The 52,152-nt window shown below is 43.3% G+C and overlaps 2 protein-coding genes, 2 long non-coding RNA genes and 1 pseudogene across 5 annotated transcripts; 3 read left to right on the top strand and 2 right to left on the bottom strand.

Annotated features, from left to right (window-relative positions):
• The first annotated feature begins 9,332 nt into the window (after window positions 1-9,332).
• Window positions 9,333-17,973, top strand: LOC121709325 (tripartite motif-containing protein 16-like). 2 transcript variants are annotated; one of them, XM_042092612.1, is made up of 9 exons: window positions 9,333-9,959; window positions 11,061-11,156; window positions 13,584-13,817; window positions 14,381-14,552; window positions 14,665-14,697; window positions 14,905-14,961; window positions 15,650-15,706; window positions 16,776-17,327; window positions 17,367-17,973. In XM_042092612.1, exons 1-8 carry the CDS (start codon window positions 9,378-9,380, stop codon window positions 17,291-17,293), a joined length of 1,749 nt encoding a protein of 582 aa, XP_041948546.1. In that variant the 5' UTR covers window positions 9,333-9,377; the 3' UTR covers window positions 17,294-17,327; window positions 17,367-17,973. The 2 variants fall into 2 exon arrangements, with proteins under 2 accessions (XP_041948546.1, XP_041948545.1); XM_042092611.1 differs by having other exon boundaries at window positions 16,776-17,973.
• Window positions 17,974-20,248: 2,275 nt separating this feature from the next.
• On the top strand, window positions 20,249-30,971 carry LOC121708991 (annotated as a pseudogene).
• On the bottom strand, window positions 23,519-23,816 carry LOC121709369. Its single transcript, XR_006031928.1, has 3 exons — window positions 23,743-23,816; window positions 23,629-23,666; window positions 23,519-23,590 (listed from the first exon to the last, which is right to left on the bottom strand). It is a non-coding gene; the product is annotated as an uncharacterized LOC121709369 (long non-coding RNA).
• On the bottom strand, window positions 24,076-24,232 carry LOC121709374. Its single transcript, XR_006031933.1, has 2 exons — window positions 24,199-24,232; window positions 24,076-24,130 (listed from the first exon to the last, which is right to left on the bottom strand). It is a non-coding gene; the product is annotated as an uncharacterized LOC121709374 (long non-coding RNA).
• An 8,777-nt stretch (window positions 30,972-39,748) lies between the features above and the next one.
• Window positions 39,749-45,917, top strand: slc3a2b (solute carrier family 3 member 2b). The gene is made up of 9 exons (XM_042092618.1): window positions 39,749-39,884; window positions 40,612-40,864; window positions 40,976-41,160; window positions 41,608-41,778; window positions 43,691-43,779; window positions 43,895-44,037; window positions 44,268-44,583; window positions 44,708-44,779; window positions 44,925-45,917. The coding sequence occupies exons 2-9, from the start codon at window positions 40,650-40,652 to the stop codon at window positions 45,270-45,272; spliced, it is 1,539 nt and encodes a 512-aa protein (XP_041948552.1). The 5' UTR covers window positions 39,749-39,884; window positions 40,612-40,649; the 3' UTR covers window positions 45,273-45,917.
• The last annotated feature ends 6,235 nt before the right edge of the window (window positions 45,918-52,152 follow it).

The raw sequence follows: 52,152 nt of genomic DNA, 5'->3' as shown, positions 1-52,152 counted from the left end.
CTGCTGTTAGTAACGCTACACACATCCATCACATCTCACATCTCAGCTGCTGTTAGTAATGCTACACATATCCATCACATCTCACATCTCAGCTGCTGTTAGTAATGCTACACATATCCATCACATCTCACATCTCAGCTGCTGTTAGTAACGCTACACACATCCATCACATCTCAGCTGCTGTTAGTAACGCTACACACATCCATCACATCTCACATCTCAGCTGCTGTTAGTAACGCTACACACATCCATCACATCTCACATCTCAGCTGCTGTTAGTAATGCTACACATATCCATCACATCTCACATCTCAGCTGCTGTTAGTAATGCTACACATATCCATCACATCTCACATCTCAGCTGCTGTTAGTAACGCTACACACATCCATCACATCTCAGCTGCTGTTAGTAACGCTACACACATCCATCACATCTCAGCTGCTGTTAGTAACGCTACACACATCCATCACATCTCACATCTCAGCTGCTGTTAGTAACGCTACACACATCCATCACATCTCACATCTCAGCTGCTGTTAGTAACGCTACACACATCCATCACATCTCACATCTCAGCTGCTGTTAGTAACGCTACACACATCCATCACATCTCACATCTCAGCTGCTGTTAGTAACGCTACACACATCCATCACATCTCACATCTCAGCTGCTGTTAGTAATGCTACACATATCCATCACATCTCACATCTCAGCTGCTGTTAGTAATGCTACACATATCCATCACATCTCACATCTCAGCTGCTGTTAGTAACGCTACACACATCCATCACATCTCAGCTGCTGTTAGTAACGCTACACACATCCATCACATCTCAGCTGCTGTTAGTAACGCTACACACATCCATCACATCTCACATCTCAGCTGCTGTTAGTAACGCTACACACATCCATCACATCTCACTTCTCAGCGGTCAGCATCAGCCGGCCCTCTCTGTAGTGACCCGTGTGTTGCTCTCGCCTGCTCTTTGCTCCATCTGCCTTCTGTTGTCCTGTAGGCTACCATGCCATCCTGTACACCTGTACCATGCCCACCTGCCCACCTGTATCATGCCCACCTGTACCATGCCCACCTGCCCACCTGTACCATGCCCACCTGTACACATGTACCATGCACACCTGTACCATGCCATGTAATCCGCTCCATGATCTGGATTATTCTGGTTACCGATCTCTGGACTGTCTTTTGGATGTGATTACTGCCTGTTGTTTTGTGGATTGTCTGACCTGGATTATAACTACTTGGACTTTCACTGGAACAGTTTAGCGCGTTTTCCTTTTTCTTGTTATGGTAGCGAGGCTACATTTGCTTTGGGAGTATTTTTGGTTTCACAAGCTCTTGTCTTCAAGACAACAAACCGACTGCTTGTGTTTGATTCTGATATTAAATATCAACATATATCAACAAATAATAATATCAACAAATATCAATATGTGCTGTTAAAGAATGTGTTTGTGTTGTCTGTATGCTGCTGAGACCTTGAATTTCCCCTGGGGATCAATAAAGTATCTATCTATCTATCTATCTATCTATCTATCTAACACACACTTCCTGCCTCTGTGTCTGCATGTGGGTTCATAATAGCCTTGCCCTGACATCAGCACGTGTGAAGTATCACACTAGTAATGATCTCTTATCTCTGGACCCCTAGTCCAGACCACATTCACTCACACACTCTACCCTGGACTTCATCAGTCATCATTGAAGCTGCTGACCCACACCGTATACAGATGGACAGAAATGACCCCAGATACAGATAGATGCTGTTACCACATCCATACACACCCCCATAAACACATCCCATCTCATCAGCACACACACATAAGCCACCACTCACATGTAAGGATCTGGCAGCTGCCTGAGATTCTCTGTTGTTGGGGAAAACAAAAGCACTCCCTCATCTCTGGACCCCAGCAGATATTACAGCGTCTGGACCTCTGCTGGAACACACATCAGCACACCACACACACACTATTGGGTGGGACATGTGTTGAGGAGCCCAGTGTTTCACCCCCTCCGATCCTGATCCTGCTACGGGCCACTTTGGCTACCCTTACAGAAGGCTGAGACTGAAGCTCATTAGGTTACGTTGACTAGAAGTATGTATGTTGTTGTACTCAAAGACTGTACACTATATATAAGGTTGTACTCATAGACTGTACAGTATATATATAAGGTTGTACTCATAGACTGTACAGTACTTTTGTACTCAAGAGACTAAAAAGGATGTTTGATGTATGATGAAATGTGTAGCCTACACTTCTTGTTGCAACATGATGGCTGTCCCAAACATACAAAACTCATGATATGTGTTGGATCTTATGGTGGATCCATTAGGAAGCATGTTACCATAGCACCAAAGATTCTAGAGCGCTCCATGTTCCCAAAGCCACCAAAGATTCTAGAGCGCTCCATGTTACCAAAGCCACCAAAGATTCTAGAGCACTTCACGTCATGGAGTTCTTTGCTAGTTCTGTATATGGGGACACCTTGCCGGCCGTTATCCCCAACATAACATAACATAACATAAAAGGGTGTGGGGTCAGACATCAGTACATGATGTGGAACAGTGTGTGTGTCAGCCTGAGTCTAGGATCAAAATCTGATTTGATTTTATTATTAGGGGTCCGAGCAGCGTAGCTGCAGGACCCCTATTGTTTCTGTACCGTTCATTTTTTGCCAAAATTCTGTAAAAGTCATACTGCAGCCTAAACCGTAACTCCAAAACTCTTGAAATTTTCAGGTATGGTTACCAGTACCCCCCTCTACCCATAACCCAAAATATGGGGTACTGCACCCAAAGGTGGCGCTATTGGGGAAAAAAAGTTAATTATACTTATTTCTCCTTACCAGATTGACCTAGACTCAAAATTCTTTCATAATATTAATCTCTAAACTCAGATGCATCTTTTTGGCCCTGGTCTTATGGTCTACAAATGTTTACTTTTGACACAATTTCATGGAAAAGCCAAACATTATAAAAAGTTTCACACTCTTCAAAAATAATCAAATCTTCACCAAAATTCTCACAGACAATGTTTAGACCAAGCCTCACAAAAGTTATCGCTCAGAATTTTGATATTTTGTTCCATTTCAGAGATATAGGCCAATAAAGTTAGACCACTTAGGCCTTTTTTCCTACATCACCTATATTCCTATAAACTGTAAGTCCTAGAAACTTGACATTTTCAAGTATTGTTACCAGTACCCCCCACATCATAAAAAGTTTCACAGGCTTCAAAAATGATCAAATCTTCACCAAAATTCTCACACACAATGTTTAGACAAAGCCTCACAAAAGTTATCAAAATAATTTGGATATGTTGTTCCATTTCAGAGATATAGGCCAATAAAGTTTGACCACTCAGCCCATTTATCCTATATCACCTATATTCCTATATGAGTAATTTATTTTCTTGGATAACAACCATACAAGCATCATTAGGTGGATACCATTAACAGTGCACATTTTCAGATCTGTACTCTTTTTTTATAAAGCCCTTAATTCTATTGTCAAATGTATGCTAGGAATTTTCTTGATGTTGTGTGTTTGCCAACACACATTTTCACCATGTGAATGTGACTACCCAATATGTATCATTGTCAGTGGCTCAGTGGGATAATGCCTTGTACTGGTGTTTCTAAGGTTGATAATTCAAATCCCTATTACAGATTTAGGAGCAATGTGCACATGCTATTGGTCATTTAAGATTCACACCATTGAACAGCACCTGAATGACATCAGCCAATCAACATTCACACTCATTAGTTGCCAAGAATCAGAATGCCGGTACTCTCTATTACATTTAGGGGAACTTCTTTGTTTACTATTTTTCCTTCATCATTAAGTCTATGATATTTATATTTCATCCATTAGTGTTCTTCTCTACAATTGTCTAATTGCCCCAGAATTTCAAAAAGTTTTTAGGTGTACTCTTTTAGGAAAGCCCTTCATTTTATTGTCAAATGTATGCTTGGAGTTTTTCTTGTTGTGTGTTTACCAATACACATTTTCACCATGTGAATGTGACTGGCCAAAATGTAGGATTGACAGTGGCTCAGTGGGATAATGCCTTGTACTGGTGATCCTTAGGTTGAGAGTTCAAATCCCACTTGAAGCATTAGTGTTCAAATGCTGTTGGGTTGTGGAGGTTAGCATACTAGAATAGAATGCTGTTGGGTTCTTGAGGTTAGCACACTGTAACATTACAGCTACTTGTCAATATGGGCTTGTAGTCCAAGGCAACTATAACTGTGTAATTATAGGCTGTTTATCTTATTGACTCCGACACAGCTGTAGCCTATAATTATTTGTTATTCTTATAATATTTGTCATTTCTTATCCATATTTAGTCGGCTCTTCCACTTGACAGAACAACTCTGTATCGGTTAAGGATGTCACGCATGAAACAATGCTGCAGAAACACGAAAATACGACTGAGTTTAGTAGGCTATCATTTCAGTTCCTGTTTATCTATTGCACGATGGGTAATAATTTAAAGGAATCGTGTTGCAGTCTTGTAAATAGTGACCCTGCAAGATCCCTAGTCATTGCAAAATCATAGTCTGTGACTTAAAACTCTACTACTTGTCTTTAGATGTGAGAGGGTCTGAGACTGTAGTCTTTCAAAAATCTTTTCCAAATCTTTGCAAATCTTTCCAAAGTCTGTCAGTGTAAGGAGGGCTTGAGGTGAAAGTGCTGTGGAGAAATTGCAGGATTGTTTGGGTCTGCCACCTAACCACGCCCAGTTTACCTGCTGGGAAACCCTGTAGCTCCGGAGCAGGGGCTCAGACCAGGATAAATTGTTTGCTCGCCCTCAGTTCACTCGTTTGTTCATCTCAACCCAGCACTCCAGTGTGTCCTGCTCTGTGTGCGTCTTTGAGTTAACGTAAGTCATCACTTTAATGACCCTCATGACTTTTGTGATGTTTATCAGTTTGTAGAGTAGCTCTGCCATCATGTGTAAAGTTAAGGTCTTTGTTTGTTGGTTTGGTGTGTTGGAGTCCCATGTGAGAGATGATTAGGTGATGTTGGTTGACTTGGGATGTCAAGTATGAGTATATTTGTGAGTTGGGATCTGTACTGATTTACCCCATTTCACTGATTACTCCATTTTCTGTTTGTTTCCTCTTTGATGCAGCACACATACAAGTAAAGAACAAAAGAACAGATGAATTGAAACTCAAAGTTCACTTTAAAGTCAAAGTCAAAGTCAAAGTCAGCTTTATTGTCAATTTCTTCACATGTTCCAGACATACAAAGAGATCGAAATTACGTTTCTCACTATCCCACGGTTAAGACAAGACATATTTTTCCAATTTAAGTCCACAGACAAACATAACATTCAAGTAAACAAAAAAGTAAGTAAATAAGTAAATAAGAGGGCACATATAATAATGAAAAAAATAAGAGCAGCAAAATTTGGTTGAAATTGTTCAAAAGAAATTGTTCACTTGTGTTGCACGAAACCTGCCATCTCCGTGTCATCACTCCATACCATTGAGCCTTCTGACCGAGGCTCTGCCTGCTCGCCACACACTCACTCTATCTCGACCCACATCGCCCCCTACAGTTCCTTCAGTTGGGTTGTGGAGGTTAGCATACTAGAATAGAATACTGTTGGGTTGTGGAGGTTAGCACACTATAACGTTACAGTTACTTGTCAGGACTTGTCGTGCAAGGCAAGTATAACTGCATAATTATAGGCTGTTCATCTTATTGACTCCAACACAGAACCCACCCCCACCCCAACCAAGAATAGATTGTGATCTAATCCAATTTCAGGATCCTTGTTTCTCTTTGAACAACCCATTTTCAAGATTTGATCCAATCCGATAGCCGAAATCCGGTAACTGAAATCCGATAACTGAAATCCAATCACGTTTCTTTTGAACAATTGGGCCCAAACAATCGAAACATATGTAAACTAAAAAGCTATGCTACCTCATGTTCATTTTGCTCGGACCCCGTTAATCACCGCTTGCGGTTATATTTTATTTTGGATTTGACAGACAACATAATCCAAAGGATAACATGTTAAAGTGCAAACATTTCTTTCTAACATGGTCCTTGGTGTTAGGACAATTACTGTAACACATAACATAAGACCTATTGCAGGACAAAGACAATAATATTTCATACATTATACAAAACACCCAGGGTTGAGGAGCATTCTAAAATGAAAGAAAAGGAAAGAGAGAAAGAAGATGTGACAATTTGAGTTAAACAAGGTATCAAGGTATGAAGTGTAATGAATCTTTGTAACTAATGATTTGAGAATGTTGCTTTTTTTGGAGATGAGTTATCAACATGTTGATCTCATCATAGCAACCTGCAGGTTTCTGTAATATTTGGACACAAAGTCCTCATTATATTCATCAGTCTTGTCGGACAGGTTTAGCACTAAGTGCTGCTATGGAGGAAAACAGTTTAAAAAAAGGAGCAACTCTGCCTTTATCAAATAGTATAGTAACTAGATATTAAATAATAAGAACTAGATATTAAATTTGACCGCCGCTCAGTCCTGCATATTCTGTCTGCAAAAAAATAAATCAGGCTTCACTTGTTGATTTCTCTCCATCCTGTATATTTGCATCATTAATAATCCTATCATTCTATGTGTGTGTGTGTGTCTGTGTGTGTGTATGTGTTTGTATGTAAGTAATGTGTGTGTGTGTGTGTATGTAAGGGAATGTGTGTGTGTGCGTATGTCTCTGTGTGTGTGTGTGTTTAAGTAAATGTGTGTGTGTGTGTGTGTATGTAAGTGAATGTGTGTGTGTGTGGGGGGGGGGGCAGTGTATGTAGCCAGTGTAGCTGGATGAGCAGCGGGGTAACATGTGCCCTTTTGGGTTGGTTGTAGACCAGGTGTGCCGCCGTGTTCTGGATCATCTGAAGTGGTTTCACTGCGCAGGCTGGGAGACCTGTCAGAAGGGCGTTGCAGTAGTCGAGTCGTGAGATGACTATTGCCTGAACCAGAAGTTTGGTAGCATCTTGAGTCAAGTAAGTCCTGATTTTCCGTATGTTGTAGAGTGCGAAACGGCATGACCGGGCGACTGAGGCAACATGATCTGAGAAGTTTAGTTGGTTGTCGAGAACAACTCCTAGATTTCTTGCTGTCCTGGTAGGTGAAACAGACAGGGAGTCAAATTTGATGTTGATGTCGTGGTGTATGGTAGGTTTAGCTGGGAGGACCAGCAGTTCAGTCTTTGAGAGGTTCAGCTGGAGGTGGTGTGCCTTCATCCATGTAGCTATGTCTGAGAGGCAATCCGAGATCCGTGCTGAAACCAAGGGGTCATCAGGTGGAAAGGACAGATAGAGCTGTGTGTCGTCTGCATAGCAGTGGTATGAGAAGCCATGCGAACGGATAATCTGTCCCAAGGAGGTGGTGTACATAGCAAAGAGAAGGGGGCCCAGCACTGAGCCCTGGGGGACCCCTGTGGTGAGATGGTGAGTTGCAGGTAGCTGACCAAGCCATGATACGTTAAACGAGCGTCCTGTGAGGTAGGATTCAAACCAGGAGAGAGCAGAACCGGAGATTCCCATGTTAGAGAGTATAGAGAGAAGGATGCGGTGATTAACCGTGTCAAAGGCAGCCGATAAGTCAAGCAGAAGGAGTACTGATGACCGAGCGGTCGCCCTGGCTTCTTTTAAGGCTTCTGTTACAGACAGCAGAGCCGTTTCGGTAGAGTGGCCGCTTTTGAACCCAGACTGATTTGGATCCAGAAGGTTGTTCTGTGAAAGGAAGTCAGAGACCTGTTTGGAGACTGCTCGTTCAATGCCTATGGATAGGAAAGGCAGGAGTGAGACAGGGCGGTAGTTCTCGACTTGAGCAGGGTTGAGGGAAGCTTTCTTAAGTAACGGTGTTACCCGGGCCATTTTGAACGCTGTTGGAAAAGTGCCGGAGGTTAGCGAGGCATTGATCACATGTGTGATAGCTGGAGCGATGGTCAGGCTGATGGACTGAAGTAGGCTCGTAGGTATAGGGTCCAGCGAGCATGTGGTAGGATGGCTGCATGTCAGGAGTCTAGATACTTCACTCTCGGAGAGAGGCGCGAATGCTGAAAAAGATGTTCCAGCAGTCCCTAGAGGTTGTAGGAGTGCGGTATCTGAGTCAGATGCGTTGAGTGGGCATGTAGAGAATTGACTGCTGATTGCCGCCACTTTGTTTGTAAAGAATGAGGCGAGGGTATCTGCAGTAAGGCTGGATGGAGGAGGAGGCAGCTGAGGGTTGAGTAGCAATCATTGGGTGCAGTTCACAGCATCTCAGCAGAAGATGGTGGCAATTTAAACACTGTGTGTTTGTATCGTCATGTTTAACACAGGGCTGCAACAGCACACATTAACACGGTAACCCAGCCTCTTGAGACCAATATACCATACAAACATTGTCATCAAGGGTTCTCTAGTTATTCCAATACACCATACACATGTTATCTTGGGTGCAAGGGTTCTCTAGTTATTCCAATATACCATACCATACTGGTTAAGAGTATTTTGGGTACTGGATATTTCAATGTGGTAATATGGTGGCAGCATGGAGGGGAGTGTCTCCAGGACGCTGGTTTCACTGTTAAGCCTTCATGAGGTGTCGTGGGCCTAACTTAACGAAACATCGGTGAATGAGGGTGCCCACTTGATAACCCCAATGACATGCCGCATACTATATACTGCTGTTGGATGGGCCATTTGTATTGTGCTTGTGACCATTTGTTGGCAGATTTGTGGGTAGTGTGCTTTTTAAAGTTAAACTTGAGCAGGGGCTTCTGAATGTGTTTTTACCTTGGATTTTGGCACAAGGGATTTTAACATCTAATCCTGTGTATTAATGTAACACATGTTATCTTGGGTGCAAGGGTTCTCTAGTTATTCAGCTTCAGCAAAGACAACTTTGACAACTCGTATTTGGCCGCTGCATTAGCGCTAGTGGTGGTCATAATTACGCACACTGGTCTGCTGCCTGGTCATTACTGGATGACCACAGACCAGTAGAGCTTTAACACCAGAGCAGATGGCACTTAACTCACCACACTGATCTGAACTGCAGAGGCTCAAGATTCCTGATACAAAACATCTGACCTAACTACAGGGGGCCCAACTAACACAGAATCTACAGTGTGTTATAACTGCAAATGACACTCGCAGTGCGTTGAGTCCACTTCAGTTCATGCCATAAATATCAATCTATTTCCAGTCTCTTATTCAGACACACAGGTATGTGATTGGCTACCCCCTCACCCTCCCCCTCCCCCACCTGTTCTGCCCCTGAGAGTTCTGTTGACGCAAAACGGAAACAAGACTCAACTCTCACTCTGCTGCTGCTTCTCAGAGTGCACTTGGTGTTTGTTAGAGCTAGAAAATGGCAGAAGCGATTTCTCAGGAGGAAGACTCTTTCACATGTCCAGTGTGTCTGGATCTGCTGAGGGATCCAGTGGCTATTTCCTGTGGACATAATTACTGTATGAGGTGCATTAAGGGCTGCTGGGATCAGGAGGACCAGAAAGAAGTCTACAGCTGCCCCCTGTGCAAACACACCTTCACTCCCAGACCTGTCCTCTACAAAAACCCTCTGATTGCTGAAATGGTGGAGAAATTTAGGAGGACCAAAATCCAAGCTGCTCCACACAATTATGTTGGACATGGAGATGTGGAGTGTGACGTCTGCACTGGGAGAAAACTCAAAGCTGTGAAGTCCTGTCTGGAGTGTCTGGTGTCTTACTGTGAAACTCACTATAAAGTTCACAATGACCTTAACCCAGGAAGAAAACACTCAGTGGTTGATGCCACAGGCCAGCTACAGGAGAGGATCTGCTCTCGTCATGAGAAGGTTCTTGAGATATTTTGTCGTACTGATCAGAATTGTATCTGCCTTATGTGTCTGATGGACGATCATAAAGGCCACGACACAGTCACAGCTGCTGCAGAACGGACTAACAAGCAGGTGAGTACTGGAGCTACACTTGTGTCTTCATTTCATGAGAGGTTGAATAGAATGTGTTTGATTAATTATAAGAAGATTGGGCCTCATTCACCAATATCTTCCTAATAATTTTCTTAACTTTGTTGCATTACTGTCAGTGAGTACATGTCAGTCAGAGTAATTCAAAAACGTACCTTCATATTACATATTCATATTCATCTTCTGTTAGCGTATTTGTGAGTATAGCCTGCACAATGCAAAGATATAAAATATAATATGGTGCATTTCCATAGGCCTGCTCATAGAATATAACATTGCGAGACACTCTCTTCTATGATCCCAGAAAGATTTTCTTTGACTTGTTACTTTGTTGAAAATGTATTTAATCTAATGACATGATGAATTGCATTCACATATCCTTGCACTATGCGCAACTAGTTTTTCATCTGGACCATAGGACCATCTGAACTGAGACTGAAAGCTAATTACTTTCACATTCTTCTTGAAGTGACAGGCACTCAATTAGGCCTACACACCACAAATGACATTAAAGACAAGTGTAATAATTCAAAAATCAATATGAAGTATTCAAATTACTAGATATGTTTAGTTATTAGTAATTATCCAGATCATAAAATATGATAAATTATTAATGAAATATAGTTTATATGAATTCCAAAATAGGAAATAGAAACCAATGACATAAGCCATCACTTACTGTGTGTGTGTGTGGAGTGTCGATCAATGTCTAGGATGGCCAAAGTATTGAATTTGAAATTCTTCACATGGTAGGCCTACTGGTATAGAAATAATAATTTTGGTATCATGACACTAGTTGTGGGGGGCTAGGGGATGTGTCCCCACCAACGCTGAGACCAGACCTACGTCACTGATATGGTAGCATCCTCCTGAACATGATGCTACACAAAAGGTCATTTTTACAAGCTCTGAGCCAGCTTGATTTGTTTAATACTTAAAAAAACAGTTCTCCACCTGAAATGGGTTTATGCTGTTTCTACACTATTACCTGTTTATCAAGAAATTATTAAGTTTGATTTGTAATCATTCTGTTGACACATGATTAGGAAGCATAGTTAAGCATGTGTGTATTTGAAACAACAGGTGCAGTTGGGGCAGAGCCAGAGGAGATTCCAGCAGAGACTCCAGGAGAGAGAGAAGGAGCTGCAGGAGCTGAGGAAGGCTGTGGAGACTCTCAAGGTGAGAAGATAACAGCAGACTGATGAAGGTTTCAGCTCTCCAATGTTACTGTAATCAGTATGGCCGCTGTGATGATAAGCTATTAGCAGATCTCATAATGTCATTTCTCAGAATGAATTTGTTTTTTTAAAATCAGGTTTCTCGGCCAAGTATACTGGCGTATACGAGGAATTTGGTCTCTGTATTTATTATGAATTAGTGAACACACAGAGCACACAGTGAACACACAGTGAGGTGAAGCACACACCACTAACCCAGAGCAGTGAGCTGCCTTGCTATACAGCGGCGCTCGGGGAGCAGTGAGGGGTTACAGTAGGTGCACTTCAGCCATTCCCACTGGTCGGGGATCGAACCGGCAACCCTTCGATTACAAGCCTGAAGCCCTACACTGGTGAAGCCTGAAGCCCTACACTGGTGAAGCCTGAAGCCCTACACTGGTGGAAGTCGTGTCATGGGAGCAAGTGTGTGGACATTCCACCCCTCTTTCCATTTGGAAGCCTGAAGCCCTAACCAGTAGGCCACGGCTGCACATTGGTCATTGCTCAATGATGGACATGTATTGTAGAGCAGACACATACAGATATTAGTAATTAAGCTGCAAAAACAACAGATATTTGTTATTAAGCTGCAAAATCATCAGATATTAGCTATTAAGCTGCAAAATCAACAGAAATTAGCTATTAAGCTGCAAAATCAACAGATATATAAATACATTTTTAATCTGTGTGACATTTCATCGCAGTCTCTTCCTCAGACATAAATCAGATATTAAAAAAACACATACGCATATACACTTGTCCAGACATGTGATTGGTGTTGACAAAGCAATTAGTGAAAATCACAGCATCAAATTGATACACCTCCCACCCCAGAAACTGCATACACCACAATAGACCGTACAGAAATACACAAAAATATACAAATATAAATATACAAATATACAACAGTAGTGGTGAATGGGCATCTTACTATTTACAATAGAAACATACAGCACCTCAACTGGCCCAATCCACTCAGATGCCCACAACCCTCCCACCATACAATGGCAATACAGCGTCATATCATATCAGTATCAGTGCTGTGGAGAATAACCATCAAACCAGGCGGCTGTATGTCTATCCATGTCTGTCATATGGTCAACTCAACTGACCTACCTGTATGTCTATCCATGTCTGTCATATGGTCAACTCAACTGACCTACCTGTATGTCTATCCATGTATGTCATTTGGTCAACTCAACTGACCTACCTGTATGTCTATCCATGTCTGTCATATGGTCAACTCAACTGACCTACCTGTATGACTATCCATGTCTGTTGTGTGGGGTGCTTAACTGACATTCTATACTGAGGTGATTACAACTGCACTCTAAAAAGTGATGTTAAAAATGACACATCTGCTGTGTGTGCACAGCAGATGACACATCTGCTGTGTGTGCTCAGACAACACATTTTGTGTGAATTTCAATACAGCAATTCTGGCTGGGTGAAGTTAAAGATAAATATCAGCTATCTAACAAAACAAACTGTTTAAACTGTCTTTCACCCAGCCAGCCACACAATTGCTGTGTTGAAATTGACACAAAATGTGTTGTTCCTGAGCAAACACAGCAGATGTGTCACTTTTTAGAGTGTGATCTCTAAATTGGGCTAGATTGGGCAGCTGTGGCCTACTGGTTAGCACTTAGGACTTGTAACCGGAGGGTTGCCGGTTCAAACCCCGACCAGTAGGCACGGCTGAAGTGCCCTTGAGCAAGGCACCTAACCCCTCACTGCTCCCCGAGCGCCGCTGTTGATGCAGGCAGCTCACTGCGCCGGGATTAGTGTGTGCTTCACCTCACTGTGTGTTCACTGTGTGCTGTGTGTGTTTCACTAATTCACGGATTGGGATAAATGCAGAGACCAAATTTCCCTTAAGGGATCAAAAGAGTATATATACTATATATACTTGATCTGTAAGTGAGCAGGATATGGGGTGTAGCCTATATAGAATTATATATCATAGAGTTTTGGAATGTTATCAGCTGCCTCCATATGTTGGTAAATGGAAAGGTGCATACATGGATGGGTAATACGTGTGGGGTTTGAATAACACTATGGACAGGCTCTTGACTGTTTGAATAACACTATGGACAGGCTCTTGACTGTTTGAATAACACTATGGACAGGCTCTTGACTGTTTGAATAACATTATGGACAGGCTCTTGACTGTTTGGTACTATGGATGTTGTGTGTGATACTGTGTTGACATTGTGTGGTGGGAGGGTTGTGTGTGTGTGTGGACTTTATAGTTGGTACTTTTGTTGTGGCCCAGCACACATAGTTCAGATCTCTTGGATGTGTGTGTGTGTGTGTGTGTGTGTACTGTACACTTTTCACACCTCCCTGTGTGTGTCTCCTGCCCTCCTCTTTGTGTGTCTCCTAACAGAGCTCTGCACAGACAGCAGTGGAGGACAGTGAGAGGATCTTTACTGAGATGATCCGCTCCATTGAGAGAAGGCGCTCTGAGGTGAAAGAGCTGATCAGAGCTCAGGAGAAGGCTGAGGTGAGTCGGGCTGAAGGACTCCTGAAGCGAATGGAGCAGGAGATTGCTGAGCTGAAGAGGAGAGATGTTGAGCTGGAGAAGCTTTCACACACAAAAGATCACATCCAATTCCTCAAGGTAACATTCAACTGCACTCCTGAAACTAAAATGTGTCTGAAAAAAAATCTGTAAAAGTGTTAGTAGGCGTGGTGGAGAAGCGGTGACATCATTGACTGGTGATTGGTTGACCTGGGTTTGATTTCCTGAACTAGCTGCTGTGAGTCTGTGCCACTCAGGATAAAAGTGCCTGCTAAAGATCAGTCAAGTGAACGGTCTGTAATAAAATCTCTATGTGTGCATATGATGTGTGGTGTGGTAAAAATGATATTGTGCTTTACAGTAGGTAGGTCCTACAATATCTATCTAGGTACACACACTTAAACACACTAATGCATAATTACACACACACTAAACCGATTGATTTAACCCATTATGTCTGCAGCGTTTGAGGAAACAGCTCTGACTGAAAATTCAGACGTCCTGTCTCACCTTCTGTGTGTTTCTCTCTGCAGAATGTTGTGCCAGTCACTGGTGGATAAAAGTGTTTGCTAAATGAATTAATTTAATTGTATTTTTAATAAAACCCAGCCCTGACTGAATATTCACATAGTCTGTCTCAACTTTTATATTTTGCTCTGTAGAATATCCCATCAATCAGAGACTCTCCGCACTCTAAAGATTTACCCAGCGTGACCTTCAACCAGAGTTTCTCTTTTGAGGTGGTGAAGGAATCTGTGTCTGCAGTGAAGGTGCAGCTGGAGGAGAAACTGGATGGCATCTTCAAGCAGGAAGTAGCCAAGATATCTGCAGCAGGTTGGACAAACATCTAGAATGGACACAATCATGTATCATTTGTAGGAGACCTTGTAATGTTCCAGTTGTTACAGATTCATTCTGACTATTTATTTTCTATGTCTGTTAACAGTGACACACATCCAGATCATCAGGTCTTCAGAATGTGAGTCTGTCATCAAGTTACATTCCCTTCCACAGTTGAGATAAGACTTCCTTCTAGAGCTAACAGGTCTGTCAGAGATGCTAAACACAAACATTTCCCCAAAGGAGTGGAGTACACATGAAGATACTATATATGCAGAGCAAATGTGTGTTGGTTTGTTTTGTAGATTGTGTGGGAATGAGTCTCTGTGTTTGTTGCCTGATCCAGGTACTGATCCTGAACTCCTCAGAAGAATTGACAGTATGAAACATCTGCCACTAGCCAGTAAGTCTGAATGATTCTAACAGCCTCTAAGAATTTGGGCACCTCTACTTTCAGCCTTTATATCTGTCTTGCAACAGAATGATAGTTTCACTGAATCTTTTCATCTTTAAAACCTTTCAGCTGCTAAACCTAAGAGGCATAGGGGTGTGGCTGGGCCCCAGAGTTTGAAATGACAGCCCTTTATATTTTATAAATGTCTTAAGACTCTTATGAGGGCTTTAGGACAAAAACAACAAAATACACTAGATCTATTAATTTGTTTTTGAAAATAAACAAAAAGGCAGAAGTTGATGGAGATCAGAGATGGAGTTAGAATTCAGTGTTAATAAACAGTAACTTAGAAAGTGTACTCCAAACCAGTAGATTAGACCGTTTGCTGCTGCAGTTGTCTTGTGATAATGAACTGATTGAGGTGGGTTAGAACTGAAGGTCCTCTAAACATGCCCTTACTCTCCTAATGAAGATGAGGGACTCTTGAATGAGGGCATCTCCATCTTTACTTGCCAGTGGGAGGTTGGAGGGCTTTAACATTTAAGCAGCTGTGGATTCATAATGCCTTCATAATAACCTTCTTTATACAATCTCTACTGATTTGAAAATCAGGTGTGCTGTCATCATTATATATTATCTTAATACTCTATAATGTAACTAAGTTGTATTGGTAATGAAGTGATATTTTCTGTTTCAGTGTCTAGTGTCCAGACTGTCTTTCCTGAATTAGTGACCAGAGAGAAGCTTGTGCAGTGTAAATTGGGCACACAAACAACAAACACACACACACACACACACACACTGTACATACACATACACATGTACGCATTTAAAACACACAAACTAATGTGCATACTCACACAAAGAAACATGCATACATACATACATACATACATATGGAACAGAGGCGAACTGAGCTAGCGTGCTAGTTGCCCGTGTAAATCCTCACACCCCTAACCTTAAGAACGCTTCTCACCGCTGAGTTGGAAGCCTGGGCTTTTAGCGCAGTGGTTAGAGCGTTCGACTCCCATGCCGGTGTGTGTGGAGGTGGCGGGTTCGAGGGCCGTGAGCGGTGGACGAATTACGACCTCTGTGACACACACACACACATTCACACCAATTGACACGTCAGAAATGTCCATCATGCACACACACACTTTACACACAAGTACACATAAAACACACAAACTAATGTGAATACTCACACAAAGAAACATGCATACATAAATACACTCACACACACACACATAGCTACAGCCACAGCCCCACACACACACATAGCTACAGCCACAGCCAAACACACACCACACACATACATGCACACACACACACACACAGACACTCAATACAAAAGAACAAATATCCTATTGGCACTATTTACACAGGCATCTCTATCACACACACACCACATGCACACATATGCACACACACACACACACTTACACATAGACACACACACACACACACGTACATAGCTACAGCCACAGCCACTCAACACAAAAGAAAATATATCCTATTGACACCGTTTACACAACATCTCTATCACACACACACACACGCACACACATACACACACCCAACACAAAATACAGTTTATTGACACTATTTACACAAACATCTCTTACACACACACACACAACAATATTCATGTGTACATGTACACACACACACACACACACACACACACAAACACACACACACACACACACACATATACCGACACATACATACACATACACACACACACACACACACACACAACACACACTGTAATACACAAACACAAGTCTAAGTGTGTCCTGTTTTCTTTTCTCCTTCATCAGATTGCTGTCACTTCACACTGGATCCAAACACAGCACACAGAATCCTCCATCTGTCTGAGGGGAACAGGAGGGTGGAGTGGAGAGCTGAGCTCCAGTCATATCCTGATCATCCAGAGAGATTTGATTTGTGGTGTCAGGTGCTGTGTAGCGAGGGTGTGTCTGGACGCTGCTACTGGGAGGTGGAGCGGAGTGGGGAGTGGGTTCGTATAGCAGTCTCATATAAAAGCATCAGCAGGAAAGGACTGGGTGATGAGTGTGTGTTTGGAGGTAATGATCAGTCCTGGAGTCTAGAACCCCGCTGCTCCAGCTCCTATTTCTGGCACGATAATAAATGGACTAAACTCCCTCTAGTGGCCAGCTCCAGAATAGGAGTGTATGTGGATCACAGGGCAGGAACTCTGGCCTTCTACAGCATCTCTGACACAATCACCCTCCTGCACAGAGTCCAGACCACATTCACTCACACACTCTACCCTGGGTTTGTGGTAAATACTAGATCATCAGTGAAGTTATTGTGACTGACATCCAGCTGCTGTTAGTAACGCTACACACATCCATCACATCTCAGCTGCTGTTAGTAACGCTACACACATCCATCACATCTCACATCTCAGCTGCTGTTAGTAACGCTACACACATCCATCACATCTCACATCTCAGCGGTCAGCATCCAGCCGGTCCTCTCTGTAGTGACCCGTGTGTTGCTCTCGCCTGTACCATGCCCACCTGTACACCTGTACCATGCCCACCTGTACACCTGTACCATGCCCACCTGTACCATGCCCACCTGTACACCTGTACCATGCCCACCTGTACCATGCCCACCTGTACACCTGTACCATGCCCACCTGTACCATGCCCACCTGTACACCTGCACCATGCCCACCTGCACACCTGTACCATGCCCACCTGTACACCTGTACCATGCCCACCTGTACCATGCCCACCTGTACCATGCCCACCTGTACCATGCCCACCTGTACCATGCACACCTGTGATTACTGCCTGTTGTTTTGTGGATTGTCTGACCTGGATTATAACTACTTGGACTTTCACTGGAACAGTTTAGCACGTTTTCCTTTTCTTGTTATGGTAGCGAGGCTACATTTACTTTGGGAGTATTTTTGGTTTCACAAGCTCTTGTCTTCAAGACAACAAACCGACTGCTTGTGTTTGATTCTGATATTAAATATCAACATATATCAACAAATAATAATATCAACAAATATCAATATGTGCTGTTAAAGAATGTGTTTGTGTTGTCTGTATGCTGCTGAGACCTTGAATTTCCCCTGGGGATCAATAAAGTATCTATCTATCTATCTATCTATCTAACACACACTTCCTGCCTCTGTGTCTGCATGTGGGTTCATAATAGCCTTGCCCTGACATCAGCACGTGTGAAGTATCACACTAGTAATGATCTCTTATCTCTGGACCCCTAAGTCCAGACCACATTCACTCACACACTCTACCCTGGACTTCATCAGTCATCATTGAAGCTGCTGTGACCCACACCGTATACAGATGGACAGAAATGACCCCAGATACAGATAGATGCTGTTACCACATCCATACACACCCCCATAAACACATCCCATCTCATCAGCACACACACATAAGCCACCACTCACATGTAAGGATCTGGCAGCTGCCTGAGATTCTCTGTTGTTGGGGAAAACAAAAGCCCAAAAGCACTCCCTCATCTCTGGACCCCAGCAGATATTACAGCGTCTGCACCTCTGGACCTCTGCTGGAACACACATCAGCACACCACACACACACTATTGGGTGGGACATGTGTTGAGGAGCCCAGTGTTTCACCCCCTCTGATCCTGATCCTGCTACGGGCCACTTTGGCTACCCTTACAGAAGGCTGAGAGTGAAGCTAGAAGTAAATATGTATGTGGTTGTACTCATAGACTGTACAGTTTAAATAAGGTTGTACTCATAGACTGAACAGTATCTATAAGGTTGTACTCCAGAGATTAAAAAAGATGTTTAATGTATGATAAAATGTATAAACTTCTTGTTGCAACACGACTAACATGGCAGCACCAATCTCCAAAAGACCAAATTCTTGATATGTATTGGAACTTACGGTGGATAATTTCATAAAGCATATGTTATGACTACCAAAGATTCTAGAGCACTTCAGGTCGTGGAGTTCTTTCCCTCCATCTCTGTATATTCTGTATGCGGACACCTTGGCAGCCGTTATCCCCAACACAACACAGAATGTGGGGTCAGACATCAGGACATGATGTGGGGGAGTGTGTGTGTGTGTGTGTGTGTGTCAGCCTGAAACTAGGACCAAAAGGTGAGACAGAAAGAAGATGCAACATTTCCACTTGAGTTGAACAAGGTATCAAGGAGGTAAACAAGGTATCAAGAATCTTTCTAAGCAATCATATACTTGTAGAATGTTGCTATTTTTGTTCAAGATGAGAGTTATCAACACGTTGATCTCATCATAGTAACCTGCAGGTTTCTGTAATATTTGGACACAAAGTTTTCATTATATTCATCAGTCCTGTCTGGCAGGTTTGACACTAGGTGCTGGATATGGAGGAAAACATTATGCAAATTGTGTTATTATGACCGCCACGCAGTGAAGCGGCGGTCATATAGGTTTAGTTAGATTTTTTTCTTTTTTTTTTCTTTTTCGCATGGCCAATTTTCCATCAAGGATTCCCGGGACACTGAAAGACCGGGGTACACAAAACTTGATCGGCATGTAGCCCCACATGGATAGCATGGAACCATCATTTTTTGATCTGTAGCCCCCCCGCTGGACTGGACCCCCCGAAAGGAGGGTAGGGCAGACACAGTTTTCTGTGAATATCTCGAGAACCGTAGGGCCTAGGCGGACCACCTTTTTTGTATGTTGGTCTTAAGGGGCCATGTCAACCCATCCCATTAGCACTTATTTCATGTATAGCGCCACCTAGTTAAAAATTAAAAAGCAAACAATTTGGTGTTAAATCACAATATCTCTGGCTGACATGGTCAAAACTGCACGAAATTGTAAGTGTAGGATCATTATGACACCCTCTGAATGCATGCCAAGTTTCGTGGACTTTTGTTAATTTATTAATTAAATTAATGTATGTGTACATTTAGTGACTGTACACCAACAGAGTTTTCTGTGAATATCTTGAGAACCGTATAGCCTAGGATGACCAATTTTTTGCGTATGTTTGCCTCCAGGGGTCATGTTCACCCATTCCATATGCACACATGTGCATAAACAGATACACACGCACACACATACATTCACAGTAATCATATGTATGACACATACTCACACAGAAGACATATGTACGCATGCATGCACATGCACACACACAGGCACATACACTGGCACACATACACAGACAAGCACATGCACACACACACACATACACACACACACACACACCCACACAAACATAAACATGTACACGCACACATTTCCAGAATTTCTCAGAATTATGAACAGGCAAGATTGGGGTGGGATTGTATGAAATGTATTTTACATGTGAAATCTATGAACTAATCATGCTTTGGTACTTGTTGTCTAGCAGATACCAGTGAGAATTGAGTGTGCATAATGCAATTCAGTGAGACTTATTTTTTTGTGGAAAAAATGTGCTGAACTGGGCGACGGTCATATTTTGTACCGCTCTGCGGTACATCTATTTTTTATACATCTTGTCTTAAAATATTATATAATGAAAAGTTAATTTAATAACAAATATTGTAAAGCAATTTAGAGGTCCAAACACCACATTTGTTCATGTCCCTGAACTGAGGTCTCAGAATTAAAAACAACATATGAAGACATAAAATGATCTAATTCAATTGAAAAATGACATTATTTCAAATGAAATTGTTTCATAGAAATATTGAACCAAAAAATGTAATATAATAGAATCATACTCATCTCTGCACAACATAAAAGGTATAACATTTCCTTGCACATGCACAAATTATTTTACACAGCTACAAAACTTTTCCACACAAGCACAAATTATTTCTACAGGTACAAAAAGTCTTTGCACATGAACACATATTTTACACAGCGTGCAAAACTGAGACAAAAAAAAAATCCGGAGGAAAAAAAACACTTTGCTAGCGCATACAATGTCCTTAGATCTTTCACTCAGAATCGATGTTATAACTGCATGTGATCAGTGTGTTGAGTTAACTTCAGTTCATATCCTAAATATCAATCTGATCCCACCAGTCTCTCACTCAGGTATCTGATTGGCTCCTCCCTCATCCCCACCCTCCCACACCTGTCCCACCTGTCCTCCTCCTGAGAGTTCTGATGAAGCAAAACAGAAACGAAACTCAACTCTCACTCTGCTGCTGTTTCTCAGAGTGTGCACTTGGTTTTTGTTAGAGCTAGAAAATTTGCAGAAGCGATTTCTCAGGAGGAAGACTCTTTCACATGTCCAGTGTGTCTGGATCTGCTGAACGATCCAGTGACTATTCTCTGTGGACATACTTTCTGTATGAGGTGCATTAAGGCCTGCTGGGATCAGGAGGACCAGAAAGAAGTCTACAGCTGCCCCCTGTGCAAGCACACCTTCACAACCAGACCTGTCCTCTACAAAACCCCTCTGATTGCTGAAATGGTGGAGAAATTTAGGAGGACCAGAATCCAAGCTGCTCCTCACAATTATGCTGGACCTGGAGATGTGGAGTGTGATGTCTGCACTGGGAGAAAACTCAAAGCTGTGAAGTCCTGTCTGGAGTGTCTGGTGTCCTACTGTGAAACTCACTATAAAGTTCACAATGACCTTAACCCAGGAAGAAAACACTCAGTGGTTGATGCCACAGGCCAGCTAAAGGAGAGGATCTGCTCTCGTCACAACAAGGTTATTGAGATATTTTGTACTGATAGAGTTGTATCTGCCTTATGTGTCTGATGGACGATCATAAAGACCACGACACAGTCACAGCTGCTGCAGAATGGACTAACAAACAGGTGAGTACTGGAGCTACACTTGTGTCTTCATTTTATTTGAGAGGTCTGATACATGTAATGTGTTTGATTAATTATAAGAACATTCTACTGACTACAGACTTTTTTTCGCTTAAAAGAAGACACAAACCAGTTAACATTTTCAGGTGCAAAGTGCAAAATGTTAGCCTGACGAGCCAGACCCACATTAAAATGTAGGGTCTGGGCACTCACCGTTCGCAGTGCTCAGTCTGAGGGGCAGGATAATCGGTTGTCTTTCAAATTCCCTCTGCACGCAATAGGACAGCGCTGAGTCCCATGCGTTTTCCCACCAGCGGAGCTAGTTGGCTAGTTCAAACTTTTGCCAACTTAAAACAAGGTTAACTCGTGTCACACTGTTGGCCAACAGCAAACAGCAACATCCATCTTCTTTCAAGTAGCAGGGAATTCAAGCCAAACCGTTGCAACTCTGCCATCAATCATTATAGCCGCCTAACGACTCCATACGATTTGATTGGCCTGATAGAAGTTTAATTTTTCGAGCTCACAAGCCAACGGAGAGTTGCTAGACTAGCCCTGGAAGCAAATGTAATTTGCTGCTGCTAGGGTGCGTCTAGATTTCTAGGCTAGCAAAATGTTGTTCATGAGTTCATGTTGTCCAAATGAGTTCATGTTGTTTCTACACTATTACCTGTTCATCAAAAAATGCAAAGTTTCATTTGTAATCATTCTGTTGACACATTATTAGGAAGCATAGTTAAGCATGTGTGTATTTGAAACAACAGGTGCAGTTGGGGCAGAGCCAGAGGAGATTCCAGCAGAGAATCCAGGAGAGAGAGAAGGAGCTGCAGGAGCTGAGGAAGGCTGTGGAGACTCTCAAGGTGAGAAGATGACAGCAGACTGATGAAGGCTTCAGCTCTCCAATGTTATAATGTTTAATCAGTATGGCCGCTGTGATGATAAGCTATTAGCAGATCTCAGATGCCCATAATGTCATTTCTCAGAATGAATTTGGTTTTGGTCACTGCTCAATGATGGACATGTACTGAAGTGCAGACACAATGACAATCAAAAGATATTAAAGGAAAATTCCGGTATTTAGCACTTTGAGTCCCTTCTCTGGTTTGTTTGGGATAAACTAGAGTGGTGGACACCGAAATTTTGCCGATTGGTCCTGTCTCGACTTTTCTGATTCGTTTTGAATCGCCTTTGACTACTTCAGAGTGGCTGCCTACAGACATGCAGTGCACAAACATGTCCATAACAACCCTTAACGTTCATTTTCAAAACTGTACAACTCACCGAGTGGTTAGTGGTGTACCATGCCCACCTGTACACCTGTACTATGCCCACCTGTAAACCTGTATCATGCCCACCTGTAAACCTGTATCATGCCCACCTGTACACCTGTACCATGCCCACCTGTACACCTGTACCATGCCCACCTGTACCATGCCCACCTGTACACCTGTACCATGCCCACCTGTACACTTGTACCATGCCCACTTGTACCATGCCCACCTGTACACTTGTACCATGCCCACCTGTACACTTGTACCATGCCCACTTGTACCATGCCCACCTGTACCATGCCCACCTGTACACTTGTACCATGCCCACTTGTACCATGCCCACTTGTACCATGCCCACCTGTACACTTGTACCATGCCCACCTGTACCATGCCCACCTGTACACTTGTACCATGCACACCTGTACACCTGTACCATGCCCACCTGTACACTTGTACCATGCCCACTTGTACCATGCCCACCTGTACACCTGTACCATGCCCACCTGTACCATGCCCACCTGTACACTTGTACCATGCCCACCTGTACACCTGTACCATGCCCACCTGTACACCTGTACCATGCCCACCTGTACCATGCCCACCTGTACACTTGTACCATGCCCACCTGTACACCTGTACCATGCCCACCTGTACCATGCCCACCTGTACACTTGTACCATGCCCACCTGTACACTTGTACCATGCCCACCTGTACCATGCCCACCTGTACACCTGTACCATGCCCACCTGTACCATGCCCACCTGTACCATGCCCACCTGTACACCTGTACCATGCCCACCTGTACACTTGTACCATGCCCACCTGTACACCTGTACCATGCCCACCTGTACCATGCCCACCTGTACCATGCCCACCTGCCCACCTGTACCATGCCCACCTGTACCATACCCACCTGTACACTTGTACCATGCCCACTTGTACCATGCCCACCTGTACACCTGCACCATGCCCACCTGTACACTTGTACCATGCCCACCTGTACCATGCCCACCTGTACACTTGTACCATGCCCACCTGTACCATGCCCACCTGTACCATGCCCACCTGTACACCTGTACCATGCCCACCTGTACACTTGTACCATGCCCACCTGTACCATGCCCACCTGTACACCTGTACCATGCCCACCTGTACCATGCCCACCTGTACCATACCCACCTGTACACTTGTACCATGCCCACCTGTACCATGCCCACCTGTACCATGCCCACCTGTACACTTGTACCATGCCCACCTGTACACTTGTACCATGCCCACCTGTACCATGCCCACCTGTACACCTGTACCATGCCCACCTGCCCACCTGTACCATGCCCACCTGTACACCTGTACCATGCCCACCTGTACCATGCCCACCTGTACACCTGTACCATGCCCACCTGTACCATGCCCACCTGTACCATGCCCACCTGCCCACCTGTACCATGCCCACCTGTACCATGCCCACCTGTACCATGCCCACCTGTACACTTGTACCATGCCCACTTGTACCATGCCCACCTGTACACTTGTACCATGCCCACCTGTACCATGCCCACCTGTACCATGCCCACCTGTACACTTGTACCATGCCCACCTGTACCATGCCCACCTGTACACTTTTACCATGCCCACCTGTACACTTTTACCATGCCCACCTGTACCATGCCCACCTGTACACTTGTACCATGCCCACCTGTACCATGCCCACCTGCACACCTGTACCTGTTTACCTGCTGTATTTGAATAGGCCCACTCTGCTCCTAGGTTGCCAGTTATCACGCTTGCCATTGCCATTGTATTTCACATGAATTACTGATTATTCTGGATTATTCTGGTTACCGATCTCTGGACTGTCTTTTGGATGTGATTACTGCCTGTTGTTTTGTGGATTGTCTGACCTGGATTATAATTACTTGGACTTTCACTGGAACAGTTTAGCTTGTTTTCCTTTTTCTTGTTATAGTAGAGTATTTTTGGTTTCATAAACTGTTTGTGTTTGATCCTGATATTAAATATCAACACACACTTCCTGCCTCTGTGTCTGCATGTGGGTTCATAATAGCCTTGCCCTGACATCAGCACGTGTGAAGTATCACACTAGTAATGATCTCTTATCTCTGGACCCCTAAGTCCAGACCACATTCACTCACACATTCTACCCTGGACTTCATCAGTCATCAGTGAAGCTGCTGTGACCCACACCGTATACAGATGGACAGACATGTAAAGTACCCAGATACAGATAGATGCTGTTACCACATCCATACACACCCCCATAAACACATCCCATCTCATCAGCACACACACATAAGCTACCACTCACATGTAAGGATCTGGCAGCTGCCTGAGATTCTCTGTTGTTGGGGAAAACAAAAGCCCAAAAGCACTCCCTCATCTCTGGACCCCAGCAGATATTACAGCGTCTGCACCTCTGGACCTCTGCTGGAACACACATCAGCACACCACACACACACTATTGGTGGGACATGTGTTGAGGAGCCCAGTGTGTGTGCGTGTGTGTGTGTGTGTGTGGCTGTACCAATATTCAATAGACTTGCACAGAAAATTCATAATATGTATTGGATCATTTACAGTTTTTCATGATTGCTTTGACCATGCTTATAGGGACACCAGGCAAGCCTGATGCTTTTTCTCTACGAAACTCCCCCTCGCTCGGTCTGAAGCTCTTTTCCTTTTCTTTGCATCTTCCGTCAAGGGTTTTCGCTGCTCCTTCGCCGGCTCTGCCATTATACACACGTTTGCAACAATCTCTAGCGTTTCGTTAGCCTGCCTCTGTGCTGGGGATGCAGGATGTAAACTGATCCTGCTTCTCGCGATGTCTGAGACTTTGTGAGACTGAAGGTCGGCGGGTACGATACACTGAACTTGCAAGTGGGATATTCTTCCTACAGGCAGTAGGGGCAGGCGAGAGAGTCTTCATTCGCCCTGTAATGAGTCATTTAACCATATACCGATTTACGAAGATGATTAATTAACACGAAAACGTTGCCTGGTGTCCCTTTAAGGAAACTGGGATCCACTTGGTCTTCATGAATAGGTAGGTCGACTGAGCTCTGCATCAGATGGGCATCAAACATTTAATCAACAGCACATAGTGCATTGTGTCTCTCAAACAGTGTTGTCAAAGCAGTCACATGTTTGGAAGACGTGTTTTCTGAAGACATGTTAAGTGTTGTCAAAGCAGTCACGGGTTTGGAAGACGTGTTTTTGTGTTTTTTAATACAGTACTTTGTCTAAATGTGCATTAGATCCATACTTGCAAATAACAACAAAGAACAGACATGACATCTCATATGCATAATGAATGATTGCTGATTGAAGAATTGTGCAAAGGAGTTTCAAAGAGATGTGAAAAGATGTTTTCCTTTTGTTAAGCATGGGAAAACCAATAGAGTTTTGGGTCTTTGAATGACACCTGTGTTAACTGTTTTGCAAAAGGGTGTAAAAAATGTGTGAACCCAATGAAAATGTGTGAACACATTTGCAAGAGATGACTTCTGCTGTGCAAAGAAAGTGTTCATGAAGACCAATTGGATCCCAGTTATTTCCTTAAGCAGGTCGAAGCAATCGAGAAAAACTGTAATCAGAAAGTGTACCGTTATTGACCACCAGGGGGCTTCAGGGTTCATTAATGGGCATCTGTGGACAGACCCCCTCTAGTCTCCAGCTTATGGTTTCTAAGCAACCAGGCAGCATGTGGAATGCAGTCAGGCCCACAGAAACAACTAGCGGCTCTGTTATGGGTCAGCCCTCCACCCAGAGATCAGCTCTCACAGGCTGGACTGGACCTGAATGCCCAAGAAAGGAGCACACACACTTACACACACACACACACACACACGCACGCACACGCACGCACACACACACACACACACACACACACACATACACACACACACACAACTGCACTTACATGTGCACACTCATATTCATGAGAACACACACACACAACTGCACATGCACACACTCATATTTATGAGAACACAGAAACACACACATACAAAACAAACACACACATAACCATGTCCAGTCACACACTCACCAAAACAAGGACTTCCTCAAGCACACACACACATACACATATAGCTTCCACAAACACACTAATTTGGCCATAGTTTGCGAATACCAGTAGTGGTAAGCTTAATGGTCTCAAAACATATTTGGCTGTTTAGAAAATGTTTTAAGTGCTGTAATTATGCATCATTATGCACTTTTAAGAGCACACGAGATGATTTCTAGTTGCTAGACGATTGTTGTTTTACAGCACAAGACAAACGTTAGCTCTGCAAGAGCTGTTTTACAGCACAAGAGAAAAGTGTTAGCACTAAATCCCCTGTTAACCTACTTTACTCAAGTTCAGAAACCAGTTTAGAATTGAGTTTACTGAATGGCAGGCATGTTACATTTTATATCAAACAAAGCAGGGAAGAACTGCACGTGTTGTTCTCCAAAGAGTAGAGCCCCTAACCTCTTTTCCCTTCTAACACTAACTCTTTCCCTCTCTTCACATTGTCTCTTCCTCTCTTTCTTTCTCTCTCCCTCTCTCTCTCTCTCTGTATCTTTCTTTCAAACACAAACTCTGTCTCTCATATGGACATAACTGCACCATGTATGTACCGGTATGTACCGGTATGTATGTATGTATGTATGTATGAATGTATGTATGTATGTATGTATGTATGTATAGTGTATGTATGTATGTATGAATGTATGTATGAATGAATGTATGTATGTATGTATGTTTGTATGTATGTATGTCAGAGTGCATATTCCATCACTAAAGTAAATACAGTAAGTTACCTCTTATGGCTGTATTTGTAAACCTCTCCAACAACAGCAGTAATATAACTTGTTTATTTGTAAACCTCTCTAACAGCAGTAATACAACTTGTTTATTTGTAAACCACTCACAGCAGCAGTATTATAACTTGTTTATTTGTAAACCTCTCTAACAACAGCAGTGATATAACTTATTTACTTGTTAACCTCACCAAAAGCAGTAAACTTGTATATTTGTAAACCTCTCTAACAGAAGTAACATAACTTGTTTATTTGTAAACCACTAACAACAGCAGTAGCCTAATATAACTTGTAAGCATTTCAAAGCAGTACATTCCCAGGAGCATTTTTCTACAGAAGTCCAGTGTAGCAGAGATGTTTGTCAGATGTGTTTGGTTTATATACAGATACAAAGTTTAACATTTGTTCATTGAAATAATACAATGTGTAACAAGAAATTTGAAGCTGTGAATTCCTACTTGGTAAAATGTCAAAGACTGAAGAAAACATCTCTAACAAAGTCAGTTCTTTATGTGTAATCTTATGTAGAAGCAATCCAGTGTGCAATGATATGAGACAGCCTGAGTTACTGCCCTCCAGCTAGCACAGTGTCCCCTTACTGCCCTTCAGCTAGCACAGTGTCCAGTCCTTACTGCCCTCCAGCTAGCACAGTGTCCCCTTACTGCCCTTCAGCTAGCACAGTGTCCAGTCCTTACTGCCCTCCAGCTAGCACAGTGTCCAGTCCTTACTGCCCTCCAGCTAGCACAGTGTCCCCTTACTGCCCTCCAGCTAGCACAGTGTCCCACTCACACTGTTGTTTTCTTTCTTTCATTCTTTCAGCCTTTATTTATTCTCGGAGGTTCATTGAGGGTAGTCGTCATTTTCTGTGAAGCTGATATTACAGTAACGATGAAACAACAAAAGAAATATATAATAATTGTAGTCAAAATAATTTTTTTTAAAAAATAAAACAGAATAAGATGTTGTTGCCTGGTGTGTCTCTGCTGGTGTGGTTTCACGGTGCTCTGTCCCTCCTGTAGGTTTGCTCTGTCCATCCTGTATGTTTGCTCTGTTCCTCCTGTAGGCCATGTCTGCTCTGTCCCTCCTGTAGGCCATGTTTGCTCTGTCCCTTCCCCCATCACTCTATCGGCCCGCCACCCCCCCCCCCCGGGGATAAACAGGGGGGTAAAGAGGGGTAAACGCCTGCCCTCTCCTCTGCTGTGTGCAGGAAACCAGGGGAGTGGTTGCCAGAGATTTGTTGCCAGATCTGGGCCGAGTGGTTGCCAGGGAGTTGCTGCCAGATCTGGGCCGACTTGTTGCCAGAGAGTTGTTGCCAGATCTGGGCTGAGTGGTTGCCAGATCTGGGCCGAGTGGTTGCCAGATCTGGGCTGAGTTGTTGCCAGATCTGGGCCCGACCTGTTCCTGTCACCTGCTACCTGAGGTGTGGAAACAATGTTATCATGTGCACACAGGTGGGTTTATGATTGTGAGCAGCAGGGCCTCAGGAGGGGTTAGAACTAAACAAACACACACACACACACACTCACACACACACACACAGACACACACACAGACACACGCACACACACAGACACACACACACACACACTTGTGAGCAGTAGGGTCTCAGAATAGTTCGAATAAAACAGGGTGAGGCAGCATTTGTCTTTTCTGCAGTTCACCGCTGCAGTCAACTTCCAGAGGAGATAAGAAATGCACCAACTGCTACCTACTTTATCTAGACTGAAGAATAATCTGTTCACAGTGGCTTCCTCTTAGTGCCAGTGTTTCTCAAACTTGTTCAGACCAAGGACCACTTAACCAATAAAAAAGACCACCTATCTAAAAGAATCAGTAGACATACTTCAACAGTATATTACACAATAGGCCTATCCTACTCACTGAACCACCTTGCTTATTGTCTTTGCGACTTGCTTATTGTGTCAGAGGATTCATATAATTTACATTGGCAGTGTTGCAGAACTGTTTGGATTTATGGTTATGGTTATGGGATTTTGCAGACGCCTTTGTCCAAAGCGACACACAAATACAAAAACAACATAATATTTAAAATATAACAGGGAACAGATTAGAATGTTGGTCAAACTATAATAAGGAGAATAGCAATAATAAACAACAATGTCAATTCAATCAATAATGTAAAAAACAATGACATGGTAAGACTATATTAAGGAGAATATCAATAATAAACATTAATGTCAAATTAATCAACAACCTAATGGAAATAAAACATTATTATACAAACCATAACGCATAAGAAGCGCTTAAAGAACTAAGTGCACAACAGGAATGTCTTTTGACCCCTCTTAAACGACCCAAAACTACCACAGGAACAGAGAGCACTGGGCAACTCATTCCACCAACATGGAACCACTGAGGAAAAGAGTCTTAAGTTAGACCTAGTGTTTATGACTGGTCGACACAACAGACGCTCATCAGAAGACCGCAGTGGGCGGTTGGGGATGTACGCCTTGATTATTGAATTAAAATAACTAGGAGCAGATCCAGTCAGTGTCCTATAGGCCAAAGTGAGAGATTTAAATGTAATTCTGGCTATAGGGAGCCAATGGAGAGTAACTAGGAGAGGAGTTACACGTGTCCTCTTCGGCTGATTGAAGACCAGGCGTGCTCCAGTTCTTTTATTTATTTTATACTTTTGTTTTATGATTTTGGTCTATTTTATGATCTTGGTCTCTTTATATAATGTCTCTGGGTCAGGGAGTATGTGATCACATTGAGTTGCCTTGAGCATGAAATGCACTATACAAATAAAGCAACCTTGCCTTGCCTCCTCTCTCCTCCTTGCCTCCTCTCTCCCTCTCCCTCCCCTTTTATCTCTCTATCTCTCCCTCTCTCTGTTTTATTTTATATAGGAGGTTTTCATTTCCGGGCAGGACCACTGTGGGGCAAAACAAAAAGTGGCCTGAACAATGTCGTGGCGCCGTGCCGGACCCAAAGGCAGCGTCCTGATTGAACTCGGCCCGAGAGGGAAATCAAAGTGACCGGAGCAGACGAGATCAGAGGCAGATCCAGGCTCCTCTCAGGAAATATAAACGAATAAACAGCTGTTCGTATCGCTGCATTGTCCTGTTCAAACACGCCTGGGCCTGGCTGCCCGAGGTGTTCGTATCGCTGCATTGTCCTGTTCAAACACGCCTGGGCCTGGTTGCCGAGGTTACCACTGCAGGACAATAATAGCCGGAGGGAGAGCCTGTTATCAACCAGCATGAGAAGACCAACCAGCGCTAGCCATTTAGCCTGGCAACACCAGGTGCACATGGACAGGGGGGTTGTGCTGTGGGATCTTGTGCATGGACAGGGGGGTTGTGCTGTGGGATCTTGTGCATGGATAGAGTGTGGTTGTGCTCTGGGATCTTGACTTGAGTTGCGAATGTGGAAGATCAAGTTGTAAAAAAAGGAAGATCCATGTCCTCTGGCCCTTTCTAAACTTCCCGCGAATGGCAACATGGTAAACACCAATAAGGTCAGGGGGCAACATGGTAAACACCAATAAGGTCAGGGGGCAACATGGTAAACACCATTAAGGTCAGGGGGCAACATGGTAAACACCAATAAGGTCAGGGGGCAACGTGGTAAACACCATTAAGGTCATACAGTATTGATGAAAGGGTCTGTCTGTACAGCAAGACTTTTTGGATAAAAACTTTTGCTAAATCTATAAATGTAAATCTACTGTGGACTAATGAGCTAGATTAACAACTTCACATGAGCATCATCTGATTGCATCTTTTCATTTAGAACCAACACTGCTATGATAACATTGTTTATGTTAATGCTTACAGTATGCTGATGTTTACTTAGCAGACACTTTCACCCAAAGTGACTTATAACATAACAATACACATTACATTAGCACTAAAAATAATAGTCTAAAAGGATTGTTTTAGAAACTCAGAGTCATTTTCATGCATATGTAATACATATTTTGTCTAGATTCTTCAATAGCAATATACGTGAAGCCTGCTAAACTATTGACTATAGCTAATAGCAATATACGTGAAGCCTGCTAAACTATCGACTGTAGCTAATAGTTGGATAGTTGGAATGGACCAGGTGTGTTTATCTGTGTGTTCGGTGAGCACATCAGCAGAGAGATGAAATGTGTCTCAGTGTGTGATATGTGTCTCAGTGTGTGAAATGTGTCTCAGTGATATGTGTCTCAGTGTGTGAAATGTGTCTCAGTGTGTGAAATAGGACTCAGAAAGCTGAAGAACGTGATTCAAAAGCTGATGAAAAATGTATGTAATTCACAATGAAAAATCTCTGAACACAGAATGTTTTGCAGGTTAGTTTCAAGGCTTTGTTTCAAAGTCAAAACTCTTTAGGAGAAAGCCCAGCGTGGTGTCTAAAACCTGTTTAATCTGCTCCATAGAAATCATGGAAAAAGTCTGAAATGGCAAAACACTAATCTGCCTGGAGCGAGTGCCATGTTCCACGTGATTTGGTTATCTCGGTTACAAGCCTACACAAACACACACTGCAGTCCTACACAAACGCACACACTGCAGGCCTACACAAACACACACTGCAGGCCTACACAAGCACACACACTGCAGGCCTACACAAACGCACACACTGCAGGCCTACACAAGCGCACACACTGCAGGCCTACACAAACACACACTGCAGGCCTACACAAGCACACACACTGCAGGCCTACACAAGCACACACACTGCAGGCCTACACAAACACACACTGCAGGCCTACACAAGCACACACACTGCAGGCCTACACAAACACACACACTGCAGGCCTACACAAGCATACACTGCAGTCCTACACAAACACACTCACTGCAGGCCTACACAAACACACACACTGCAGGCCTACACAAGCACACACTGCAGGCCTACACAAGCACACACACTGCAGGCCTACACAAGCACACACACTGCAGGCCTAGTGTTCACCCCCTCTGCACTACTGTGACTGAAACATCCTCGTTAAGATAAATTGTATGTGAAAATATGTACATTGTCCTCGGGAAGATTGTGTCTGTTAACAGCTAACTCATGTGTTTTTAGTCATTGTAACCACTAGCGTTAGAAACGAACAGAGAGGGCATTCATCAGAGAATCCACTTCTCCCTGTCTGTTGGGGTCAGTATGACATACTTTTCTTTTGCAGTCTTTTATTTGTCTGTTAGTGGTCAAATTTCTTGGTTACGTGACAATGTGTAGTGTCTTCCGTCCATGGTTATTATATTAGGTGCTTTTGGGTGCCTTGGTAAATCGCTATACTCTCAAAACGAATATGTACGAACACAACTTGCGTTGTTTTTAACACATCTCTGTGTCCAGATAGGGATAACACAATTTATTTTATTTTATTAACTGTTGTCATCAGGGTTTTTATGAGTGTATTGCAGTGTGAATGCTTGTTGGTAGACAACAAACGGCTGCTGGACATCTGAATTTCCCCTGTGGGGATGAATAAAAGTATTGTAGCGTCGGTGGATGTACATGTCTAAATGAGTGTCTCCCAGAATGCAGTGCGAGTAAATGCTATCACGTGTAATGTCAGTTATAATGGTTGTAGTTACGTTTACCATGTTGTGTAGTTGTTAGCATGTTAGTCTCTTTGGTTGTACCTCATGTGTTTATCCCCGTGTTGATGTGTGTGGTAAACCCTTATTGTGTGTTGCATGTGCGGCTGGGACTGCCCCTGTGTTGCCCTAGTTGTCCGTATGAGTCTGAGTGTGTATGAGTCTGCCTGTTCCAATAAATGGTTGTCCTGGCCAAAGGTGATCCATGTCCGAGGGTGAGATTGCTACAGTATCTATCCATCTCTATTTGTGTTCTTTCCTTTTTTTATTTGTTAAGTATAAGTATATATACTCTTTTGATCCCGTGAGGGAAATTTAGTCTCTGCATTTATCCTAATCCGTGAAACACACTCCGTACACAGTGAACACACAGTGAGGTGAAGCACACACTAATCCCGGCGCAGTGAGCTGCTACAGCGGCGCTCGGGGAGCAGTGAGGGGTTAGGTGCCTTGCTCAAGGGCACTTCAGCCGTGCCTACTGGTCGGGGAGCAGTGAGGGGTTAGGTGCCTTGCTCAAGGGCACTTCAGCCGTGCCTACTGGTCGGGGAGCAGTGAGGGGTTAGGTGCCTTGCTCAAGGGCACTACTGGTCGGGGTTCGAACCGGCAACCCGCTGGTTACAAGTCCGAAGCCCTAACCAGTAGGCCACGGCTGCCCACACACTATGCGTTGATACTTGATAGTGACACAACTTGCGTTGAAAACAACGGCTTTTGTTGTTTTTTATACATCTCTGTGTCCAGATAGGGACAACACATTTGTTTTAAGCGTGTATAAATGCAAGTTGTTGTTTAGTGTTTTTCAGGTTAGGCCAGGTGTGTTCTCAGGTTAAGGCCAGGTGTGTTCTCAGGTTAGGCCAGGTGTGTTCTCAGGTTAAGGCCAGGTGTGTTCTCAGAGCTGTCCAACGGTCTTGTCTGGTAGGGACTCCCCACGTACGTAAGTAACCCAGTGGTACCACTAGTACCTTGTGTTCCTCTGTCCAGGCAATCTGTGCACCTCCTAGTGTTCCAGGTCATCTGACCACCTCCTAGTAGTGTTCCAGGTCATTTGCACTCTGAAAGATGCGTGTCCAGATTTGCTCTTGGTCATCCTGATACCAGCCTAACACCAACCTGACACCAACTTTAAATAACACAGCTACACGGCCGGTCAAGCAAAACAGTTACTGACTGCACTCGATAGATGATCTTAATAAAGAACCACACAACCACACAGCACCCAGGACTTTAAATAACTACACAGCTACACAGGCGGTCAAGCCAAACAGTTATTGACTGGACTCGACAGATTTAAATGAACAACCAAACAGCCACACAGCACCCAGATGACAGCGCTTACTGTATGTATACTTTAGTGTATATAAAAATGAATATACTGTAGTGTATATAAAAATGAATATATTTTAGTGTATATAAAAATGAATATATTTTAGTGTATATAAAAATGAATATACTTTAGTGTATATAAAAATGAACACAATTGTTGTTTCAACATAACACTGCAACACACATCACAATGCAACACACATCACATAATAACAACTTCATTAATTGGCCAGTTTCTTTCAATCTTGCTCTCTCTCTCTCTCTCTCTATCTACTCTACGTTGTAGAAGAGGGGACTCTGAGTTCACACTACCTGACCTGGTTCATGTTAAGTGAGTTCCCCACCCCATGAAGGATCTGCTGAGTATTGGTGGGGGTGTAGATTGCCCTTAGACTTTGTGAAATGGGAGCGACTGGGGGTGGAAGGCGGTTTCAAGATGCCCTGCCAGTCAAGATGCCCTGCCAGACAAGATGCCCTGCCAGACATGTTTTTGGGGTGGAGGGCGGTTTCAAGATGCCCTGCCAGACATGTTTTTTAGCATTGTGCTGCAGTAAAATGATACTGTATGTGGAGGCTTACATTGGACCATGTAGGTGGTGGGGGTTGAAAACTAAACATAGTGGAGTGGGTTATATCAGCTTGAAAACTATACATAGTGGAGTGGGTTATACCAGGTTGACCTGTGCTGTATATAGTGGCCTATATACACGTTTGCTATTTGCGATGGGTTATATGCTCTTCTGTGCATAAAGTACATGTCACACCTACATTATCTACAGGTAGAGACCTACAGGTAAACATTCCAAATAACAGCCACAGAACAGACATAGAGCAGTCACTCCACCCAGCCATGAACCCGGGTCTACAGGTTACAAAACCCCATGAACCCGGGTCTACATGTTACAAACCTGCAGAAAGACTACAACACAATGTGAATCCAGCCCCCAGCTGGTTGGTGCGGTGCTCAGAGTGCATACTCAAGTGTAGTGACATCACTCAGAGTGCACTTCACTGTAGTGACATCACTCAGAGTGCATACTTAACTGTAGTGACACCACTCAGAGTGCATACTCATAGTGACATCACTCAGAGTGCATACTCAACTGTAGTGACGCCACTCAGAGTGCATACTTAACTGTAGTGACGTCACTTAGAGTGCATACTTAACTGTAGTGACTCACTCAGAGTGCATACTTAACTTTAGTGACACCACGCAAGACAAGTCACTTTATTTGTATTGCATTTGAGTTGTTTTTTCTAAAGCAAACTATCTTGAGCAAACATTTTGTGTCGGAGTCAATAATGTATGCCTATACTTGCCTTGCATGAGAAGTCGATATTGACAAGTCGCTGTAACATTATAGTGTGCTAACTTCGACAACCCAACAGTATTAGCTTAGGGACTTTAGCTTAGGGATACTGCTTTTTATATCCTTGCATGTAACTTAAGTGAAGAGTTTCATCTTCACACTTGACTATGTTGTGATAAGAACTTAGCAGAGTTAACTTGAACACAACAGTTTTGAATAAATTTGCACTGCGTGGTTATGCTAACCGGATTAAATCACGATCTATGCCAACAACAATCCTTGCACGATTATTAATGATTTCTTTAAACATGCATGCAGAGGCTTGGCAGATTTGGAGAGAGAGAGGGGGGTATGTTTCCCATACATTGACAAATAAGTCAATGTATGGGAAACATAGTAACCAGTCCAAATGACACAGCTGACTATGACAGGTATCTGGCCCAAGCTCGGCCCCGATGTGGATCAGGGGGTATTCCAAGTGCGGTTTAGTGGCAACCCTGGTGAGTTAACTCAGAGTAAGTGGTAAACCTACAACAAGTGCCATACAGTTCTTCTATTAGGAGGTTTACCACTTGCTTTGAGTTAACTTAACCAAGTTCATCACTACATACTTGGAATACCCTCCTGGTCTACTGGATGTGTGGTTGATCAGGATCACGGCCACTGTAGCAAAGATCTTTCATTCCTAACCAAGTAAAGATAGAGTGACGTAACTCTTTTAAAAACGGGACAGTTTCAGTCTGCATAAGTGGTAGTGTCAACTTGTGTCACAAAATAAACTTTCCTCTTACCAAGCAATAAGAGCAGATAAACATAATTGTGCATGCAGTATTATTGTCTATAATCATGAATGATACCAATTCACTCTTTCGGACGTGGAATTAATCATTTAATTTGTTTGTGAACTGAGCTAGCAGGCTTAAAAAGCTATACGAGTGGTTGGCTCAGCTTCAACCATCTCTGACCGAATGGTCAAATCCACAGCAGGCTCTAAAATGGCTCCTGGCCAGAGGACAAAAGTTGCTGATGATGACGACGTTGTTTTGGTGTTTGTGTTTGGTCATTGCATGTTTGCTTGTTGTTTTGTCACTTTGAGTCCAATCAGTCTGCTCCATTGAATTCCTAAAAGCATTAGAGTCTAGGAATGCAGAGGTTAAAGGTTAAAGGTTGCCACCTGAGGACAGTGATGTGTCTGTCTGTCAAATGACCCATCAAAGGACAACAATGAGCTGGATTTCAGGAATGTGAAGATCAATGTCCACTACCCTTTAAAGTAAGCCATTCAGGTAAATCATGGGGTGTGTCTGAACGAAACCACCACAACAAAAGAAGACATTAGACTAGCAAAGATGCAAACCATTCAACTAGCAGTAATCAAATCACTCATTAACCAATGATAATGGAATCATAATGGCCCCAAATCATCACACAAATCTGTTGCTATATATATTGTGTGTGTGTGTGTGTGTGTGTGTGTATATGTGTGTATGTTTTCTGTGTTCACCCTTCTCTATCCCCCCTGCAAAAACAAGTCCCTGAGAACCAACTGTCTTTTTCAAAACAACTGCACGGGACACAATGTGCTCAGACCCGCGTGTTTACATGACATTAGATCCTCCCCCTCTCGACCCGGAGGCGTGGCTCTGAGAGCGCTTTCACACTGTGTCTCCTCCCTGCCCACAGCTTCGTCTTCAATACAGGGCCTCCACACTGCAGAACTAGTTCATCAGACTATACATTCAGCATGTCTGCCTCCTATGTCACACACTTATATCATGTATAGGCTATGTTTCGCGTCTAACCTCGATATACGTTGCTAAATATACGCCGTGGCCCACCAACACGTGTGCGTCCTCGCGTTGGAGTCGGGAGGAAGGAGTCGGGTTTCAGGTTCCAAGCAGAGCGCACGTGTTGAGCAACACAGCTTTTCCTGCTGTCTCAAGGCCAGGCGGAGTCTCCCAGACAGGAGCATACAATACATTTAGTTCATCTGGGTTCATTCAGTTCCATATTCTAATTAGAATATAGCAGAGCATTTAGTTCATCTGGGTTCATTCAGTTCCATATTCTAATTAGAATATAGCATAGCATTTCTTAAAAAATGATATTTTCATCGGACCAAAACAGGGAAATATTGGTAAAACAAAAACAAACCTCCTCCAAATGAAACTCCACCTTTGTATTGTGCTCATAAGACACAGAGCCCCAAACTGCTTATGATGTGCAGATTGGCAACTTCCATAGTTGATTCCATGTGTGTGTGTGTACGGGTGAATATAAGGCATGACATTGTGAAGTGTTTTGAGTGCTCGGAGGGGAAGAAAATAGCTAGAAGAATGGAGTCCATTTCCCTGCACTGGCAGTGTTCTCTCTTTCTCTCTCTCTCTCTTTATCTCCCTCTCTATCCCTCTCTATCTCTCTCTCCCTCACCACCGTGACTGAGCAGTGCCATACCGTACTGAGCTGTGCTGAGTGTGTATGTGTGTGACTGAGCAGTGCTCCATACTGTACTGAGCTGTGTTATGTGTGTGTGTGTGTGTGTGTGTGTGTGACTGAGCAGTGCTCCATACTGTAGGCCTACTGAGCTGTGTTGTGTGTGTGTGTGTGTGTGTGAGAGCAGTGCTCCATACTGTACTGAGCTGCGCTGAGTGGAAGCTCACTGGGTCAGAGGTTAACATCACAGATGTGGATGCTTCCTGTGTCCGCAGTAGGCAAGCACAAAGGATTTCCAAAACACACACACACACACACTATTTAGTTCCATTACAACTCGGGAGTAGGATACACATGCATCTTATAAACAATGTGTGTTTAGTGAAGATTAGCAATAACCTGTGTGTATAATGAAGAATGAGATACCTTACATAGACACATTGATTTCTTGGCCACATGTAAACATATTTAAAACCCGTTCCTTTCCCCATCACTGAACAACCTGTTTCAGTAAGAAATAGCAAGTCATAAATTAGGCTACAATGTAAGCGCATCAAACCAAATATGATGTGCATATGTGGCCCTGAGTTTACTGGGTGAAAGGTGAGGCCTGTAGGCCTATTCTCCCCAGCCTGTTGTTTAGGCTATATCCGCACGTTAATCTGGTAGCTTTTACCACTGAATTACACTCTGACAGTGTTTAGAATATCTGTGAGAATAATATCACCCTTGGATGTACTCCCCATTTCAAATCACCACCCCAGGCCAGATCTGAATTTCACACAAATGATTGCTTTTATCATATCCACATGCATCAACTAACTCAAGTGCCTCGTTTATAATCACAGACTATTATTTTGATACATTAATGATTATGATACAGGCTAACTTTTTATTCTACATGTAAGAGGCAGCTAACATGTTTTCTGTAGGCTATAGGTTTCATGTTTCTAAAGCTGTTGTTCTTTCTTTCTTTCTTTCTTGGAAATACATCGGCATCGGCTCGGCATCCAACGACTTGTTTATGACATTCGTGCCAGCTCATGAAAACCTGAGGAGTGGGACTGTTAAGGTGGACCGTGCATACCGTTAGCGAAAAGCTGTGTTTAAATCGATCAAAACATCTAGGTTACCACACAGAGGGCCCATTCATTTATCCTGTTAATCAAATTGACATGACAGAGATGACATACCATTGATAACAGATTAGCAACGGAAATGCAAACCTTAATGTTCCACTCCACCTTAAGCATGGGTGGTGCGCAAAGCCTGGCGAGACCACTGCGCAGTAGCACTATAAATAGCCGTTAGACACTGATGCTCAGGCAAAGGGATTCAACGAGATCGCACAGGAATACAAAGCGTGGTAAACATCGCGCCTTGGTTTTATATTTTTGGAACTATAAAGGTAATCAATATTTCTAAATTAATTTAATTCTGCTGTTCTGCGTTGACAATTGTCAAGCTATTCCTAAAGGCGCTTGAGTAGCCTAAATGTCTTAGTGCTATTCCATAGCCTATTTATGATACCTGTTTAGTGTAGACTTTTTCAGATGTGTGTGAATTAGTGAGGTTGTGGTTAAAATAATTTAATCTATTTCTGTTTAAACACGTTATCATCCAGACCAAAGCGTTGTCAACGTTAGGCTATTTGTTAGCTTGCTCTGCTTCTGCCGCATCAATTGAACTAGACTGATCCGGTTTTATGCCGCATTATGCGTTGTCATGGCCAGAATAAGAGCATCTGTATATAATTCTAGTCCTAGGCCTACCATTCATTCAGGGAACATACCATAACGTTTACCTTTGTAGACCAGTAATGTTAGCAGTTTAAATCGATAGCGTACGTCAAGCATAAGTAAATGTAGCCTAATATTCGCGTTAGTTGAATACATTGTCCTATCACCCTTATTTCAGAACTGCTAGGCTATATTATTATTCTTCGTTTTTAGTTATTGCTGACAATTAAGAAGAATAAAACCATTCATCACAGTATTTAACTACACGTATCTTGACCTTCACACATGTCTGTAATGACGCTGATGCTGATGCAATGTATCACACAATTGCCTCCTGCTGCGCATGCTTTGATGGTGAACGGCTTCCGTATTTAAACACGTTGCTTGTCCTTTCAGTATTTTAGGCTGGTGAAGACACCACGGCGACAGTGAAAATGAGTACCGAAGTGGACATGAAGGACGTGGAGCTGAACGAAGTGGAGCAGGAGAAACAGCCGATGACCGCGGGAGACGCAGGTAACGGAGATGCCAGCTCTCCGACCAGCACGGAAAAAAACGGCGTTGTAAAGGTGAAGATGGCCGATGAAACGGAGACCAAGTTCACCGGGCTGTCAAAAGACGAGCTCCTGAAAGTGGCGGGAACCCCTGGGTAAGCGTTGACACTCCAATAACATGCTGAATTGCATAGGAATGAATGGAACATGGCTAATGTCAAAGGCATTGGTATCTGGTCTAACTGCCATGCGTGTCCCTCCCGCAGATGGGTGCGCACTCGCTGGGCCTTGCTCATCCTCTTCTGGCTGGGTTGGCTCGGGATGCTGGCTGGGGCCATCGGGATCATCATCCAGGCTCCTCGCTGCAAGCCGCTCCCGGAAATGAACTGGTGGAACGAAGGGCCTCTGTACGAGATTGGAGATGTGCAGGCCTTCTCCGAGAACCTTGAAGGTAATCAACTAGACCACAGAACAGCTGATTTGACATGAGCGAGAGAGGAGGGCTGGGGGGGGGGGGGGGGTTTATCATGTGTTTGATATCAGTCTGCGGCTTCCTAAACGCTTGTGTGTGTGTGTGCCTTGGGCCGCTTCCCAAATGCTGAGGTCACACGTGTGCACATCATTCTCATGACTCAGGCTGGAGGCTACTGAACCAGTTGGATCTAGTTTCCACACACACACACACCATCCCCCTCTACTTACCCTGCTCAGCATGGAATGCAGCGGGTCTGGCTGTAAAGGCATAGCATGCTTTTTTTAAAAAAAATTATTTTTTTTGTTCATCAAAGGCAGTGCACTACAGTGTGGCCTCTTTTGGGCTTCATCCTGACCTGTGTGTGTGTGTGACGATGACACCACCTTGACTTTTCTCGTGTGTGTGTGTGTGTGTTGGATCTAGGGCTGAAGCAGAAGATTGACGCGCTCGCTCAGCTGAAGGTGAAGGGCCTGGTGGTCGGCCCCATCCACAAGGACCCCTCAAACAACGAGAACGAGCTGGACCTCAACACTGTGTCTGTGGCCGGGTCCCTGACCCAGTTCAAAGCGCTGCTCGACGCCGCACACAAGAAGGGTGAGTGTCCTGTCTGTCGGTTTCTCTACAGACCCTTTCAAGAGTTCAACTATCAGCATCATAGTTGGCCCCACAAGGCTTCCGTTTTAACATTCCATATGTTATCTTAGGGCTGAGCTACACCAGGCACGTAACTGAAGCGTTGCGTTCACGTTGCGTCTGCTGCAACAATTAGCTTCCACTATAATCAATGGAAGTGGCTACACCAGACGTGACAGCGGTGCGTACGTTCGAAAAAAATAGAACATTTATTTAAAATGGATTTTACGAGTCGCAAACGAAACGCTTCAGTTACGCGCTTGGTGTAGCTCATCCCTTAATGCAGAGGAAGTAGATTGGGAACCAAATAGAACGTTCAAGCGTTGTTTTTGTTTTTATTGTTGAAAGGGTCTATACACACCAGCAGGGGTCATTTTTGAACTTGGGGGAGCCTGTAATGATCGTTTAATTTAGCCTGTTGTGTTTATGTACATTAGCAGTTACTTTTGTCCAAAGCAACTTACCAGTCCCTCCAGGAATTTGCGATGTTGCGATCGCAACAATTGACGCAAATTCAGCAAATCCTCGTGAATTCTGGGCGACCTTGCAATTTTGTTCAAACACCAACTTTTTTCCAAATTTGACCAATCATTATGGTTTCCTCATGAAATTTCACCTACCACAACAGTCCCTTACGCAGAATATTGAGTCAGATGCCACACTCACTTCTGCAGACACTAGAGACTGCCCTATAACTTGTTCACTCCTCTGCAGTTTTGATGACCTATAAATAGAAGGCTAACGTTAATGATCTGCTTTACTTGCATCTCTCAACCTGGTGTTGCTAACCTTCCTAGGCTATGAAAGTAAGTTAATTAAGGCCTACTTGGTTTACTGACATTTGGGTAGGCTACAGTATGCAACCCATTGGCAAATGTTTCACCTGGGGATGTCCTTTTAGCTCGTGTCATGTTTGCTAGCTTGTGGGCTCAGTTTGTGTAGTGCTACCAAAATCATAGACATGAATAACATTGCAATACATTTACCTCTTCTACGATCCAAGAATGATGTCATTCAAGTTATTTTTTAACATTTATTTTAACTAATGACATAGAAAACATCCCGAATTCTATCCACATATCGTAATGCACTATGCAAAAAGTTATTTCCACTCGTAGACGAATACTATGAGATGGAAGTATTCCAATCCACTTAGAAAACGCTACTCTCACGCCCTTAAAGTGGCAGTCAATTAGACTTAAACACCACGTAATAACATTAAAGAAAAGTGTAATTTCATAGTTTAAACCAATATGAAATTACTACTTAGTTGGCTATCAGTAATTATGCAAGTCACAGAATATGAATTAAAAAGATATGAACTTTAATATGAATTACAACATATATGAATGTATTGAAACATAGTGACATGATTCCATCTCTTTAGGGGGCTGTCTTTTTTGGACAGTTATACGAAAGGTTATACTGCTTTGTGAATTACCCCAGTCAAAGAATTTACACATATAAAGTAGCCTAGGCCTACTTTGATTTTCTGTAAACCATACCATTTACCTTTACTTATCCTTTTTAATAAGCATCAAGATGATCAGTGAGATTTTGGTCTTGGGCTACTAACCTTAATTTCTATAACTGTTAAACAGTAAACAGTTATAGAAAGTTGGTAAGGATACAGAATACAAAATCAAACATCAAAAATGAATAAACAAGTAATGTAATGGCAGAGAATTGGGGAACATGCACCATCATTTGCTATGAGTGGAACAGACCTCCCCTGTCTCATTTGCTATGAGTGCTCTTTGTTTTGGAGAACATGAAACGGTGGCTTCCATCTTTTTAAAGAAAGCGAGTTGGGTGTCTGTCTGTCTCTGTCTGATGTTTGAGACTCTCCCTAACAGACTTTGTTTTTCTACAGGCATCAACGTGGTTCTGGACTTGACTCCCAATTACCTGGGGCAGCAGGCCTGGTTTGACAATATGATGACCGTCGCTGACAAAGTGAAGGTATGTTTTTGTTTGTTTGTTTTATGTGTGTGTGTGTGTGTCCGCCCTGTCCTGCAGAAGTCCCTTGTGACTTGAGGGTCCTAGCTCATGTGCTTTCTCCTGCCCTCCGTCTCAGGTGGCCCTGGTGCACTGGCAGATGCAGGGGGTGGACGGCTTCAAGTTCTCCGGGTTTGAGCGCGTCGTCGAGGTTGCGTCTCCTGTCTGGGAGGAGCTGCGTGGCATCATTAAAGCCCCCCAGAACGGCACCAAAGAGAAGGGGTGAGTGAATCAGCCAGGAGCATTACAGCCCAGCACAGCAGTCCTGCACCACAGGCTTGAGAACACACGAGGGCCTGACATGTGCTGTTCAGTGCTGCCATCTAGTGGACACTGTGCAGCTCGTGTGCAGATCATTTTTTTTTATTACTAAACGCCCTCTAGTGGACACGGCTGCAAGCTCTTTTCCTGACCCTAACTGCATATGTGTTTCCTTGTTCTCTTCCCTGAAGGTTACTTATGGGGGTGACTGACAAGACCTCCCCTGAACAGGTGGGCCGCCTGCTCAACAGCTCTGGCGTGGACCTTCTTCTGTCGGGCATCCTCCGCGCCAGCGGGCAGAGCGGCATGCAGGTGGCGAGTGCTGCTCAGCAGCTCCTCGGCTTGCAGAACCAGACCAAGCTGGCGTGGAACGTGGGCGATCGCGAGCAGGGCCACCTGGCGTCGCTGGTGGGTGCCGACCTGGTGAAGTTCAACCAGATGCTGCTTCTCACGATGCCCGGCACGCCCGTGTTCAACTACGGGGACGAGATCGGTCTGGAGGACGAGGTGAGTGACCGCAGGGCTGAGCCAGTGATGAGGGCATAAACTGCTTGGATGGCTTACTCTGATTTGTGTTCATTTACACGCCCTGGTGAACCACTGTGTTGACGTTGGTGTTTGTTCTTATCAGGGTGCCACCAAGTTCCCTCAGATGATTTGGTACAAACCTGAAGATGCTGAAACTTTGAACGGAACTGCAAAGGTAAACAGACCTCTTCCTCAATGTAGAAATGTGACCACTCGGCCATATTGTTTCAGTCTTCTGTTCTGTTCTGTTAGTTCTGATTGGTCTTCTCCGTGGTACCTCACCGCATCCTTGAGTTCTGATTGGTCCTTTTGCTCTTCAGGACGAGATGGAGCGGCGGCTCGCCCTGCGCAGCTTCTTCAAGTCTCTGAGCGACCTGCGCTCGAAGGAGCGTTCGCTGCTGTACGGCGACTTCGTGCCCCTGCACAGCTCCAACTCCTCGCTGGCATACCTGCGCAGCTGGGACCAGAGCCCGCGCTACCTGGCCGCCTTCAACTGGGGGTCCGACGCGGTCACCCTGAGGCTGGAGGACGCCCAGCTGCCTGAGCAAGCCACCGTGGAGGTCAGCACAGACCCAGAGAAGCTGCAGCCCAAGAGCCAGGTGGACCTGAAGGCCCTGGAGTTGGGGGCTGGCCAGGCAGTTCTGCTGCAGTTCCCCTACACGGGCTAGAGTTTTAACTGCTGCAGAACCATTTTTAGAGCCAATGCATCTCTGCATCTCTGTTTAGTCTTTTTTTTTTTTGTTTTTTTTTTTTTTATATTTAAATCCCATGCAGTCCTTTTTATTGTGTTTTTATTTGTTGTGGGCATTCTGTTACGATTGGTTTTTATGTTACTTTTTTAAAAATGAAAAAGATGCTCAATGCACTGAACACGTACACTGGTGCAAGGTCTTTTTTTTTTTTTTTTTTTTTTTTCTTCAGTGGTCACATCATGCTCAAAGGAAAATGTAACATGTAAACATGCAGACTACTTCCAAAGCCCTAGTTTCAACGTTGGTACCTCAAATGTGGTATGCATCCAGATCTCAAACTATTCAACCTACTGTTGCTCATAGTACATTCCATTCCATACATTTACTGCACGTGAGGATCTTCATGTGATTGGACCACTGATATGTCAGAACATTTGATGCAAAAGGATGTCTGTGTGTTATGCCCCACCCCTTCCCCCACATACACACCTTGTATGCAGTGTAAAGGTGATGTAGGATGTCTGTGATGTAATGCAATCCTGTTGTCCTCTCCTTTAAAACACACACACACAGAGCATGAAATGTCAAGGAGAAAATAAACTAACTTAAGCAACTCTCAAACTTGTGCTCCTGGCTTTCTTAATAAACGTGACCGTGGCCACGCTAGTGTTTCCACTCGACAGTTGGTCAACCCAGGTTTGATCCCCGAACCCGCCATTGTGTCAACTCTATCAGTTTAAATCCCCCTTCAGAATCTGTGCCACACACACAGCCACTCATTGGTCAGCTGTTAAGTCTGCTGTATGTGCCGATTGTTCTAAGTGAGTCGTTTTGATTGAAGACCCTTTCAATTTACAATGATGACCGTGTACTGGTCAGGATGCAGATTAACAAACGTCTTTTCTTTGTGATGGGCTGTTGACCTACGTGTCCATTCAGCAGAAGCTTTTTTTCTCCGCTGACTTTCAAAAGCCGTTTTTAAACAGATTTGTGAGGAGCGTGAAATTTGCCTACCATACATTATATCACACCTACGGCGTCCCTCTTGTCCAGTGCTTCACACTGGCAAAATCGCCGCGATTTTATGTACCAGAATCGCGGAACGACTGTCCCTTTCACATAGACCGAGGTGTAACGGCGGGACAAAGTGTCTCGCCAAATTTACTACCAAGCCCCCTAGACATTTTGCCGAGTTTTTTCGTTCGACCACTAGTGTGAATGGGTCAAGGCGGAAAGGGGAATCTGGGCGGGCATTTCAATGCTATGTCCAGCCCACCACAGGAGATTGCAAATAAATCTAACTGATCAAAAGCAGCAATCGCAGAGACAGCACATTATGTCAATCTATAAATTCACAAAGTCTCCAGTCATTCAATGCCTGCTAGAGTTGACTGTAGCTTGGAATGCAATCAGTTGCCATAATAGGCTATCTTAAAATCCAGCGATAAAACAAAGCATGAACTGATGAGCGTCTGTCTGCCCTATAGGCCTATGTATATCCTCTGATTGTAATGCTCATCTAGGCGATATTTGTAAAATTTATTTTGTATTTGGCCTGTTATAAAATCATGTAGACTTATTGAACAATTGAAACACATTAGGAACCACAAAGTTGGAGACATGCATAAAGACAGTGCTGCAAATTTAAAACCGGATTACTCTGGAATGGCTAACTGTGCAGGGGAATGCTTTACACCTTTATGTTCGGTAAGGTCTGCTGTTTATTCTGATATATGGTTTGTCATGTGTTGAGGGAAAGTTCGCGAAGTATTCCACCAAGATGAATGGGTAGGGAGACAGGCGCAAAAAAATATGATTAAATTAAAGTTACTTTTCTCGCGAACCGTTTACCACAACAACTAACCACTAACATCGTTTAAAGGCTGAGAAAAAGCTCTTTCGTGTGATACATGTGATGTCTGTGATGAATAGGCTTCTTCGCAAGTAGTTCAGCAAATTTGGGTGGGACAGAAATACCTTTACAGAGCAGCAGTTCTGGCCATATCGGCTCTGGCTCACATGATGTACTGCTTTAAATGCATTATCGCTTCACTACCCAACACGCGAACAAGAAAGAAAGAAAAAAGAAACCAATGTGCTTATGTCGCGATTTCCGATAGAAAAGACAGCTATGGTAAGCTAACAATTAGGATTTGCTTTGCCTACACACTGCTGTTTGGTTGTCCCAAACTTTGAGACGATCCATAGGCTACTCGCATTAACTGAATGTTATCAACCCGAACTGCGATGTTGAGTGACAGGATGCAATGCCTAATAATCTCACTGCCTTCGGCATAATTGCTAACAGTGCGCCTAGGCCTACCATAGACTGTATATATAGAACTGGACAGTGTGGTTGCATTCAGCAGTGTTCTATGGAATTGAAGCCGCCGAGGCGACGCCATCTTGGAAAATTTGCAACCAATTTGAAGTGCGGCTGCGCAGCAGAAGTTGAAGCATACGCAGTGAAGAGGAGTCGCGGTCAGGCACGCCCACTCAGTTGCCACTCAGCGAGTTAAACACGCCCCTTGTCAAGTGAAACCCGCCCCCTTCTCCTTTCCACAACGCAGATCGACCAGAGCCATATAAAGGTAGAGTTGCGACAATGGGTGTTCAAAACAAAGATTGTTAAGGCGGAGCAAGATGTTTCATCAGGAGCCACTTCCGGGAACCCGGATCGCACGAGGGGGGGTCAAAATCCCCCTTTATGCAGAGCAGAGGCAGCGATTGCTCCATTGAAGTCTATGGGCATAGCTCAGAATTTCACCACATATGCTAAGGTCTTGGTTCTATAGAGTTAGGAATGTGAATTTCGGGCACGTTTTCATGATCCTCAAACCCTTCTGAACATTTCAGGTACATTTTTAGCATTTTTGAGCATTCCAGTCTGGAGAAAATTAACCTTATATCAGGTGTGCGCCGGTTATTTATGCAGCTGCTGTTGGCCGGTTGCAACGTACGCTCGTCAATACGTCATCGACACGCCTCTTTATGCAGACAGGATTCGATCCCCATTTCGCGCCCATAGACATGAACTACGACGAAGTATCTTGCTCCGCCTTAACAATCTTTGTTCAAAATTCGTTAAGGTCACGTGGTTCATGTAAACTTCAAAAAGTTCCCGGAAGTGATTGACAATGGATTAGAATGCATTAAATAAGATACTGTTCAATGAGAGACAGAGCCACAATTTTGGGACAGACAATAAATGCATTGATATACAATATTTATAACAGTGTAATTATTGTGTAAACTGTGTAGTTATCCTACCATTACAACAATATTAAATTAAATCCCAGACCGTAGCCTGCTAAATATCGGAAGGTGACCTTTTTTTCTCGCTTTTACGTATGTTAATTTCTGTACAAAACCAAGACGAGAGATTCTTTAGAAAACGCAGTAGCACCCACCCCATGAGTGTAGCCTAGGCCTTTCTAAATTATCGTTATAAAAAAAATGACCTAGTACGTGACTCAAGAGCTGTAAACAGTGTTTTTGAGACTGCGTGTAGCCTACAAAAGCGCATGGAATTTTTAATTTTGCAACGAGAAACTGTAACACAGCTAGTCTAAGTCTAACATTAACTTGTTTGAGTTTTCTCCCCAACGTTTTCTCTGGTAGTTCTTCACTGATCTGAGATAATGAGCGAACTACCTTAACTAGCTAGCGTCTCGGGAGAATAAAAAAAAAAAGTTTAAAGGTCACATTCACTGAGAAACCGTTTAATATTTGTTACTTTCGAAATACTATAGCTCACTCCAAGTTGCATATGCATGCTGTACGTGAAAATGATCTTCTACCCCCATTGCCCGCATTAGCCAATGAAAGAAAATACACGGAAAAACAAGCGAATCAGAAAGAGCCCTTCCCAATGACGCCGAAGGGAAACTGACTATTCATGGCCTCGCCCACCTTGGCTTGTGACCGCCTACAGGAAGACTGGAAGATTTTGCTGCTAGGGGATTGTCTCTCTGCAGCTAGTAGGAGCTAACAGCAAGTTGCCAACATGGCAGAAAAAAAATCGTGCCTGTTTTATTTCTGGCAATAACACATCAACGTTGCATGTCTTGCCTTAGAAACATGAGTTGAGGAAGAAATGGTTTGGATTTATCGTTGGAACACCACCACCGAAGTAGTGCAACATTAGTTCTGTGTTCCAATCATTTCGACAACACTCACTGCCTTAGAAAGTGGTTTTGCATCGATGTTCTGAAAACCTGGTTCTGTACCGTCATGACGATCGACCACCAGCTCACAGGCTGTAAGTACAAACAAACTTTTCCACCTAACGTCTGTTACAAAATAGCATGTTCATATTCTTCACGTTAGCATGCATGAAAAGGGTACAAGCTAGGCTTAGGCTAGCCTATATTACAGGAAGCTACACCAGGCACGTAACTGAAGTGTTCTGTTCGCGACGTGTAAAATCAGAGAATGCCTAATAGGAAGGGCTCTGGTAAAATCCATTAGAGGAATGGTCTATTTTCCCGAACGTAGCCTCTACAGGCCACTAACACGCCAGGTGTAGCTACTTCTATTGATTAGGCCTATTGGAAGCTAATTGTTGCAGTACATAACGCGAACGGAATGCTTCAGTTACGTGCCTGGTGTAGCTACACTCATAAGAAACTGACCACACTACCCAGAGATTTAGCTTGTTGAACCTATAATCTTCTAACCTAAGCGTTAAACCACAAATAATAATATTAGCAACAATATTTTATGCTCAACTAAGTACGGGTATTGTTCTAGTCTAAACAGGGAAAATCAAAAACACAATACCCCTGCACTATTAGGCTAAGTTGCTATCACTAGAGCTCAGGTATATACACTTCAGTCTAATTTATGTCTTCTTGCCATTATTACATTGACATACAATGATGTTTTGTTTGATTACTTGCTGTTTACTTAGTGTTTTGTATGTCTTCCAGAGCACATCCTCATGTCAGGCTACACAGCTTTCTAGCCTACATTAGGTCATCACGTTAGAAGCAAAGGTTTGTGATCTAACTTTTATTGTTGTGCTAGTTAGTTTCTAGAAGTCTTTTTCAGGTTCTTATGTGCTCGTCAATGTTTTGGAAAGTCAATTCATGGGTTTCTTCAGGTCACTTTCCACAGGTGTATAAAATCAAGCACCTCGATTATGAATGCAGACTGCATGATGCTTGATTAATACACCTGTGTAAATGGACCTGATGAAACCCATGAATTGCATAACAGATAGAATTGATATTACCGAATGTCTTCTTGTGGGTATGCTACTTAGTACATCATACACCTTACCACAGTCACTAAAATATTTTTGTTTCCATTGTGCCAGTACAGTTTTGTGAGATAGTGAATGTCCTGTGTACTATTAGTATCTTGTAACTTGACAGTAATACACATTTATTTACTTTAGGTACCCAAACAGAATACTTCATGAAAAGTATGAGTATTGATACAAGCACTTCAGATACACCATGGGCATGGGGGCCTGCTACCTCTACTGCCATCAAGCCTGTTCATCCAAGGCCAGCTAGAAGACCTCGGGTTGATCAAGAGGAGGAGGAGGATGAAAGCGACATCTCCACAATAACACCTGATGGCTCCACCTATGGCCCAGCGCAATTAAAGAGCAATGTAATAAAATCATCACAGCCAACGAATGTGTTTTGTGTGTTGTCCCTTCGGATCCCCAGGACAATACAAGCCGAAACAACAACTCAGACCAACTTTTCCCTAAATAATCCCAGCACCATCTTACAAAGGATCTGTAGGCCAGATGTCTGCATTGTCTGGCAAAAAGAGGACATTGTTAATTCTGTGCATAGTTTGGATGTTCTTGTTTTGTGTTTGCATTATTTTAATAGACTGCAATATTACTATTTGTCAGTGTTTCACGGACCACCTAGCAAAAAAAACAGTAGACCTACTTCAACAGTATATTACACAATAGGCCTTCTTACTGAACCACCTTGCTTATTGTCTTTGCACCTTGCTTATGGTGTCAGAGGATTCATATGATTTAAACTGGCATAGGTTACATCAGTGTTGCAGAACTGTTTGGATTTACATACAAGTTGGTTCAATATTGCAAACAACTCATCTATTATATTTTACCACATCTACTTGTGGAACACTTGAGATAGCTTGTGAACCACACTTTGAGTACCACTGCTGTATGTAAATATAATAAAGTTGTTTATAGAAAATTGACCTGTTTTGTATATTTGTTTTAGAAGTTTCATCAGTTTTTGTCCCTTTTAAGCTAAAGGTTTATCTTACCTTTCATATCTTCTGTCTCACAGAGGGCCATAGTCGTCATAGTCGAATGTTTAGTGCATTTTGAAGGGAGTACATTATGCTAAGGCAGACTGGTTCTAATCCTGGGTACAGGGTCATACAGACAACAGGGGTACTGGTGTTGCCCATTTTTCTAACCACATGAGCAATCCCCTTACGAAAAAGTAGTATAGGAATCTTATAGTATTTGGGGCAAAATATTATAGTAATCTAATAATATATTATCCTGTAACCGCTATAGTTTTTCTATAGTAGTCTTATAGTACCTATAGTATGTCCAAATACTATAGTATTGCTATAAGATTACTGTAATATTTAGTCCCAAAATACTATAAGATTCCTATAGTAGGCTACTTTTTCTGTCATACGTGAGTAGGCTACTATAGGAATATACTATAAACAACTTGAGTAGGCTAACCTCTGCCAATGTCAGGCTATCATAGTTCTCATTACCGGAGAAGTCTTGCAGCACACATTCTCTGCTTCTGTAGGCATTCTGGTACAATTCCAGCAAAATATAGCTAGGTAGGCGTGTTTGCATTTAGATCTATATATATATTGGGCTATGACC

Source organism: Alosa sapidissima, chromosome 5, assembly GCF_018492685.1.
Source record: "Alosa sapidissima isolate fAloSap1 chromosome 5, fAloSap1.pri, whole genome shotgun sequence".
Taxonomy (NCBI): domain Eukaryota; kingdom Metazoa; phylum Chordata; class Actinopteri; order Clupeiformes; family Clupeidae; genus Alosa; species Alosa sapidissima.
This window is presented reverse-complemented; position numbering and strand designations above follow the sequence as displayed.

Coding starts and splice junctions, on each gene's coding strand:
- slc3a2b (XM_042092618.1), top strand. CDS start 40,650: ATGAGTACCGAAGTGGACATGAAGGACGTGGAGCTGAACGAAGTGGAG. Junction 40,865..40,975: donor AAAGTGGCGGGAACCCCTGG/GTAAGCGTTGAC, acceptor TCCCTCCCGCAG/ATGGGTGCGCACTCGCTGGG. Junction 44,038..44,267: donor AACGGCACCAAAGAGAAGGG/GTGAGTGAATCA, acceptor TCTTCCCTGAAG/GTTACTTATGGGGGTGACTG.
- LOC121709325 (XM_042092612.1), top strand. CDS start 9,378: ATGGCAGAAGCGATTTCTCAGGAGGAAGACTCTTTCACATGTCCAGTG. Junction 9,960..11,060: donor CAGAACGGACTAACAAGCAG/GTGAGTACTGGA, acceptor TTGAAACAACAG/GTGCAGTTGGGGCAGAGCCA. Junction 15,707..16,775: donor CAGAGAGAAGCTTGTGCAGT/GTAAATTGGGCA, acceptor CTCCTTCATCAG/ATTGCTGTCACTTCACACTG.